Below are 70,602 nucleotides of genomic sequence, written 5' to 3'. Positions count from 1 at the left end.
CAAAATTAAGGACACAGAGCTAATATTTTTACATTTTTAAGTAAAGATTTAGGTTTCAAGAGAAACAATGTGGTTTTGAAAAATGGCAAAGCTTGCACAATGTTCAAGGTTTCTGCCCTGGACTCGTTCAAAAGGTCACAACGTAACAGGTAAACACATGGTCACTTAGAGCTTCATGTCTGTTAATGAAATACACATTAACAGACAAACAGTCTTGAGCCACCCCTCATTTGTTTATATTTTGTTTCCAAGAAGCCAAAATTTTCTGTATTTTTTTCAAAGTGGTCTTGATCAATAGCTTGCTGGACTTTCTAAAGGTCTTTCAAAGTTTTTGGGGGGGGCATTGGTTGCTATTTTAGTCATCTGTGGTCTATACGTAACAGGTAACTTAGTAAAGAACCAGGTTTAAATTGCATTTAGAGGCACTATGTTAATAGCTGCCCATTGCAAAAACACATTTAAGGACAAAAGGAGAAGTGGGAGGCCTTTAAAAATCCTACAGCAGATGAAAAGCATCTTAAGAAATAGGAAAAACAAAACAAAACAAGCCATTCTTATTGAATGGAAAGAGGAAGAAAAGGCTGAAAGGCTGAGGTGTGAAAATTACACAAGAACTGGACTAAAAAGCTTTGACAACTGTTCTGATGGAGTGATGAATCCATATTTGACATTTTTGGTTCAAATGGCCATCATTTTTACAAAAGGTCAGGAGAGTGGTACAACAGTGACTTTCTTGATGCATGCTCAATCATCCAGGTAAGCAAATCCCAAATAATTGATTCTGAAACCTGCAGTCAGCTGGGACTGAAGAAGTCACTTGGATAACTGAAAAAATGTTTCTCACACTGAAAATGTTACGTCTAGATGAACAGAATCATTTTTTTTGGATACAACAGTGAGTGTCTACAGCCATCTGTAAAACACGGTGGGGGCTCTGTCATGGTTTGGGGCTGCATTTGAACCACTGGTGTAAATTAATAGAATTATGAACAGAATCAAAGCAGCCAAATTGTTCTGTGTGTTATACAGGTGTGAGAACCAGATGTTTCTCTGAATCCTGTTCCTAAAAGCAAAATAAATAAGCATTGGAATGTCTTGGAAAATCCAATGAAAACATACCATGGTTTTTCATTAGAATGTGATGTCCCACAGCACTGGCAAAAACAACTCTGTACAGTGTAATTAAAATAAAAAAAAATTCAACTTTACTTACTCAATGAACCGTATTCATAGAAAGACTTCGTTCCCATTCCCCTCACAGGCATAACATTTTATGTACCACAGAATTACTAAATTTTCTACTTCATGCTTTACAGTGTCATGGGATGTTTTTGTGTATCTTTTCACCCATACGGTACCTTCACGCCAAAACTAGCCATTTCCACTCTTAAGCAGTCAGCAAATGCCTCCAGTCCTCTCTTTGACACACTGTATGCTCCCATGTTCAAGCAGTAGAAGAAGGAAAAGATGCTTGACACAAAAACCATCCGACCTGAAAACATTACACAAGCCTTTATTATCCATAACGCCACTACAGTATAAATGTGAGGACAGTAATGTAGCTACACATGGAACTCACCTTTGCTGGCACGAACCAGAGGTAGGAAAGCGATAGATGTCCTAATGGATCCAAACAGGTTAACATCCACCATGTTTTGGAAATCTTCAATAGTGCTCCATTCGATCTCGGCCCAGTCTGAGATCCCAGCATTGTTCACAACTGCCCACAGACCTGACAAACAATAAAATCCCACTGACCCTACTTTTTTCTTTAGAGAAATGTAGTTTTAAATGTGAAATAAAAAACATGCAACATGTCATGGTTAGACCAAATAGACTAGAAAGTTATTTTTTTCCCACACTATTTGTCAAATTTGTAAAAGTTTTATTTCTTGCCAAAACAGAAACTGAACTGGCCTTTGGAAAGTTCACCTCACAAGCTAAAAAAATTAAAAGACTGGATTTACTGTGGATTCAAGACTTTTCATTATTCACCTTTGCCTTTTAATCTATAACTATCATTGAGATTTTATCCTTACATATTTAAATACAAACAAGTCAAGAGATAAAGATAAAGAGATAAAGAAAAGTCAAAAGTTTGTCTTTTCTTTATCTATGGATATAAGCAAACAAAAAAAATACAATTTTCTCCTTTTTGCCATGGCTAAACTTTAATACATTTTTTCCATTGAGCTAAACTCCTACCTTTCTCTGGCAGGTTCTCCTGCACCATTTTCTTTGCCTGTTGCAAGTCTTCATCCCTTGTGACATCCAACTTGAGGATTTTCAGATTACTGGAGCTCTGTCTGACCAGGCTCTGGGCTCCAGCTCCTCCTGGAGACAAACACCCAGCAAAGACCACAAACCCCTTTTGGTCCAAACAGCAAGCCAGGTGGTGCCCGAAGCCACTGTCACAGCCTGTTATCAGCACAGCATGGCCACAGCTGTCCAAAACATGGTTGGAGCGGTAGATGGAAATAAGCTTGGAATAGATGAAGAGGAGGATGGCAGTGATGGGGATGATGCTGACCATTTCGATGAGGAAGAAAATGGTGATCATGCTGCTGAAGTTTCAATGAACTACTGTGCTAGATGATTATCTGTATAGATGCACAGTTGATGAGGTTCAGAGGATAGACTGGCCACCTTCCTTGGCATATGTAGAATATATAAATAGCTTCACCAGAAAGAAAGAAAACAGAAACAAGATTCAAAACAAGTGAAAATAGACGAAATCTTTTCTTCTAAAAGAGAAAACGTTTCTTCTTGAAACATTAAAAAAGGCCACAAAATAAAGATTAACTCTTACCAGAAGTGTCATCTCATGTTCTGGTGAAAGGGAGTGCAGTCTTTAAATAACAAGTCATCAGGTGAACTCTGCCAGGACGACAAAGTCAGATCAAAAGCCAATCAGTGATGAGGAAAGGTTCAGAGTTTTTTTTTTTTTTTTTTTTTACAAAATGCCTCCGGCTGCTTTCATTTGAGACATGTCTTTGTAAGAGATTGTATGTGTACTGGAACCTTCACACAATTATGTGGGGATAGCTTTTGTGGCTTTACCAAGAACTAAAGATTATACAAAAGTACAGGAACTAAAGATTATACAAAAGGGTATTATACAGGGGCACTGCAAACAGCCAAAGTGTTTGTTGCCTCAGTTCAACAAGTCAGTAGTCGTTTCATCAGGAGCAGACATTAAAAAGGAAACAAATAATCTTGTTGACACAGCCAACAAATAATCGAAACAACTGGCTATAGGCAGACTTATAGAGCTATAGAGCTTTAAGGCATCAGTACTCAGTCTGTCCCCCTCTTTTGTTTTTTTTTCTTGCCTGTGCCGTTCGGTTCTTTTGCCATCAGAATTATTGTCTAAAGGCAAAGAAAGATGCACAACGGATTTACTTTACCAAATGGACCATCCCAGCCTTGCCGTAATGGTCTATTTGATTCACCTTTTATTGTTTATTTTATTGTTTATTTTCACTTGCTAAATACGGGACAGACTGAGGAAAAGAAAGGGGAGAAAGAAAGAGGGAAAGAAAAACAGCGGAGAAGAGGGACGGGGATAAAGGGCAAAAAACCAAAACCAACAAAATAAGCAGACAAAAAATACATATATCAATCACCTGGATCACCTGTTGAGAAAGAAAAAAGAAAACAAGCAGAAGAAAAAGAGAGCAATAGAATAAACAACATCATGATGATATATGGGAATATAACAGTAAATACGAAATATTAAACATTATTGTGAAGCACGTAAGATCGACAGCGCACAGTGTGCTTTGAGGTAGGAGCCAAGACATATCTTTGTAAGACATCATATGTGTACTGGAACCTTCACACAATTATGTGGGGATAGCTTTTGTGGCTTTACCAAGAACTAAAGATTATACAAAAGTACAGGAACTAAAGGTTATACAAAAGTACAGGAACTAAAGATTATACAAAAGGGTATTATACAGGGGCACTGCAAACAGCCAAAGTGTTTGTTGCCTCAGTTCAACAAGTCAGTAGTCGTTTCATCAGGAGCAGACATTAAAAAGGAAACAAATAATCTTGTTGACACAGCCAACAAATAATCGAAACAACTGGCTATAGGCAGACTTATAGAGCTATAGAGCTTTAAGGCATCAGTAGTCAGTCTGTCCCCCTCTTTTGTTTTTTTTTCTTGCCTGTGCCGTTCGGTTCTTTTGCCATCAGAATTATTGTCTAAAGGCGAAGAAAGATGCACAACGGATTTACTTTACCAAATGGACCATCCCAGCCTTGCCGTAATGGTCTATTTGATTCACCTTTTATTGTTTATTTTATTGTTTATTTTCACTTGCTAAATACGGGACAGACTGAGGAAAAGAAAGGGGAGAAAGAAAGAGGGAAAGAAAAACAGCGGAGAAGAGGGACGGGGATAAAGGGCAAAAAACCAAAACCAACAAAATAAGCAGACAAAAAATACATATATCAATCACCTGGATCACCTGTTGAGAAAGAAAAAAGAAAACAAGCAGAAGAAAAAGAGAGCAATAGAATAAACAACATCATGATGATATATGGGAATATAACAGTAAATACTAAATATTAAACATTATTGTGAAGCACGTAAGATCGACAGCGCACAGTGTGCTTTGAGGTAGGAGCCAAGACATATCTTTGTAAGACATCATATGTGTACTGGAACCTTCACACAATTATGTGGGGATAGCTTTTGTGGCTTTACCAAGAACTAAAGATTATACAAAAGTACAGGAACTAAAGATTATACAAAAGTACAGGAACTAAAGATTATACAAAAGTACAGGAAGTAAAGATTATACAAAAGGGTATTATACAGGGGCACTGCAAACAGCCAAAGTGTTTGTTGCCTCAGTTCAACAAGTCAGTAGTCGTTTCATCAGGAGCAGACATTAAAAAGGAAACAAATAATCTTGTTGACACAGCCAACAAATAATCGAAACAACTGGCTATAGGCAGACTTATAGAGCTATAGAGCTTTAAGGCATCAGTAGTCAGTCTGTCCCCCTCTTTTGTTTTTTTTTTCTTGCCTGTGCCGTTCGGTTCTTTTGCCATCAGAATTATTGTCTAAAGGCAAAGAAAGATGCACAACGGATTTACTTTACCAAATGGACCATCCCAGCCTTGCCGTAATGGTCTATTTGATTCACCTTTTATTGTTTATTTTATTGTTTATTTTCACTTGCTAAATACGGGACAGACTGAAGAAAAGAAAGGGGAGAAAGAAAGAGGGAAAGAAAAACAGCGGAGAAGAGGGACGGGGATAAAGGGCAAAAAACCAAAACCAACAAAATAAGCAGACAAAAAATACATATATCAATCACCTGGATCACCTGTTGAGAAAGAAAAAAGAAAACAAGCAGAAGAAAAAGAGAGCAACATCACGATGATATATTGGAATATAACAGTAAATACTAAATATTAAACATTATTGTGCAGCACGTAAGCCACAGCCCCGTCCTCCAGGGCATGAAGCAGGTATGGAGGCGATCAAAACTCCAGACATCCAGAGGCCCCCAGAACACAAGAGACCAAGGAAGACCAACAGAGGGGCAGCCGCGCCACTATCCCAGAAAGAGCTGAGGAGAGTCCCAGATGAGGGGTCACTCAGCAGCCGTGGAGCAGAAGCCAGGGGGGGTTGCAGTGACGTGCCCGTGAGCTCCGCCGGCAGCCAGCTGTGCCAGAGTGACTGAGGCTGAGGGCACCCCACCCCCGAAGTGGCCCGAGCGAGCCCCAGGCCCGAATAAGCAGCCACCAAGGAGTGAGCAGGTGTGTGCCTGGACGCCCATCCCCGGACACAAAGAACCACCAATGCACCGATGTCTGAGGGCGTCTGCCACTGGAAGGGGAAGTGGTGGGGGGAGATAGGTCTCCATACCTTGGAGGGCCTGAGATGTCCCTAGAGAGGTGGCGTCTGATACCCAACCTGACATATGGACACAGACATACAGGCACACACAGATACAAACATCCATTCCCACCCTCATGCTCTCATATGCAATTACTCAACACTCACCCAACGTGGAGACAGACATAGAGACACTGTACACACAATCACACTCCCCAAGCGTACTCTAAGCCCCGGGTCTAGGTACCCTTGCCCCTGGAGGGGGAAACTGCACCCAGACCCGGGTGGTGTTACCCTTTTCCCTGGGGTGGGGAGAAGCAGACCGCCCCGACTCCGCAGCAGCAGGGAGGCCCCACATTCCAGACCCCAGTCGGACAGCCAACTCCTCCTCCTAGCCCTCCTGCTCCAGCAGGCCGCAGAGAACGGGGGTGTGTGAAGACTCCAAACCTCCCTCCGCCCGCTCATTTGTAGTGTTGATGCATGTGTGTTCTAAGGTGCATATAAACCCAGGAGGGCATGGAGCTACCTGCCAGAGAGCAGCAGGTAAGCGCATAGCCCCTCCTGATAGCCCTCAATGTCTAAGTGTATTTAAAATTGAGAGGTGGGCAATGATGCCAGGGGTGAGGTGTACACCCTGATGGTCTTTTGGATTCCGTGTAGCGTGCCCACCCCCAAGATCCTATATGTATGTGTAATGAGAGTGTGAGTAATGTGAATGTCTAAGTTGTGGGATAAAATTGAGGCACAGGCAGCCAGAAGGGGACAGAGGGGGGGGGGGGGGGGGGGATGCCTCCTCTGCATCCTGGTGACACACACTTACCCCAAGGCCCTACATGTGTGGGTGATTGTGGTGGAGCGGGAAGAGGGAGGCAGCTGGAGATGGGGAGGGAAGGAAGGGAGGGGCAAGTGACCCCTCCCTGGGGCCAGTTCCCCCGCTGACCCCAGTAGGCACCCCCATACTCCGCAACCCGCCAGGGAAAGGGGGCCCTGGCCCATCCGGACCGGGGGCCAGTACAGCAGCGCCACCTGACCCCACCACAGAGAAAACTGCACCCACCCCGTCATCCACTCATCTTCCAGACTACACAAGACAATAGATGCCCAGGCTGAGATCTTCCTCCACCTCTCCTGTATCTCCCCCTCCTGCAGAGAGAGTTCCTGAAGAGAGGAGACCTCCTGCAAGATGTAACAACCTTCCCCACCAGTTGAAGAGCCCCCCAGGTGGCTCGATGCACCGGCGGCACCCTGCACCAGGGCTGGGCCCCCAAACACCCACCCGCCCACAACCCCGGCAACACACCAACCAGGACCCAAGCCCCCGAGGCCCAGCCAGGGCCCCAGCCCAGAGACGGAGCGCCCCCAGAACTTCACGCCCGTCCTGGACCCACCCAGGGGCAGCCAGGCTACCAGGTCAGTAACCCACGTCCGTCAGCACAGACCCTCCCCTAGCCCCGCTGCACGCAGCCACGAGGAAACCGTCACCTAAGAGCCAACAGAACCCTTAATAGGCCGTGACCGCTACCCCGGGTTGAGCCCTCCAAGGAAGATGCTCCTGGGGAACCCCCCGACGCCCCAAGCCTGTCCCTACCCCCACACCAATCACAACAGCGAAGGCAGGACCAAACTATGACCCCCCACCCCCATTAGGTGATGGAGCTGATCAAAGGAGCCCAGAGCAATTGATCTGATGTGGTGGCAGAGGCTGTATCAAGACTAATGTAATCTAATAGATAGTTTATATTGGTTAGAATTAAGATTATTTTTATTTTTCCAGTTCATGAGGACTGTTTTCTTGGCTATGCATAAGGCAGTGAAAACCATATGGGCTATATTCTTTTCTGTAGTGACATTATCTAAGCTGCCAACAAACACACTAAAGGGGAAGTTGGAATGTTACATTTCAGACACTTTGATAAGTCTTCACATATCTCGCGCCAAAACTTCTGAACTGGTGGACAGAACCAAAGAGCGTGGATATAATTGTCCGGTGAATTGGTTTGGCAGTGTGAGCAGTTGTTGGTAGACGTATAACCCCTCTTGAACATCCGATGACCTGTATAGTGCACTCTATGTAATATTTTGTATTGAATTAATTGAAGACTGGGATTTCTAATTAGATGAAAGGTTTTTAAGCAAATCTGAGACCAGAAGTTTTGGTCTAAGTTAACTGATAAATCCGCTTCCCATTTTGCAATAGGAAGTGATATTGATTCATCTGTTTTAGAAAGCATTCTGTATATTTTGGAAAGTAATTTGGGGGGTTTTAAGAGTACGAAATTGAACCACACTTGGTGGTGTTTGTAGTTCAACTTGACCCGGTTTAATTTTCTTTTTTACTATGGATTTAATTTGTTGATATTCTAAAAATCTTTTCATGTTGATCCCATATTGTGTAACTAGGCTGTCAAATGAAATAAATTCTGTTCCTTCTAATATATGTTCTAAATATTTGATTCCTTTACCACTCCAATCTGAAAAGTTTATCATATTATTGTTTTGTAATATGTCAGGGTTGTTCCAGATAGGTGTACGTTTTCATGGGATTAATGAAGACTCCGTCAATTTTAGAAACTCCCACCATGCTGTCAGAGAAGAGCTGATGTTGACACTTTTGAAGCATTCATGTCATTGGATATTTGAGCTGATAAATGGTAGGTCTGAAATCTCTAGATTATTGCAAAGTGCTTGTTCTACAGCTAGCCAAGGTTCATCTAAGAGGGTATGTTTTAGCCATCCTGAGATAAACTGAAGCCTGTTGGCTAAGAAGTAGTGCTGAAAGTTAGGCAGTTCTAGTCCTCCTTTATCCTTGGTCTTTTGTAGTGTTTTTAAGCTGATACGTGGGGGGTTATTTTTCCAAAGGAATTTGGACATATATGAATCTAGAGATCTGAACCAATCTTGTGGCGGTTTAGTTGGGATCACTGAGAATAAATAATTTATTTTTGGTAAGACCATCATTTTTATAGCGGCAACCCTTCACATGAGTGATATGGGTAAACATTTCCATCTAGCCAGATCACCTTCTACTTTCTTTAAAAGTGGGATATGGTTTAATTTAGTAAGAGCTGCAAGCTTGGGAGAAAAATTAATACCTAAATATTTTATATTTCCTGATTGCAGTGGTGTAGTAGTAGAATTATAGAAGGAGCAATTAATTGGAAGGACTGTAGATTTTGGCCAGTTAACTGAGTAATCTGATATTCTTGCAAAAGAGTTTATCAATTCAATCACTCCAGAGATATTAGTTTGTGAGTTTTGGAGAAAAAGTAACACATCATCCGCATAAAGGCTGATTTTATGTTCCACATTCTTGCATTTTATGCCCTTAATTACTGAATTCTGTCTGATTGCTGCTGCTAGTGGTTCAATAAAAATTGCAAACAGTGAAGGGGAAAGTGGGCATCCCTGCCTGGTGCCCCTCAGGAGACAGAAGCTGGAAGATGTTTGGTCATTTGTTCTGACACAAGCTGTTGGGGAATTATATAATATTTTTAACCAGTTAATGAAAGAGGATCCAAAACCAAATTTGTGTAAAGTTGCAAATAGAAATTTCCAGTTAACTCTGTCAAATGCTTTTTCTGCGTCTAAAGAGAATATTGTAGTTTCAAGGTTTTTACTGTATGAGTAGTCTATTAAATTAAGTAATCTACGTGTATTTGTTGATGAGTGCCTACCTTTTATGAAACCAGTTTGGTCAGGATGAATTAAGAGGGGGTTTATTTTCTCTAATCTCTTTGAGAGAGCTTTGCAGATTATTTTAAGGTCTACATTTATAAGGGATATTGGACGATAGCTTGAGGGATATACAGGGTCTTTGCCTGGTTTTAGCAGGAGATTAATGTTTGCAGAATTCATATTTGATGGAAGTCTGCCCTTTTCTTTGATTTCCAACAACGTTCTGTAAAAAACTGGTGCTAGAATCGTCCAGAATTCTTTGTAGAATTCTGCAGGAAAGCCGTCTGGACCTGGAGACTTATTATTGGGCATACTTATCAGGGCTTCCTGGAGTTCACCTGATGTCAGTGGCGAATCCAGTGCCATTGCTTGAGTGTCTAATAATTTTGGAAGAGTTATGTTGTCTAAAAACTGATCAATTTCCTTTTTAGATGGGTTTATTTGTGGTGAATACAACGTTTTATAGAAATCCCTGAAAATGTTGTTTATTTGTTTCGGGTCATATACTGTGTTCTCAGATGAATCTTGAACAGCACATATAGTTGTTTTTTCTTTATTTATTTTTAGCTGGTTTGCTAGAAATTGACCGGATTTATTACCATGTTCATAATTTTGTAAGCGTAGTCTTTGTACTAAGATTTTCTTTCTTTCCTTTTTTTTTTTATATCAATTATCTCATTTAATTCTAGTTTTGTTTTGCATATTTTGTTCAGTGTTTCCTGATCTTGGTGGGATGCATAGGCTTCTTCTAGGGATTTGATGATTTTTTCTAATTCCTGAATATTTTTGTTTTCTTCTTTCTTTTATGTGATGAGAAAGAAATTATTTTACCTCTCATCACAGCTTTCCCTGCTTCCCATAGAACAGAAGCTGATGTTCCGGCAGTGTCATTGAAGTCTAAATATGAAGTCTACTCTTTTTAAAAATATTTAATAAGTAAAGTCCTCATCTTTAAGCAGTGATGTATTAAATCTCCAGTTTTTACTTGGTGTAGTCTTATTCTTGTGCATTAGTGTTAAAGATACAGGACCATGATTGCTGACAGCTGTAGGGTGAATCTTGGTGTCTGAAATGTCGCTCAGCAGTGAGCTGCTGACCAAAAAATAATCCAGACAAGACTTACTGTTGGGGTGTAGGGAGCGCCATGCATCGCAAAGACCAAAGTCGCCCATATACTGTTTGATTATATTTGTGGATTGCCAATTGCGCTGAGTTCCTGCTGTATTGAGCCTATCCATTTCTTCATTTAGTCCAAGGTTGAAGTCGCCTCCAAGAACAAGTGTGCCATCTAAGTGTTCAGAGAGTGCACTGAAACAACCGTGAAAGAATGAGGGATCATCAACATTTGGACCATATACACTTGCAATACATAGCTTTTTATCAAGTATAGATAGTTTAATGATTAAGAATCTGCCCTCTGGATCTATAACTGTATCGAGTGCTGTGAAATTAATATTTTTATGTTTTAAAATTGCTACTCTCCTTTGTCTAGAATTATAACAAGCTGAAATCACATTAGGAAACTCAGGTGTTTCAAGTTCATTCAAACCTCTAAGAGGTCTGTGGGTCTCTTGTAAAAGGACAACGTCTGCCTGTAGTTTTTTGAGTTGGTTAAATATTTTTAACCTCTTTTCTCTGGAGCCAGCTCCATTTACATTCCATGTAACAAACCTTAGTGCGCCCATAGATGTCTGTGTATAACTAGGGGTGTACGCTGTGTGTGTCGCTTAGACAGGTGGAGAGAATACATCACTTGTTCGTAAATAAAGAGAAGGAGAGAGAGAAAAAAATGTGTGGCGAGATGCTCCCTGAGTTTGACTATGTGTGTGCATATTTACTAATATGAGTATGCTTGGCTTAAGTGTGTGTATCCTGTACGTCTGTGTGCGCTGTCTGACTGATGTAAATGTGCTGCCGTTGAGCGCATGATTGTGCGTGATTGTGCTGTGCGTATGTCGAAATAAAGGATGTTGTTTGTGGATGAATGTGGAAGCAGGTGATCGAAGCAGTGAAAGAAAAACAAAAAAGAAAGAAACCAAGGACAAGGGTGAGCAGCATAAAAACAAGAGGGGGAAAAAAAATGAGAAGGAAAAAAAACGGAAACATTCCAATCAAACCATTGACGGAGAGTGAAGGTGTTAATTCTGCTATGATATCACACTTACGATGCGATATGATACTGGTAAGTTAAACAGATGTTAATGCAAGTTAGTGTGAGTGGATATGAAAAGGGTGTAGCGGATTCTTATCTGGTGTGAAGTTCATACAGCCACGGAGTGATGCCGGGGTCGCGGTGAAGCTGTCCGTCCACGTACAGCCGGTCCACAGCGATGACAGCGCGGGAGCCCTTCTGGATGAAGCCGCATCGGATTGGGAAGAGGACCCTGCATCGTTCCAGGATCTCTTTGGGGAACTGGTCGTTCGCGGCTTTTCACATGTTGCTTTTGTTTGAAGTAGCCAAATCTGGCCACAATAGGACATGGTCTCCCGGTTGCAGCCCGCATGTGGCCGATGCGATGCCCTCTATCAAAGGCGATGTTCTTCACCGTGTCCTACGGCAGCTTCAGGTGGGTTTTGATGAAGCTTTTCACTGTAGTCTCCGCGTCTTCTGGAATACCAGAAAATACAAGATTATCACGCATGCCACGAGCTTGCAGATAAATAACTGTTTCTTTTATTTTTTTATTTTCTCTATTTAGCTGGGTATCATTGTCTGTGAGACATTTCACAGACTCCCTTAGCGTGGCATTTTCAGCAGCGAGTGTTTCCACCTGCTGCTGGCTGAACTCCAGGGATTCTCGCAAGGATTTAAATTCCTGGTGAAGAATCTCCACCAAGGACAGCCTTGCATCAAAACTGGACAATCATTGGTTGATTGACTCCAGTATGTCAACAATATCTTTGCCGGCTGGCGATGTTGTGCCGGGGGAATCTGCCGGGCGAAGTCTTTTCGACGGCGGCGTGTCAGATTTGGCCAGGGAAGCTGCATTCTGGGCCTTCTTCATCACAAGATTCTGGAAGCACTGATCAATGTAATCTTGGAGAGCCTCTAAACTCTCCCCGTTGTTCTCCAGGGTGTTGGAGATGACTTAGACAAATGTTGTTAGTTATAAGACAATTGATAAGTGTATTTTGTAATACTGAAGCTTAAAGGAATTTGTTCAATTCTAAACTACCATTCGCTTTAATTTTCTGCCAAAATCTGACGTCAGTTACAACCAGTGTTGGGACTAACGTGTTATTAAGTAATGCGTTACAGTAACTACGTTATTATTGCGGTAACGAGCACGTTAACTAGTTATTATGCCAAAATCAGGAACACGTTACTCGTTACTGGGATTTAGATAGGGTCGTTATTCGTTACTTCGTGTGTTGCGTTCGACTTACCTCGGAAATCGGAACACGAACCTGAGAATAATGTCACACTCGAGTAAATGGCGTTCTGGTTAGCCTCGTTGGAGAGGTCTGCATTCCAATATGGCGACGCCCTCGAAAACGCTTGTTTTGCTAGCCCTCTACAAAAACAAATTACTACTAAACACATATGCAGCTCATCTGCAGTCCCGAATTTCCGAGTCCCGAGTACAAAGGAAAGCACCACGACTGCAGTTTCCGTGTTGGACATAAAAAGGGCACGTGACACTGTGACATAAGCTACAATCATGGCAGCAGTCGAAGATGGTCCAGGCATGGGTTTTCTCTCCTGGAAATATTCACATTATTTCTCCTTTCTGGTGGTAAAAGACAGGAATATTGTCGTGAACTGTACTCTCTGTGGAGGTTCTAAAACTCTTTCGACATCAAAGACTAGCAATTCTAATCTGATGAAACATCTTCAGAAACAGCATGCATCTACCAACTTAGTTGAAAAAGAACCCGAATGCAACGCCGGTGACTCTAGCTCCGTTGACGCTATTCCAGCAAAACAACGAAAGCTTGATTTCGGACAGCCTGCTGCACAGTCCATCACCCAGCCCCAGCTACACAGGCTGATTGCCAGGTATGTTGTGGAAGACATGAAACCCATCTCAACGGTTGAGTCCCATGCTTTCAGACAACTGATTAGTCATATACCTGTGCGAGGGAGAGCTGGGAAGGCACCATCCAGAAAGACATTTTCCAGTTTCCTAGACCAAGAATATGCCAACATGGAGTCAGAGCTCAAAAATACACTTGACATGGTAGAATACATCTCCACAACAGCAGACATTTGGACTGTGCATAATAAAAGTTTTCTTGGCGTGACCGCGCATTGGATAAATGCACAAAACATGAAACGTGAGAAAGCAGCGCTGGCATGCAGGCGATTTATGGGTCGACATACGTATGACAGTATTGCATCTGAGCTGGACAACATTAACTCATCTCATGGCCCATCTCATCGTTTAAAATCACATCAACTGTAACGGATAATGGCTCCAATTTTGTCAAAGCTTTTAAAGTGTACCAGCCACCACCTGAGTCAGATGACTCTGAATATGAGGAGGATGAGGTGACTTTTGTTTCGATTGGGGATGTGCTGCAGAATGGTGCTGATAATGTTGATGATGCAATTTCTTTACCGCCACATCAGAGATGTGCATCGTACACAATGAATCTTATCTCTTGCACTGATGTGGAGAAGTGGCTATTGTCTGAAGCTGCAACAAAAACCATCTACAGAAGTGCCACCACAAAATGTGCAGGGCTGTGGAACAAGGCCAGTCGTTCCACAGTGGCTGCTGAGATTGTGGAAGACATTATTACAAAGAAGCTACTAGTACCTTGCACAACAAGGTGGAACTCGTTCTATTATACTCTGGAGAGAATTTCAAAGATACCTGTGGTGGAGCTGAACACAATCTCATCCACATTACAGTTGAAATGTTTCAATGAGAGGGAGCATCAGTGTATCAGAGAGTACTGATGCTTACTGTGGCACTGGACATTCTTCAAGGAGAAGACCATTGTTTTTATCGCACACTCCTACCCACACTGGAATCGCTGATGACCAAGAATCTGGCTATAAAAAATGGTCTGCAAATTCTTGTTGGGCTACCAGATACAGTTGTCCAGGTAAGAGATGATATTTTCATTTGTGTTTATCTTTAATGAAATGTTTTACTCAATTGCTTTTTATATTGTGCTGTGCTGTTCACATGCAAGTGAATGCTGTTACAGTTACAGATACTTAACCCCAATAAATAAATAAAATAAATACAACGTAGTAAAATACACACTATTTACAAATTAAAATACATTCTATATAAAACTACAGCATGCTGTTAATGTTTAATTAATTTAATGTTGAAACAATGCATACTTTCTCATGCAAAAATGTTTTTTGCACTTTTACTGTGTCGTTATTACAGGCAGTCAAAACAAGGTTTGCACATGTCCTTGGAAGTGAAGATGCTTTGCTGGCTGCTGTGACACTACCAAAATTTAAGCTTCGTTGGCTACATGACCAGGCGCGGAAGGACCTCGCAAAGGCACGTCTGCTGGTAGAGTGTCGAAAACTTCTCCCTGAGCAAGATCAGCTACAACCAGATACCAGCGCCACCAACACAACACAGCACGCGGGTTCTAGCAAAGAGGATGAGTTCTTCTCCTTTGAAGAGAATGAGGACATATATGCCACTGCTGAAGGTGAGGTAGCCGCGTACCTCAAATCAGGAGCAACAGGGTTAGACTCTCTGAATCATTTCCCAATGATAAAGAAACTCTCTCTTAAACTTAATGCAGTTACTCCTTCAAGTGCACCAGTTGAAAGGCTTTTCAGCCTGGGAAACCTGATTCTCACTCCAAAGAGGAACAAGTTGTCTGATCATAAGTTTGAGAAGCTTCTCCTCTTGAGGTACAATCGTTGGTTTGATGGAACCAAAGTTGAGTAGTGCTCATATGATGATGATGTGTTGCCTTCAGTGGTACTCTACAAGGTAAAGTAGGGTTATTTCCAAGTGAAACTTGGGCTTCTGAAGCACTTAAAATACCATTATATTTTATTTATCTACATGTTCAAGGTTCAAGGTTCTTTATTTGTCACATGCATAGTTATACAAGTATAACACACAGTGAAATGTAGCCTGACATGCTCCTCGACATGTGCAAAAAAATTGGGGGGGGGGGGGGGGGGGTGTAGAGGAAAAACATTATATATATATATATATATGTAGTATATACATTGGGTGAATGTGCAGTAGTAGCAGCAAGCAGGTGAATTCTGTACATTAATATGAATAGACATCTGACTATTTTACAGGATAGACAATATAAACATATTTAAAATTAAAGGAATTGAAATGTACATTGTGCCTTGGTTTAGTGTCTGGAAGAGTCCTGACTCAGTCAATTATAGATGATGTGAGAGGGCGGGTGTGTGTGTTTAGGGCACGGATGGCTTGGGGATAGAAGCTCCTCTTGAGTCTCTCTGTCCTTGCCCGGAAGATGCGGAACCTTTTACCAGATTGCAGAAGTTGGAACAGTTTGTTGCCAGGATGGGACGGGTCCTTCAGTATCTGCGCTGCTCTAGTCCGGCATCTCCTGGTGTAGGTGTCCTGAAACGGGGGGAGAGCAATCCTGCAGCAGCGTTCTGCTGTACGGATCACTCTCTGGAGAGCTTTTTGGTCCTTCACACAGCTGTTCCCAAACCACGATGTCATGTTCTGTGTGAGGATGCTCTCCACAGCGCCTGTATAGAAAATCCTGAGGATCTTTGGAGAGACCCTGAACTTCCTCAGTTGTCGTAGGTGATACAGGCGCTGCCTAGCCTTTTTGGTCTGGACCTGAATGTGGGCATCCCATGTCAGGTCTGAGGAGATGTGGACACCAAGATACTTGAAGGACTGCACCCTCTCCACTGGAGCTCCATTGATGATAATGGGCTTGTAGTCTCTGTGCTGACCCCTTCTGAAGTCCACCACCAGCTCCTTGGTCTTGCTGACGTTCAGCTGGAGGTGGTTGTCCTGGCACCACGATGCCAGATTCTTCACTTCATCCATGTAGGCCGCCTCATCGTTGTTGGAGATGGCACCCAACACCACTGTGTCGTCAGCAAACTTCAAATTCAAATAAAATCAAATTCAAATTTTATTTGTCACGTACACAGTCATACACAGTACGATATGTAGTGAAATGCTTGGACAACTGCTCGTGACCTAAAGAAAACAAAAAAGGAAAAGGCTATGAATAAGATAGGAAATAAATATGAAAAATTAAAAAGGGTAAATTTAACTAGGAAGGAATAAAATATAAATTAAGGTTAAAAATGAAATAACTGTACAACACAAATTAGAATGAAGGGTAAATTTAACTGGGAGAATAAGATAAAATATATAAATTAAAGTTGAAAATAAAATAACTGTACAACAAAATACACAATATAGAACTATATAAGAATGTATGAAGAAATATAAATAAATATATACACAATAACAGCAGCATATACACAATAACAGCAGCGTGATTTAAGTAATGAAGTGAAAACAATGTCCAGAATGTCCAGTGTGTGTGTAAGAACTATATGTGTGGGTCAGTACTGTGTGGTGGTGTGATTGAGAGACCGTATCGCCTGCGGGAAGAAGCTCCTCCTCAGTCTCTCTGTGTTGGTCTTCAGGGAGCGGAATCGCTTTCCTGACCTCAACAGAGAGAACAGTCTGTTGTTGGGATGGCTGAGGTCCTTCACGATCTTCCTGGCCTTGGTCCAGCACCGCCTGCTGTAGATTGAGTGCAGGTCAGGGAGCTCGGAGCGGATGGTGCGCTCAGCTGATTGCACAACCCTCTGTAGAGCTCGTCTGTCCTGCATGGTGCTGTTCCCGAACCAGGTTAAGATGTTTCCCGTCAGGATGCTCTCTATGGTGCAGGAGTAAAAGTTCCTGAGCACCTTGGAGGGCAGTTGGAAGTCTCTCAAGCGTCTGAGGTGGTAGAGACGCTGACGGGCCTTTTTCACCACGGTGTTGATGTGACAGGACCATGACAGGTCCTGCGTGATGTGAACTCCGAGGTATTTGAAGCTGTCCACTCTCTCCACTGGGCACTCGTTGATGACAGGGGTCTGGTAGTTCCTCTCCTGCTTAGTGCTGAAGTCCACTATCAGCTCCTTTGTCTTACTGACGTTTAGAAGGAGGTTGTTCCTCTGGCACCAGTTCTCCAGATTCCTAATCTCCTTCAGGTAGGCCGTCTCGTTGTTATCAGAGATCAGGCCCACCACGACGGTGTCGTCAGCAAACTTGATGATGGTGGTGGAGCTGGTAGTGGCCACACAGTCATATGTGTACAAAGAGTACAGCAGGGGGCTCAGAACACACCCCTGGGGGGCTCCAGTGCTGAGAGTGGTGGAGGCTGAGACATGTCCGCCCATCCTTACTGCCTGTGGTCTGCCAGTTAGGAAGTTGGAGATCCACAGACACATAGATGAGCTGAGTCCCAGATGCTCCAGCTTGGTGGTGAGTGTGGAGGGAATTATGGTGTTAAATGCAGAGCTGTAGTCTATGAAGAGCATTTTAACATAATTCCCCCTTCTAGTGTCCAAGTGAGTGAGTGATGTGTGGAGGAGATGAGAGATGGCATCGTCTGTGGAACGATTTGGACGGTAAGCGAACTGTAGTGGGTCTAGTGTGTCTGGTAGTGAAGAAATGATGAAGTCTCTGACCAGGCGTTCAAAGCACTTCATCACTACTGAGGTGAGGGCTACAGGGCGATAGTCATTGAGAGAAGCAGGGTGGGGTTTCTTCGGGACAGGAACAATGATGGACTCTTTGAAGCATGTGGGGATCACCGACTGAGATAAAGAGATGTTGAATATCTCAGTGAACACAGGAGCTAGCTGGTATGCGCAGTCTCTTAGGATACGACCTGGGATGCCGTCTGGGCCTGCTGCTTTCCTGGTGTTCACTCTCTTGAAGGCTCTCCTTACTTCATGCTCGGAGATGACGAGCACGTTTCCGGTGCTGGCAGTATCTTCCTGTCTGCAGCCGTTAGCGCCGCTAACACTAGCATCGTTGGAGTCCTTAGCTGCAGCCTCGAAGCGAGCATAGAAAGTGTTCAGCTCGTCTGCCAGAGTCACGGCCGCGTTCGTCATACCGGTTGTTGGTGCTTTATAGTCCGTTATTGTCCTTAGTCCCCGCCACAGGCTCCTAGAGTCACTCTGTTGGAGTTGTGACTCTAGTTTCCTCCCGTAGCGCTGCTTCGCCTCTTTCACCGCCCTCCGCACGTTATATGACGCGGCTTTGTACGGGTCCATGTCCCCCGTCGTGAGTCCCATGTTGTAGGCAGCGGTGCGGGATCTCAGAGCGTCGCGGATGGTTTTATCCACCCACGGCTTCTGGTTGGGAAACGTTGTGATAGTCTTTGTCTCCACGGTATCATCCGCTAGTTTCCCGATGAATCCCACAACCGCTTCCGTAAACACGTTGACATCATCATCGGAGCTGTTTCTGAACATGCCCCAGTCTGCGTCATCTAGTGCGTCCTGTAACGCGGCCACCGATTGATCCGTCCAGCGCGCGACCTTCCTCTGAACCGGAACTTCACAATGGTGTTGGAGCCATGGGTGGCCACACAGTCTGAAGTGTAGAGGGAGTAGAGCAGTGGCGAGAGGACACATCCATGAGGTGCTCCTGTGTTGATGGTGATGCTGTTGGAGAAGCACCTGCCCACCCTCACCACCTGAGTTCTGCCAGTGAGGAAGTCCAACACCCATGCACACAGACGGCTGTTAAGTCCCAGATCCCTCAGCTTTGTGAACAGTCTGCAGGGCACTATTGTGTTAAACGCTGAACTGTAATCAACAAACAGCATTCGCACATAGTTACCCTGTTTCTTGTCCACATGGCTGAGAGTGGTGTGTAGGACGTGGGCGATGGCATCCTCTGTGGATCTGTTGGATCTGTAGGCGAACTGCAGCGGATCTGTGGTGTCTGGGATGGAGGAGGAGATGATGTTCTTCAGCAGCCTCTCAAACACCTTCATTACTACCGAGGTCAGTGCAACTGGCCGGTAATCGTTCAGGGATGAGGGTTTGCTGTTCTTGGGCACAGGGATGATGGTGGATCTTTTGAAGCATGTGGGGACCACAGACTTCGCCAGGGACTCGTTGAAGATGTAAGTGAACACACCTGCTAGCTGGTCAGCACAGCAGCGCAGCAGACGGCCGGTGATGCCGTCTGGCCCCGCCGCTTTCCTTGTGTTCACTCTCCTCAGTGCCGCTCGGACGTCATGCTCCGCGATGCTGGTCACCGGTCTCTCGCTGATGACGTCACTGTCCTCGGTAGTCAGGCGGTAGATAACATTAGCCGCCTGGCTAACCTCGAAACGGGCGTAGAACTGATTCAGCTCGTTGGTGATTTTGGTGACATGTTTTTGCACTTTGATACCTACTTTGATACCTACAGGTCCTAAATTGTCTGAGGTACAGTTTAATGTTGGCACTGCTAAAAGCATACTTTCTGTCCATTTAAATGGCAAAAATAAATATCTTTCAAAAGTTTCAACACACTGTATGTTGTGTTTTGTGATCCACTGCTTCTTCCTAGTGATACTACGTACAATGTTTAGACACTGCTGTAACAACCCCAGAATGATGAGTTTGCATTTGTAGAGGGTTGAAACAATAGAAATAGATTAAAACACACAGATAAAAAAGTGACACATAAAACAAACTTTGTTAATTTCTAATTTAGTTTCATTCATTTCATCATTAACTTGCACTTGCACTACTACACTGCCATTTTAACCATTTTAGGTTCAGGCCATTAGGTGGCACAGTGTACTTGTGGCAGGAAAGTGCTAACATGTAAGCAAGCTAGAAGACTGGCATCCTTGCTGGGTATCCAGTTAGGGAAGCAACACATTAATAAGAGAATTCTGGGTAAAACCAAAGTTACTTTCCCTAGTAACTAGTTACTTTGAAAGTAACGAGTAACTTGAAGTAACTGAGTTACTTTTGATAGGGGTAACTAGTAATGTAACTAAGTTACTAAGTTAAAGTAACTTACCCAACACTGGTTACAACATGAGTCACTTACCTTGTCCGTCACTTCCGTCACTTACCTTACGTCTTTCTGGCACGAAGTGGGCGATAAACAAACAAACAAGAGAGACGGGCCTTTTCTCAATTCTAAGTACGCAAGTAATTTCGAGACCGTTGAAAATGATGTGCCGGGAGTCCGCTGTTCTCGCTGGCTCTAATGATCCTCGACCTCGCTGTCTGGTATGTAGCTGGCGGGTCACAGACGTCTCCGAAAACATCGGAGCGCGTTTGGAAATAAATGGTATCTTAATAAATCAAGCAGATATTTGAAGTTTACACAGCTACATTCTCGCTTGAAAATAACTTAAAAGTTTATTTTGTGACCCAGAAAGAGTAATATTTAAAAGGTTTTAGCCCCGCTCGTCCGCCATTGCCGCGTTTGAGTTTTGGACGAAATGCATTCTGGGATATTTAGCTGTACCAAGTCCACACAAGTCACCACTGATGCATGCTCGATAAAACGGGTGAAGCGAGAACACATCCGGGACTTTTTCGCGTTCTCGACTTGATGTGTACTTAGAATTGGAACAGTACTTTGACTGATGACGTATCACAAGTACACAAGAACGCAAGTACGCACAAGTACGCATATTGAGAAAGGGCCACGAACTCGCGACAGAAAAGCCGATCAACTCCTCTTTTTTCTCTGTAGTGTGATAAATATGCAGTGTATATACAGTAGATTTTTAAAATGAGCCTCTTTCGCAACAAAAAACAAAATAAAAAATCAAATCAAATAAAAAACAAAATAAAAGCGGTATCCAGTTTTTACCACACACACAGAGTAATATACATTGTAAGTTACAATATGAAATATTAAGACATCTGATCTCATCAAGTTTAATAAAGGTTGGACAGCTGTGGATTATCAGAAATCAGCTGTCCTACTCTGACTTCAGCTCTCAGTCCCACGCATCCCATCTGAAATAACTGGAGTAATTGGGTAACAACAACCTGCAGGATTCAGATGTGGAGCAGCTGTCTCTTATGAAGAGTCAACACTGTGGACTAAAGATTCTGAGTCAAGTAAAGAGTTGGAGTCACTCTTGCGACTTTCAGCAGTATTGTGCAAAAGATAGGTGGTATAAAAGCTAAAACCCACTATTTCCTTTAAACCTACAGAGACGGCTCAATGGCTCTTTTCCTCAGTATAGTTGTGAATGGAGAATGATGACAATTAACCAACCAATCACATCAGCTAGAAGCTTATTGTGATCATGTGTTTGAGTTGGCGTGAAGGTGACTGTCATCACTATGTTCATTAGTGATGGGCAGATGAAGCTTCATGAAGCACTGAAGCTTTTCATTCAATTGGTTCACCCCAGCGCAAAGCGTCTTGAAGCTTCATTTGCTCTAGTAGGACATCTACTGGACGTAAAAATATTAGTTGGCATGAATTTGAAAAGTGTGGCATTTTGCACACAGCCTGTAAATGTCAACAACAAAAGGAGTGTGTAAAACATGTATATTGTAGTGATGGCAGTATACTGTGTATATTTATACTGGCAGTACGGAAAATCATTAGTTGGAAATTTACATACCTTGTTGGGAGGAATAAGATCAAAATGTTCCCACACAGGGGAGGACATCCTCCTCTTCTTAGCTGGCTCCATTCTCTCCTGACTTTCTCTCCTCACTCTCCTAAACCTCCAAACTGTCTCCAAACTCTCACTAACCGCAACTCTCCATCAAACACCCACATTTTGAATGAAGTTTGAGGGGTTTATATCGCTGCCATAGCTCACGGCAAAGTTCGAACCACTTCCTGAACCAGTCACGTGGTACAGGCGGGCAGCGAGGCTTCGGACGTCATCATTTTCAGCTCCTCCCATAGATGAAGAAAGCCTCGTTACGCGCATCGCGGAAACGCCCCCTCCATTACTCGACACAAGCTTTGAAGCCTCGATACAGAATGTCACATCACTATGCACAGTCTATCATGAGATAGCACCTTCGATGGTTGCCCATGTAGCTAAGCATGTAATGTATTCATTACCGTGTTATGTGTCAGTGAATTTTGTGGTTTGCTGTCATTTGTAGTTGCGTACATCACTCACCTGGAAGTTGGCAAAGGTTTTTTCTTGGATCCCACCCAATAAAATCCACAGTATATCATGAGACAGCACCTTGCATGGCTGTTGGAATGGCCAGTATGGGGATTGAACCCATGACCTTGGCGTTATTAGCACCACGCTCTGACCAGCTGAGCTAACTGGCCCACAACTTGTGCCTAACGTGACACCTTTTTTTGTGTCTAATATACCAAAAAAGAGGGTGGAAGAACTGTTACGAACACAGGAGAAATGTGTGTTTACAAGAAATTACTTCAAGCTGTACCAATGAAAGCCAACTCTTGGAAGCTCCTACTGATCAGAAGCCACCTATGCAGGTGGAGTTCCACCAACAGCCTGCTTCCAAGTTGTGATTTTTTCACCCGTGTCGCTTGAGGTCATGGCATGTTATTGACTTTTTATGGTTGCTTCTAAGCCAAGACCACTGGGGCCTGGCACTGGGGTCCGTTCTTCGTACCTCGCTAAGTAAGTTAGCTGGATTTGATTGTTGACGATTTCGCGTGATCTTGGATCGTTCGGTTCTCCGAAGCTCATCCGGGACTTGCTGTCATAGCAACAGATCCGTAAGCGTAAACCTGCTCGGGAGCAGGCTTACTTTATGTAAACAAGATTAGATCGCGGCCACTCAGGTATGTCCACTTCATTTATATGAAAGCAACAGCGATATTTTACCACTGTTTTACCATAAATAAATATTATCAATGTAACTAAAGATAATGCAGTATTTGATTCTTTTATTGATTTCATACAGATACATACAGGTCATTTCCTAAAAAAAGGGAAATGTACTATTAATCATTCTATTTCATGTATTTGATTATTTCAGATGTAATTCATATTTTAGAGTAGTAATAGTAAATTACTTTATGTAATCAAGATGAGAGACCACGGCTATAAAAGCGAAGGTGGATTTGGGACGTCTGTCGCAGCCATGTCCTGTCCGTTTGTACGCGAGCAACCCATTGCGGAAGGTGCAAGATTGATAAGGAGAGTTTTCAGAATTCAGCGTATATTGCGGGATAGACAGGATCCTTTAGCTCAGCGCAACAGTGTGCTCATAGAGAGATATCGATTTTCCCGTGAGGGTATTATTTACTTAACCAACTTGTTGACGAGGGGGTGCAGGACCACCACCTGTCTTTTTTTGCTCTGCCCTTTTCTTGGTTGCTGTTATAAACAAACAAACAGATTATTTCAGGGTCTCTTTTCAAGAGACTAAAAGCAATATAAGTGATAAATATTACCATTCTGTAGAATATTCCTATATTTCACTTTTACTTGTTCCCATGTTCTAGTGGGTCCTGTTGTGGCTCTAATGTGAAAGAGGATATAATGTAATATAATATAATATGATATAATGTAATATAATATAATAAATTTACCCTACCGCCTACTGGTGTTGGCCAGAGGGGCCGATGGCGCGATATGGCAGCCTCGCTTCTGTCAGTCTGCCCCAGGGCAGCTGTGGCTACAACCGTAGCTGCCTCCACCAGTGTGTGAATGTGAGAGTGAATGAATAGTGGCATTGTAAAGCGCTTTGGGTGCCTTGAAAAGCGCTATATAAATCCAATCCATTATTATTATTATTAAATTACTTACGAGTTTAATTTGTCAGCAACTTTCTGCCAGACCTCTCTCCTTGCTTTTGCAGCCTTTGCAGTGTTCCATTGCGTTTTAATTAAACTCTGAAACTCCTGAAATCCCTCAATCAAGAGTTCTTGCTCTGCTTCCGAAAAATACTGAGCACGCTCCTTCGACATTTTCGCCGACCAATCAAAGGGTTGCCGATAAATGTTTCTACTATCGATGTGTAGACCCTGTTAAGCCACCCAGTGATCTCACATTACTTCATCCAGCTATACTAATCGTCAACAACAGGTGTGTTTGGAGAACCGGAATAGCGAGCTTAAAGTTAGCGCGATGATTTGATCTTGGATGTGTCATTTGATCTTGGATGTAGTAAGCGAGGTACGAAGAAAAAACCCCTGATAAGGCCAAGTTCATGGCTTCAGTCCGCAACCTGGCCATTCGAGCCTCGTTTGAGAACTCGTAGAGTCTCTGTTGAAGGACATGAAATTGACAACAGTGTAGCAATTTTGGATGACATAAAGGACCTGAGGTTGGCCTGCTGCAAACCAAATGGGAACGCATGCCTGCTCCTCAAGGACTCACAACAAACCACGAAGGGACTTGAACCCTCAATCTTCTGATCGGAAGTCAGACACCTTGTCTGTTAGGCCACGTGGTCAAGCAGAAATTCCCACTTTTCACGAACGTTCATTGGAGTCTGTTTGAGTCAACTGCTGGTGTTGGGTTGATCACGTGGCTGGTGGATATTGCTTGATTGTTGCTTGAAATAATTGATTGTTGTTTGAAATAAGTGCATGCCACAGCATTTCTCCCATGTATCACGCTCTTAAAAACGTAGTCCTACCTGCCACATGCACAGTGGATGCACCCACTAAGCCAGAGTATCATCTGCCAATGGAGGTCATAAAGCATACGTGGCCCGATCTGTCACCTGGAAGTTGGCAGAGGTTTTTTCTTGGATCCCACCAAACAAAAACCACAGTCTACCATGAGACAGCACCTTGGATGGCTGTTGGAATGGCCAGTATGGGGATTGAACCCATGACCTTGGTGTTATTAGCACCACGCTCTGACCAGCTGAGCTAACCGGCCCACAACATATGTGTGAAACCATCCTTTTGTTGACTAATATACCAAAAAAGAGGGTGGAAGAACTGTTAAGAACACAAGAGAAATGTGTGTTTACAAGAAATTACTTCAACATAGTGGGAAAAAAAAGTCTTCTGTTGACTTACAAAAAATGCTTTAAGAAGAAATTTGCCACAAAAAAATACATGGTGTGCGTCTTCTAATGTTAGGGTCGATTGGTGAGGATATAAAGCAGCTGTTTTTGATGCAGTATGCTGTGTCAGACTTTGGAAATGAGTGATTCATCCAGAAAGTAGCTGGAAAAGTGATTTGGAGATTGCAGCTAAGCATGTAATGTATTCATTAGCGTGTTATGTGTCAGTGAATTTTGTGGTTTGCTGTCATTTGTAGTTGCGTACATCACTCACCTGGAAGTTGGCAGAGGTTTTTTCTTGGATCCCAGAAAATAAAATCCACAGTCGATCTTGAGACAGCACGTTGCATGGCTGTTGGAATGGCCAGTATGGGGATTGAACCCATGACCTTGGTGTTATTAGCACCACGCTCTGACCAGCTGAGCTAACCGGCCTACAAGCATGCATGTGAGCCCATCCTTTTGTTGACTAATGTACCAAAAAAGAGGGTGGAAGAACTGTTAAGAACACAAGAGAAATGTGTGTTTACAAGAAATTACTTCAAGCTGTACCAATGAAAACCAACTCTTGGAAGCTCCTACTGATCAGAAGCCACCTATGCAGGTGGAGTTCCACCAACAGCCTCCTTCCAAGTCGTGATTTTTTCAACCGTGTCGCTTGAGGTCATGGCATGACTTTCAATGGTTGCTTCTAAGCCAAGACCACTGGGGCCTGGCACTGATAAGGCCAAGTTCATGGCTTCAGTCTGCAAACTGGCCATTCGAGCCTCGTTTGAGAACTCGTAGAGTCTCTGTTGAAGGACATGAAATTGACAACAGTGTAGCAATTTTGGATGACATAAAGGATCTGAGGTTGGCCTGCTGCAAACCAACTGGGAACACATGCCTGCTCCTCAAGGACTCACAACAAACCACGAAGGGACTTGAACCCTCAATCTTCTGATCCGAAGTCAGACGCCTTGTCCGTTAGGCCACGTGGTCCGACAGAAATTCCGACTTTTCACGAACGTTCGTTGGAGTCTGTTTGAGTCAACTGCTGGTGTTGGGTTGATCACGTGGCTGGTGGATATTGCTTGATTGTTGCTTGAAATAATTGATTGTTGCTTGAAATAAGAGCATGCCACAGCATTTCTCCCATGTATCACGCTCTTAAAAACGTAGTCCTACCTGCCACATGCACAGTGGATGCACCCACTAGGCCAGAGTATCATCTGCCAATGGAGGTCATAAAGCTTACGTGGCCCGATCTGTCACCTGGAAGTTGGCAGAGGTTTTTTTCTTGGATCCCACCAAACAAAAATCACAGTCTACCATGAGACAGCACCTTGGATGGCCATTGAACCCATGACCTTGGTGTTATTCCTGACGGACAGGAAGCAGCATGTGAGGCTGGGAAAGAATGTCTCGGACTCCCGGACCATCAGCACCGGCTCCCCTCAGGGCTGTGTTCTTTCTCCTCTGCTCTTCTCCCTGTACACCAACTGCTGCACCTCCACCCACCAGTCTGTCAAGCTAATCAAGTTTGCAGATGACACCACCGTTATCGGACTCATCTCGGACGGGGATGAGTCTGCCTACAGGAGGGAGGTTGAACGTCTGGTGTCCTGGTGCAGCCACAACAACCTGGTGCTGAATGCCCAGAAGACAGTGGAGATTATTGTGGACTTCAGGAAGCACACAGCTCCACTCCCCCCCATCATCCTGACTGACACCCCCATCACCTCTGTGGACTCGTTCCGCTTCCTGGGTACCACCATCACCCAGGACCTGAAGTGGGAGCCCACCATCACTTCCGTCATTAAAAAAGCCCAGCAGAGGATGTACTTCCTGAGGCAGCTGAAGAAATTCAACCTGCCAACACGGACGATGATGCAGTTCTACACTGCAATCATCGAGTCCATCCTCACCTCCTCCATCACTGTGTGGTACGCTGGAGCCACTATCAGGGACAAACAGAGACTGCAGCGTGTTGTGCGCTCTGCTGAGAAGGTGATTGGCTGCAGACTCCCATCTCTGCAGGACCTGTACACCTCCAGGACACTGCGGCGTACAGCTCGGATCTCAGCTGACCCTTCTCACCCTGGACACAGTCCGTTTGACCTGCTCCCCTCAGGCAGGAGGCTCCGGTCCATTCGCACCAGAACCTCTCGCCATAAGAACAGTTTCTTCCCCTCTGCTGTCGGACACATGAACAATAACCATATGACTGTTCCCACCACTAACACATGACCCTACGCTGTGTTCACTGCATCATTCCATGTTTGGCACTGATCACCACCTGCACTCATGTATATATCATGTATATATCTATCCACTTAGCACTTTTAATTCTTATTCTTATTTTTATATTTTTATGACAGCGTGTTGCACTGAAGCACCGCAGCAATTTCCTAACATGTAAAACCTCCTCAACATCTGGCAATAAACCCTTTCTGATTCTGATTCTGATTCTGATTAGCACCACGCTCTGACCAGCTGAGCTAATCGGCCTACAACATATGTGTGAAACCATCCTTTTGTTGACTAATATACCAAAAAAGAGGGTGGAAGAACTGTTAAGAACACAAGAGAAATGTGTGTTTACAAGAAATTACTTCAACATAGTGGGAAAAAAAAGTCTTCTGTTGACTTACAAAAAATGCTTTAAGAAGAAATTTGCCACAAAACAATACATGGTGTGCGTCTTCTAATGTTAGGGTCGATAGGTGAGGATATAAAGCAGCAGTTTTTGATGCAGTATGCTGTGTCAGACTTTGGAAATGAGTGATTTATCCAGAAAGTAGCTGGAAAAGTGATTTGGAGATTGCAGCTAAGCATGTAATGTATTCATTAGCGTGTTATGTGTCAGTGAATTTTGTGGTTTGCTGTCATTTGTAGTTGCGTACATCACTCACCTGGAAGTTGGCAGAGGATTTTTCTTGGATCCCACCAAATAAAATCCACATTCGATCATGAGAAAGCACGTTGCATGGCTGTTGGAATGGCCAGTATGGGGATTGAACCCATGACCTTGGCGTTATTAGCACCACGCTCTGACCAGCTGAGCTAACCGGCCTACAACATGCATGTGAGCCCATCCTTTTGTTGACTAATGTACCAAAAAAGAATGTGGAAGAACTGTTAAGAAGACAAGAGAAATGTGTGTTTACAAGAAATTACTTCAAGCTGTACCAATGAAAACCAACTCTTGGAAGCTCCTACTGATCAGAAGCCACCTATGCAGGTGGAGTTCCACCAACAGCCTGCTTCCAAGTCGTGATTTTTTCAACAACAGTGTAGCAATTTTGGATGACATAAAGGATCTGAGGTTGGCCTGCTGCAAACCAACTGGGAACACATGCCTGCTCCTCAAGGACTCACAACAAACCACGAAGGGACTTGAACCCTCAATCTTCTGATCCGAAGTCAGACGCCTTGTCCGTTAGGCCACGTGGTCTGGCAGAAAGTCCTACTTTTCACGAACGTTCGTTGGAGTCTGTTTGAGTCAACTGCTGGTGTTGGGTTGATCACGTGGCTGGTGGATATTTCTTGATTGTTGCTTGAAATAATTGATTGTTGCTTGAAATAAGTGCATGCCACAGCATTTCTCCCATGTATCACGCTCTTAAAAACGTAGTCCTACCTGCAACATACACAGTGGATGCACCCACTAAGCCAGAGTATCATCTGCCAATGGAGGTCATAAAGCTTACGTGGCCCGATCTGTCACCTGGAAGATGCCAGAGGTTTTTTTTTCTTGGATCCCACCAAACAAAAACCACAGTCTACCATGAGAAAGCACCTTGGATGGCTGTTGGAATGGCTAGTATGGGGATTGAACCCATGACCTTGGCGTTATTAGCACCACGCTCTGACCAGCTGAGCTAACTGGCCCACAACATATGTGTGAAACCATCCTTTTTTTGTCTAATATACCAAAAAAGAGGGTGGAAGAACTGTTAAGAACACAAGAGAAATGTGTGTTTACAAGAAATTACTTCAACATAGTGGGAAAAAAAAATCTTCTGTTGACTTACAAAAAATGCTTTAAGAAGAAATGTGCCACAAAACAATACATGGTGTGCGTCTTCTAATGTTATGGTCGATAGGTGAGGATATAAAGCAGCAGTTTTTGATGCAGTATGCTGTGTCAGACTTTGGAAATGAGTGATTCATCCAGAAAGTAGCTGGAAAAGTGATTTGGAGATTGTAGCAAAGAATGTAATGTATTCATTAGCGTGTCATGTGTCAGTGAATTTTGTGGTTTGCTGTCATTTGTAGTTGCGTACATCACTCACCTGGAAGTTGGCAGAGGTTTTTTCTTGGATCCCACCAAATAAAAACCACAGTCTACCATGAAGTAGCACCTTGGATGGCTGTTGGAATGGCCAGTATGGGGATTGAACCCATGACCTTGGCGTTATTAGCACCACGCTCTGACCAGCTGAGCTAACCAGCCTACAACATATGTGTGAAACCATCCTTTTGTTGACTAATATACCAAAAAAGAGGGTGGAAGAACTGTTAAGAACACAAGAGAAATGTGTGTTTACAAGAAATTACTTCAACATAGTGGGAAAAAAAAGTCTTCTGTTGCCTTACAAAAAATGCTTTAAGAAGGAATTTGCCACAAAACAATACATGGTGTGCATCTTCTAATGTTAGGGTCGATAGGTGAGGATATAAAGTAGCAGTTTTTGATGCAGTATGCTGTGTCAGACTTTGGAAATGAGTGATTTATCCAGAAAGTAGCTGGAAAAGTGATTTGGAGATTGCAGCTAAGAATGTAATGTATTCATTAGCGTGTTATGTGTCAGTGAATTTTGTGGTTTGCTGTCATTTGTAGTTGCGTACATCACTCACCTGGAAGTTGGCAGAGGTTTTTTCTTGGATCCCACCAAATAAAATCCACAGTCGATCATGAGACAGCACGTTGCATGGCTGTTGGAATGGCCAGTATGGGGATTGAACCCATGACCTTGGCGTTATTAGCACCACGCTCTGACCAGCTGAGCTAACCGGCCTACAACATATGTGTGAAACCATCCTTTTGTTGACTAATATACCAAAAAAGAGGGTGGAAGAACTGTTAAGAAGACAAGAGAAATGTGTGTTTACAAGAAATTACTTCAAGCTGTACCAATGAAAGTATGTGGCAGGGACTAAACACGATCACAGACTTTAGAGGGAAAACCAGCACACCGCAGACCACGGCCTCTCTGTGTGAGGATCTAAACGTATTCTACGTTAGATTCGACACAGCGAACACCATGAGACCGGACAGTGTGCGCACCGCGGATGACGTCAGTGCGCACACTGTGTCTGAGGAGGATGTGCGGAGGTGCTTCAGGAAGGTGAACGCACGCAAAGCTACTGGTCCGGACGGGATTCCCGGCCGCGTCCTCAAGTCATGCGCGGCTCAGCTGGCTGGAGTGTTCACGCACATCTTCAACCTTTCCCTCTCTCTGTCTGTAGTCCCAGCCTGCTTCAAAATGGCCACCATCGTCCCTGTACCCAAATCCTCCACCGTCTCCTCATTGAACGACTGGCGACCTGTAGCCCTGACCCCCATCGTAAGCAAATGCTTCGAGAAGCTGGTCAGGGACTTCATCTGCTCTGCACTACCCGACTCACTGGACCCTCTACAGTTCGCATACCGCCACAACAGGTCCACTGATGATGCCATAGCCCTGACACTACATACTGCCCTGTCACACCTGGTGAAGAGAGACACGTATGTGAGAATGCTGTTTGTAGATTACAGCTCAGCATTCAATACCATCGTTCCCTCGAAGCTGGACAGGAAACTGCAGGATCTAGGACTGAGCAGCTCCCTCTGCAGCTGGATCCTTAGCTTCCTGTCTGACAGACGCCAAGTGGTCAGACTGGGCAGCATCACCTCATCCCCCGTCACACTGAACACTGGTGCTCCACAGGGGTGTGTACTGAGCCCTCTCCTATACTCACTCTACACCTACGACTGCACGGCCACTAACAACTCCAACATCATTGTGAAGTTTGCGGACGACACTACAGTGGTGGGTCTTATCACCAATGGTGATGAGACAGCTTACAGGGAGGAGGTCAGCGCCCTGACCCACTGGTGTCAAGACAACCATCTCACCCTCAACGTCGCAAAGACAAAGGAGTTGATAGTGGACTTCCGGAGGTGCAGAGAAGTACACACCCCCATCACCATCAACGGCGCTGCTGTGGAGAGAGTGAGCAGCTTCCGGTTCCTTGGTTCCTTGGATCCCACCAAACAAAAATCACAGTCTACCATGAGACAGCACCTTGGATGGCTGTTGGAATGGCCATTATGGGGATTGAACCCATGACCTTGGTGTTATTAGCACCACGCTCTGACAAGCTAAACTAATCGGCCTACAACGTATGTGTGAAGCAATCCTTTTGTTGACTAATATACCAAAAAAGAGGGTGTAAGAACTGTTAAGAAGACAAGAGAAATGTGTGTTTACAAGAAATTACTTCAAGCTGTACCAATGAAAACCAACTCTTGGAAGCTCCTACTGATCAGAAGCCACCTATGCAGGTGGAGTTCCACCAACAGCCTGCTTCCAAGTCGTGATTTTTTCAACCATGTCGCTTGAGGTCATGGCATGACTTTCAATGGTTGCTTCTAAGCCAAGACCACTGGGGCCTGGCACTGATAAGGCCAAGTTCATGGCTTCAGTCTGCAACCTGGCCATTCGAGCCTCGTTTGAGAACTCGTAGAGTCTCTGTTGAAGGACATGAAATTGACAACAGTGTAGCAATTTTGGATGACATAAAGGATCTGAGGTTGCCCTGCTGCAAACCAACTGGGAAAGCATGCCTGCTCCTCAAGGACTCACAACAAACCACAAAGGGACTTGAACCCTCAATCTTCTGATCCGAAGTCAGACGCCTTGTCCGTTAGGCCACGTGGTCCGGCAGAAAGCCCCTAACCTGGCCTTTCGAGCCTCGTTTGAGAACTCGTAGAGTCTCTTTTGAAGGACACAGCCAGGGTCTGCAGTCTTAAAGTCTGCATTTCAAGACCGATTACTTCACAGCGACGCGATGAAGGCTGTCCCAATTCAAAGGCTGCTCGAAATGCGGCCCTCAAATGCGTCTTTCATTTCCCTGAATTTCAAGGATGGGTCGGTGTAGCCTCCATGGTCCAACATATCTCAGACTTCATAGCGCGGCGGTTGTTGGGATAATTTTTCCGAAAAAAATGGTGAAAGCGGAGCAGCCGAAGAGTAAACTTTCATAAGTAAGTACTGAATATTATGTCACTTTTTTATGCGCAAATGTTTAATAATGAAGAACATTAAAACATTACTGTTGGCCACATGTCGGCAAAGTTATGTGACATTAGCGATGTTTGTACTTTTTAAAGTAAAGGTTTTAAAGCCTTTACTTCAAAATATACGCCGTTCAATAGTGGGTCTTAATCTTACAAAGAATGTGCTGATTTTATGGATAATTAAAGGCTGTATCCCAATTCAGGGTCTGCAGCCTTAAAGGCCGCATTTTAAGGCCGATTACGTCACAGTGGCGCGCCAAAGGCTGTCCCAATTCAAAGGCTGCTCTAAATGCGGCCCTAAAATGCGTCCTTCATTTCCCTGAATTTTAAGGCTGTGGCAGTGTAGACTTCGTGGTCCCATATATCCCACAATTCATAGCGCGGCAGTCGGTGTGGATAATTCTGCCGCAGACGGCAGAAGCAGAGCGGCCGTTAAGAAGAAGACAGACCAAGAAAAAGGCCAGTGGAGAGGTAAGTAACGGAAGTGACGGACAAGTTAAGCGACTCATGTTGTAACTGACGTCAGACGCCGGAGATTTTGGCGGAAAATTAAAGCAAATGGTAGTTTAGATTTGAACAAATTCATTTAAGCTTCAGTATTAACAAATACACTTATCAATTGTCTTATAACTAACACTATTTGTCTAAATAATCTCCAACACCCTGGAGAACAACGAGGAGAGTTTAGAGGCTCTCCAAGATTATACTGATCAGTGCTTTCAGGATCTCGTGATGAAGAAGACCCAGTGTGCAGCTTCCCCGGCCAAACCTGAGACGCCGTCGTCGAAAAGACAACGCCCGGCAGATTCCCCCGGCTCAACATCGCCAGCCGGCAAAGATATTGCTGACATACTGGAGTCAATCGACAAGCGATTGTCCAGTTTCGACGCAAGGCTGTCCTTGGTGGAGATTCTTCACCGAGAATTTAAATGCTTGCGAGAATCCCTGGAGTACAGCCAGCAGCAGGTGGAAACGCTTGCTGCTGAAAATGCCACACTAAGGGAGTCGGTGAAATGTCTCACAGATAATGTTACCCAGCTCAATAGAGAAAATAAAAAAATAAAAGAAACAGTTATCGATCTACAAGCTCGTAGCATGCATGATAATCTGGTATTTTCTGGTATTCCAGAAGCCGCTGGAGAGGACGCGGAGACCACGGTAAAAAGCTTCATCAAAACCCACCTGAAGCTGCCGGAGGACACTGTGAAGAACATCGTCTTCGATCGGGTACATCGCCTCGACCCCATTCGGGCTACGGCCGGGAGACCACGTCCTATCGTGGCCAAATTCGGCCACTTCAAACAAAAGCAACATGTGAAAAGCCGCGGCAGGGAATTAAAAGGAACGGACTTCAGCGTGAACGACCAGTTCCCCAAAGAGATCTTGGAATGACGCAGGGTCCTCTTCCCAATCCGACCCGGCTTCATCCAGAAGGGCTCCCGCGCTGTCATCGCTGTGGACCGGCTGTACGTGGACGGACAGCTCCACCGAGACCCCAACATCACTCCGTGGCTGTATTAACCTCACACCAGATAAGAATCAGCTACACCATTTCCCTATCCACTCACACTAACTTGCATTAACATCTGTTTAACTTACCGGTATCAAATCGCATCTTAAAGTGTGATTTCATAGCAGAATTAACACCGTCACTCTCCGTCAGTGATTTAATTGGAATGTTTACGTTTTGTTTTTGTTTTTTTTTCTTCTCGTTTTTTTTTTTCCCTCTCTTTTCCCCCTCTTGGTTTTATGCTGCTCACCCCTGTCCTTAGTTTCTTTCTTTATTCCTTTCACTGCCTCGATCACCTGCTTCGACACTCATCCACAAACATCCTTTATTTCGACACATACGCACCATGCGCTCAATGGCAGCACATTTACTTCAGTCAGACAGCGCACACAGTTGTTTAGGATACACACACTTAAGCCAAGCCTACTCATATTAGTAACTATGCATACACAAAGTCAGACTCAGGGAGCATCTCGCCACACATTTTTTCTCTCTCTCCTTCTCTTTATTTATGAACAAGTGACATATTCTCTCCACCTGTATAAGCGACGCACACAGCATACATCCCTAGTTATACACAAACATCTATGGGTACACTGAGGTTCATTACATGGAATATAAATGGAGCTGGCTCCAGAGAAAAGAGGTTAAAAATATTTAACCAACTCAAAAAACTACAGGCAGATGTTGTCCTATTACAAGAGACCCACAGACCTCTTAGAGGTTCGAATGAACTTAAAACACCTGAGTTTCCCAATGTGTTCTCAGCTTGTTATAATTCTAGACAAAGGGGAGTAGCAATTTTAATACATAAAAATATTAATTTCATGGTACTCGATACAGTTATAGATCCAGAGGGCAGATTCTTAATCATTAAACTATCTATACTTGATAAAAAGCTATGTATTGCAAGTGTATATGGTCCAAATGTTGATGATCCCTCATTCTTTCACGGTTTTTTCAGTGCACTCTCTGAACACTTAGATGGCACACTTGTTCTTGGAGGCGACCTCAACCTTGGACTAAATGAAGACATGGATAGGCTCAATACAGCGGGAACTCAGCGTAATTGGCAGTCCACAAATATAATCAAACAGTATATGAGCGACTTTGGTCTTTGCGATGCATGGCGCTCCCTTCACCCCACCAGTAAGGAATATACTTTTTTCTCACATGTCCATCACTCCTACTCTCGTCTGGATTATTTTTTGGTCAGCAGCTCACTGCTGAATGACATTTCAGACACTGAGATTCACCCTATAGCTGTCAGCGATCATGGTCCTGTATCTTTAACACTAATGCACAAGAATAATACTACGCCAAGAAAAAACTGGAGATTTAATATATCACTACTTAAAGATGAAGACTTTATTAAATATTTTAAAAAAGAGTGGACTTCATATTTTGACTATAATGACACTCCCGAAACATCAGCTTCTGTTCTATGGGAAGCAGGGAAAGCTGTGATGAGAGGTAAAATAATTTCTTTCTCATCACATAAAAAGAAAAAAGAAAACAAAAATATTCAGGAATTAGAAAAAAACATCAAATCACTAGAAGAAGCCTACGCGTCCCACCAAGATCAGGAAACATTGAACAAAATACGCAAAACAAAACTAGAATTAAATGAGATAATTGATAAAAAAACAAAATTCTTAGTACAAAGACTACGCCTACAAAATTATGAACATGGTAATAAATCCGGTCAATTTCTAGCAAACCAGCTAAAAATAAATAAAGAAAAAACAACTATATGTGCTGTTCAAGATTCATCTGGGAACACAATATATGAACCGATACAAATAAACAACATTTTCAGGGATTTCTATAAAACGTTGTATTCACCACAAATAAACCCATCTAAAAAAGAAATTGATCAGTTTTTGGACAACATAACTCTTCCAAAATTATTGGACACTCAAGCAATGGCACTGGATTCACCACTGACACCAGGTGAACTCCAGGAAGCCCTGATAAGTATGCCCAATAATAAGGCTCCAGGTCAGACGGCTTTCCTGCAGAATTCTACAAAGAATTCTGGACGATTCTAGCACCAGTTTTCTACAGAATGTTGTTGGAAATTAAAGAAAAGGGCAGACTTCCATCAAATATGAATTCTGCAAACATTAATCTCCTGCTAAAACCAGGCAAAGACCCTGTATATCCCTCAAGCTATCGTCCAATATCCCTTATAAATGTAGACCTTAAAATAATCTGCAAAGCTCTCTCAAAGAGACTGGAGAAAATAACCCCCCTCTTAATTCATCCTGACCAAACTGGTTTCATAAAAGGTAGGCACTCATCAACAAATACACGTAGATTACTTAATTTGATAGACTACTCATACAGTAAAAACCTAGAAACTACAATATTCTCTTTAGACGCAGAAAAAGCATTTGACAGAGTTAACTGGAAATTTCTATTTGCAACTTTACACAAATTTGCTTTTGGATCCTCTTTCATAAACTGGTTAAAAATATTATATAATTCCCCAACAGCTTGTGTTAGAACAAATGACCAGACATCCTCCAGCTTCTGTCTCTTGAGGGGCACCAGGCAGGGATGCCCACTCTCCCCTTCACTGTTTGCAATTTTTATTGAACCACTAGCAGCAGCAATTAGACAGAATTCAGTAATTAAGGGCATAAAATGCAAGAACGTGGAACATAAAATCAGCCTTTATGCGGATGATGTGTTACTCTTTCTCCAAAATTCACAAACCAATATCTGTGGGGCAGTGGCGGCTCCTGAAAAAAATCTCAGGGGGGGCAATTTTTATGATATCGACTAAAATGACCCATTTAATGAGTACATCAAACAACACAATTTTAATTTGTTGCTAGGTGATTAACTCATACAGTGATACCTCATGCCCACTAGATGGCAACACACAACAGAAAGCTTTCCTCTAGCTACATAAGTTACAGGTAGAAAGCGAAAGAAATTAGCATCCAGTAGCCTTTAAGCAAAAATGAATGTGTCCACTTACTCATTACTTAGGCTACATCAATCCAATGTTGTGTGGTGTAATCAAGCAACAATATAAAGCCGGCTGCATCATATAAATCAATATGCACAGCCTGTCAGCCACGACTTGCGCTGGAACCAACTCCGACAAAAAGTCCTGTTGTATGCTTTTGACTTCTCCTTCGTTGCCTGGGTTAGTTGAATTTCGGGCTTGTCAGGTCCCAACTCTTTAACTTGCAGTTTTTCTGCCATTGTCCTTCTGGCAAAAGGGTAGGTTAGAAGCGATCTAACCGAATTTGGGGGAGGCTGTGCCTCAACCGTTAACAATACCGCTGCCATCGTCTCTCTCTGACCTTATAGCTCACTTAGGCTACTGACTGAGGTAAAATTCTAGAACAGCAAATCTTCGCGCGTTTTCTGCAGGGGCGCAATTTTAAGCGCCCCCAAACCATTTAATTCAGCGACGCTGATAGGTCAAATATTTATTATTTTCCCCTGGCAACCATTTAATGATAGGCTATTTCGCTGCATATCAAGGGCGCTTTGACGAGCGCCCCAGAAGAAGAAAAACACCGTTTGTTGGTTGAACTTTAATGAGTCAGCTGGTGAAAATGTTAAAATACGCCTGGCTGTATATGGGCACACACATAGTAAAACTATCATTGATGAATTTTTTAAAAATATATATTTTTACTCCTCCACATTTGGGGGGGCGGAGCCCGAGCGCCCCCTATGGGCCAGCCGCCACTGCTGTGGGGTGATTGAATTGATAAACTCTTTTCCAAGAATATCAGATTACTCAATTAACTGGTCAAAATCTACAGTCCTACCGATTAATTGCTCCCTCCATAATTCCTCTTCTACACCACTGCAATCGGGAAATATAAAATATTTAGGTATTAATGTTTCTCCCAAGCTTGCAGATCTAACTAAATTAAACCATATCCCACTTTTAAAGAAGGTAGAAGATGATCTGGCTAGATGGAAATGTCTACCCATATCACTCATGGGAAGGGTTGCCGCTATAAAAATGATGGTCTTACCAAAAATAAATTATTTCCCGAAGGTCCCGCCTTCACTGTTGTGATTGGTGTGGGGGTAGGGACAGGCTTAGGGCGTCGGGGGGTTCCCCGGAGGCATCTTCCTTGGGGGGCTCAACCCAGGGTAGCGGTCATGTCCGGTTGGGGGCTCTTTTGGCTCTCGGGTGACTGTTTCCTCGTGGTTGCGTGTAGCGGGGCTAGGGGAGGGTCTGTGCTGACGGACGTGGGTTACTGACCTGGTAGCCTGTCTGCCCCTGGGTGGGTCCGGGATGGGCGTGAGGTTCTGGGGGCGCTCCGTCTCTGGGCTGGGGCCCTGGCCGGGCCTCGGGGCCTTGGGTCCTGGTTTGTGTGTTGCCCGGTCTGGATGGGCCTGGGCCCCCTTTCCCTGGCGGGTCGCGGAGTATGGGAGTGCCTACTGGGGTCAGCGGGGGAGCTGGCCCCAGGGAGGGGTCACTTGCCCCTCCCTTCCTTCCCTCCCCATCTCCAGCTGCCTCCCTCTTCCCGCTCCACCACAACCACCCACACATGCAGGACCTTGGAGTAGGGGTATGTCACCAGGGTGCAGAGGAGGCTTGGTGGTTCTTTGTGTCCGGGGATGGGCGTCCAGGTACACACCGGCTCACTCCTTGGCGGCCGCTTATCGGGGCCTGGAGCCTGGGGCTCGCTCGGGCCACTTCGGAGGTGGGGTGCCCCCGGCCTCTCGGCCTGGGGCTCGGTCACTCAGGCACGGCTGGCTGCCGGCGGAGCTCACGGGCGCGTCACTGCAACTCCCCCTGGCTTCTGCTCCACGGCTGCTGAGTGAGCCCTCATCTGGGACTCTCCTCAGCTCTTTCTGGGACAGTGGCACGGCTGCCCCTCTGTTGGTCTTCCTTGGTCTCTTGTGTTCTGGGGGCCTCTGGATGTCTGGAGTTTTGATCTCCTCCATACCTGCTTCATGCCCTGGAGGACGGGGCTGTGGCCCCCCCACACCCTCTAGCAGATCATTACATGAAGGAACCTTTAAAAAAAAAAAAACAAGCGCGTCCATGCTCACAGGTGTACACACGGGTGATCACACCCACAAACTACACCCTTTTTGGCTCCTACCTCAAAGCACACTGTGTTCTGTTGATCTTATGTGCTGCACAATAATGTTTAATATTTAGTATTTACTGTCATATTCCCATATATCATTGTGATGTTGTTTATTCTATTACTCTTGTTCTCTTCTGCTTGTTTTCTTTTTTCTTTCTCAGCAGGTGATCCAGGTGATTGATATATGCATTTTTTTTCTTGTCTTTTTTTTTTCTGCCCGTTCTGTTGGTTTTTGTCTTTTGCCCTTCTCCCCCGTCCCTCTTCTCAGCAGTTTTCTCTTTCCCTCTTTCTTTCTCCCCTTCTTTCCCCCAGTCAAGTCTGTCCCGTATTCAGTAAGTGAAAATAAAATAAACAATAAAAGGTGAATCAAATGGACCATTACGGCAAGGCTGGGATGGTCAATTTGGTAAAGTAAATCCGTTGGGCATCTTTCTTTGCCTTTAGACAACAATTCTGATGGCAAAAGAGCCAAACGGGACAGGCCAAAAAAAAAAAAGAAAGAAAAAAAAAAAAAAGAAGCAGAGCGGCCGAAGAGTAAATTAAGTACTTAATATTATGTCACTCATTTATGTGCAAATGTTTAATAATGAGGAACATTAAAACATTACTGTTGGCCACATGTCGGCAAAGTTATTTGCCATTAGTGATGTTTGTACGTTCAGCTTTTACTTGCTTTTAAAACCTTTAAAATATAATAATACAATAGTCGACCTTAATCTTACAGAGAATGTGATGATTTCGTGGATAATTAAAGTCAGTCATATATCCACAAACACAACAAGCTGTAAGTCAGTGATGCTGCTCGGTTTGCAGTCCTGAATATCACGGCACAAGCAGGATTCACTGCACTGTTAATGTTAGCTGTGTCATATCGCTGCCTCTGTTCGGTGGTGTCGAGCAAAACGGACTTTAACATGTGTTTGAACGAGTTGACGGTTCACTCGTTAAGCTGAAAGAAAGATGCTTTAATCACAGGAGTCACACATGTGTCCACTGTACCATCTGGGAACTCTTCTTGTTTAGCACTCGTAATAACACAAACACTAAATCCTGCTTCTCTTGTGTTGTTTTGTAGCAGTGTAAACACCTGAGACTGTCACCTGTCTGTCTGTCCTGCACTCTCTCTCTTTTTCTTTCTCTCTGATTGTGTAACAAAAGTATGAACATGTATTTATAAGTTACACTTGTGTTTGAATCCTGCAGCTTATTACACATTTGATTTCCATGTGTGACAACTGCAAGTGTCCAGAGTGAGGACAGACTGAGGGACCCACTGCTGCACATCATCTGTGAGGCTTTGCACCCCTGATGATCCACCAGGACAAACTCAACAGTGTGTGAGGAAGAGGAGGAGGAAGAGCCAGCAGCAGCTGACAGATGGAGAGAATAGACAGACTGTTCCCTGTTTGTGAAGGACTGCTAGAAAAGTTTAACATAACTAATTGTCTGTCCTGAATCAGTCTTATTAGGTAATGTTCAAATAATTTTATCATTCCAGTGTTTTCAGTGTGGGAGAAAGTACTCAGGGCCTTCAAGTTACACACTATGAAAGGCAGCAACAAGTTTAACATTCAGAAACCTAAAGTATGTATCAGCAGCAGAATGGACCTAAAAATAAATGTTTGTTTCAGTTCTATGAAGCTTTGAGTATTTTGGATTAGTAGTAGTACTGCTGTGTTTGTTGCATCATATTGCTGTAATTGTTTATATGCTTTATATATTCTGAGGTAAGTTGATCTATAGTGTTACATCATATTCTATAAGGATGATATGTGTTTGTATACTTTCTGCCCAGTTTGACCCATTTAGCAGAAGTCTGCCTGTTTAAGGCTCTGATATCTATTCTGTATGACTTAAAGCAGTTATGACATAGTATGATTTTCTCACCCAATAAAGGAATATTTAATATATCGGTCTATTATTCATTCTATCAGAAACAGTTTTTACAGCTCGTACATTTTCTTTTTATACATATATGTAAGCAATGAGCCAAATTTAGTTATGCCAACATACTGAAGGAACAACATTTGTCTCTTATATATGATACACCTATATATGCACTGTCAAAGACACTTGTCTTTGAGTGAAGATTTAAGGTGATAAGACATATAAATAACTGCAACTTGAATCTGTACTGAAGCTCAGTATTTGACACAGTTCATGTTCACTGCTGTAATAGCTAATAATGATTAATATAATAACTATAATATTGGCCATATTATATTTACATTACCCAAGTGATATTAGTCTCATGAACAAAATTAGTTAAATGTTATTTACTAGCTAATCTTAAAATGACCGTTCAGTACAGAAATGAAGGCCAAAAATCATGTTTTATAGTCCTGTGGTCTCGGCCTCAGATACTTATCAAATCACACAAAGGTAATGTAGAAACAAGCAAACAAATGAACAAAATATCTTCTCCTTCATTTCTGTCAAACAAAGTTGCATGACACGTTTCCAGCGGTTAGTATCAATGGTTGCTAGGCAACCTGGGCAGCACGACGGAGCCTAGACCGTCCCATACCGCCCATGTGTTTGCAACAAACTTGCCATTTATTTTACAAATCGAGCTCAATACTGCCCCTAGCGTCCTGGAGCACTTCCGTTGTGTTTTGGTTTTTGCATGTGTTTTGAATTTTGTAAGTGTTATAGAGTTTGTAAGTGTTTTGGAGTTTGTACATGCTTTGTCTCTAGGGGCCACCGTAGTTTTTTACTACTTACTACTTGCTTTACTACTTGCTCATGTAAGTTTGAGACCCCTGCTATAAATAATGAGACACATGAAATTGCTCTGTTTCTTTAAGAGTCACGTGTGTTCCTCCGTAGCCTAGGAGAAGTTTTGTTTACTTCCGGGTTGTTCGAGTCGAAAACAACAGAGGGGTACCAACACGCCCACAGGCGCGGAGCAAAGCGGATTAAAGTACCGCAGAGATGGCAGGCGAGGCTGAAGATGACATTCCGGGTAAATATCAGTCATTGTCGCCTCTTCTGGCTCTCAGAGAACCGTTTGTATTGTAAAATATTCTTTAGCTGTAATGTTCACCTTCGGCTAGCTTCAGGCTAACGGAAAGTTAACCTCATGATATTGCATTTCTCCTCCCGTTATTCTGTTTTACTCTACACGAGTGCTTTAGCTATTAAGGTCAAGTCGTTTTTATGAATTTTTTCCTCATCATTCCTCACTTTGAATCACTTTGATAGTGATTAATTATCAAGTATCTTTTTTCCCCTGTCCTGATATTTTCATAATTTATTGTCGATGCCAATGTTCAACTCTACCACATGTCAAAGGTGGTTTTTTTTGTAGTCAATTGCATTTACGCTCAAACAGTAAAAGGAGAGGTAAAAATAAAAACGGTCTTACTAGATTGTTTTAATTTCATGAAAGTGCCTCTTATGCATATCCGTGTCTATAATAACACTAAAGCAATAAAGCAATAGCAAACAATGCATAATTTTTTATATTTTGATACAAAATACATTTTGTTTTCTCCCCCCTTTTTGTATTATTGTGTTTCTTTTACTCTGTTTTCTTTGATGAAGGAATAAAGTAAGTAAGTAATAAATGACCCCAACCAAAGAACATTTTTACAAAATCTGTAACCCTTTAAAAACGTTTATGTCATTTTTTTTCAGTAACAAATAATGCCAAGTATTCAGATCTGCAGCACTCAAATTTGAACGTTTTCCTCCTCTTCTTTTTTATGCAGACTAGATCTTTTCCAAGTGGAAAAATATGTTATTCCTGAATACATATTTTGGCGTAGACTTCTTGTTTGAGAAGACAAGACATTTGAAGACTTCACATTGGGTTAACTTGACTCTTTGGCTAATTTTTAATTAATGTGAAAAAAATGTAACCAAAATGATGCTAGTTAAATGGTAAAAACTACTAAATGAACATTTTGAGTTAGTTTAGTGTCTTAGTTTTGGTTTATTTGTTGGGATTATGCAAAACTTTAAAATATCCAAGATGCAAGCAACAAGTATGCACATAGCCATAAACCACGTAAACAAAAATATATACTGTAAGTTACTATGAGAAGAGAACTGAAATGAGAAGATTGTCTCAAAATGTTAGCTTAATAACTTGAAATTTCGAGTCAGGTATGAAAAACACAATTTTGAGTCATTAATTAAAAATTTTCAAATACTAACCTCAAAATTTGAATTATGCATAGCAAAAGCAGTTTCTGTTTTTCAGTGGAGGACACAAGCCTCTATAGACTGTACACACGTGGACACGTGTGGACATGTTCAGGATCTGAAAATTGAAGTCAAGACGTAGAGTGCATCAAACCTCCTTTCTTTTTAATGGCCATCTAGGCGGTAATGCCTGTAGTTATAAATCAAAGCTTCCTTATAAAGGAGTCTATGAGAAAATGAACCTGCTCCTCCCTTGATTTCTTACCTCAGTAAACACTTTTCTGATGAATTCTCTGAGCTCCAATGCTTACTTAATTTGGTAAATTATGGTCATTATCAGAATCAGAAAGGAGGATGAAGCAAGTTAGGACCTTAATTTTGACTGACAAGTTGAAATCATATGAGCACGCTGTGTCCTTTGGTGTCACAGTCAGATCGTTCCACAGCAAATTACGTCTGGATGGGAAAAAAAAAATACTCAGCTTGAGGTTTCACTAACACTAGACTGACATCAAGGTGGCTCCATCCATCCATCTTTTATATAAAGGGCTGAAACATCACATTTGGTGTGGTTAAACTTGAAAATTAATCCAAGTCGGTGATTGTTTTTTTTGGTCTCTTCTTACAGAATCGGGGGCAGTTTTCACTTTTGGAAAGAGCAAGTTCGCTGACAACATTCCAAGTAAATTTTGGCTTAAAAATGACATCCCACTCAGAATAGCATGCGGCGATGAGCACACCGCCTTAATAACAGGTGAGAGCCCCTCCTATGTTCCAGGTCATACTCATTTACGTCTTTCTACACTGCTGACAAACGTGAAAGCTGGAAATACTGTTTTGATTTAGTTTCACTTGCGCTGTCCTCTTAAAATATGTCTGCTCTAACATATCAGAACTGATATGTTTTCTCGGTTTTGTTTAGATGTACAAAAGTTAAATTTATTTTAAAAAAAAAGATAAATACATTAACCTCCATTTTAAGATTTGGATTATTTTTTAATGTTGTGCTTTACAATATTAACCTACTGTCATTTTTAAAATACAAAATTATTTTTACTCTTTACTTTTGTTTGTATCTACATGTTTACAAAAAATATATATTGTATCAGTCAAGTAAGTCAAAATTTCAATACATTTCTTCAATTTAAATTTTAGTTTAATTTCATGGTTATCTTTTGGAGGGGATTTTTACAATTACGTACAATTACTTAATTTGAGGAAAAGCTTTCTTTATTATCCAAATTAGATTTTCAGCTTTTTTCTCTTATCTTTCTTTATTATTTTGTTTTGTGACTGTAACTGAATCCAGCCCCGTGTCACTTTAAAATGAATCCTCCTGCTGAAACATCACAGAGTCCCTTTCAGGAGATTTTCTCTGTGTCTTCACAGAACATGGGAAGCTCTTCATGTTTGGTAGCAACAACTGGGGCCAGCTCGGCCTTGGCTCCAAAGTGACTGTCAACAAACCCACCTGTGTCAAAGGTTGGTCTTTATGGCACCTTCTCACTGTTTCAGTTCTAAAAAAAAAGTTATAGAGGATGAGTAGTGCCACTGAAAGCTGCTTTCAGCCAGTTTAAACAGGCAGTGAGGAGGGAGTCCCTGAAGAGGAGGAGACAAAGCCTTCAAATAAAGTGTGACTTTGTTGTAGATATAATCTCAGTCTAGAGGGCTAATAATCTGCTTAAATCTGGAGGGACATTAGCTGAGAAACAGTAAGTGCCACTCCTCAGATACAGAGAAAAGGATGTGTCCTGTATGAGGTTTGTTTAAGTGTGAATTAATCTGAAAATTACTTTAAAAAGAAAGGATCATTCTTACTGGAAATAGTTGTTCAATACAGAAAATGTAAATGTAATAAATAATCCTAGAAATTAAACTCAAGTCTGATTAATTCTATTTTCTGGTGATTTTAGTTTTTTGGTCATTAGTAGATGGAGGGAGCTGGGCCTCAAAATTTATGCAATGTCTATGTTGGAAAAGTTCTATATAATATTAAAAATGACCACAAGTTTTTAATAAATTTTATAACAGTTTGGAATTATTGTATTTTGCATTGAATTGTACTGAGAACACTTTGTTTTGCTTCATGAATCTTTTCTAAAGTTATCAAAAGATGATGAGGTAAGCTGCGTTCTCCAGATTACTGTTCCCATAGTTTTAAATTTCTTTGTGATGTTTCAGCCCTGAAGTCTGAGAAAGTTCAACTGGTGGCTTGCGGGAGAAACCACACGCTTATCTGCACAGGTCAGTGTTTAGTGTTCACAGCTGTTTTCTTTCAGGTGCTGATGAATATTAAACACGCTTGTGTTGATGTGTGTCTGTAGCCCAAGGGAAGGTGTATGCCTCAGGTGGGAACAGCGAGGGTCAGCTGGGGCTTGGAGACTGTGATGAGAGGACTTCCTTCAAGAGACTTGATTTTTTTGATTCACAAGGGCCAATCAAGATGCTTGCTGCGGGTTCGAACACCTCAGCAGCTCTCACCGGTAAGATCCACACAACACTGTAATTCAGCTATTAGCTCTGATCACAGCTAATCAGAGCTTAACTGCCAGTAAACATTAAGGGAAGTCATATAATAAATGCAAATTAAATGTTAGTTAAGTTTCATTTTAAGGTTTTTGATCATTTTTGATGTATATTTCATAATTGTGCCTACATCTACACTAAGATATGCAGTTTTTGTATTGTTTTATTCATTGTATATGCATTTTATCTTACTTTATTTAATTGTAAATTATATTTTTGCTATTTTTTGTTAGTGTAATGAGATTAAAAACATTTAAATTTTTAATGTATGTGTTTTTACCTTGGAATTTTTGTATCTTAATTATATAAATATATATTGAAGATTAAATTAAATTAAAATTAAATATATACATATATCATACATATTGTACTACTGGATGTTCAATTTTATTTTTTAGACTTTGCTCATAAATTAGATTTAAAGTAAAAAAATATCTAAAAACATTATTGATTTTAAAATAATTTTTTTAAACATTCATGTTTTTATATTTTTTGTATTTTGTTTAAATTTGTATTTCATCTGTATATTCTGTATTTTCTGCAGCATCTAAAATAAAAAAAAAGATAATTTCATGAAATTCATTTGTAATTAAATTATAGTTATTCTGTTATCAAATGAAAATTCTTGGTTAACAAAATTGAAGTAAAAAGATTCCGTATGTTTTAGAAAATGTTGCAAGTTTAAAACTGAAGTGTAGAAAAGAGAAAAAAGTGCCATTAACAGATAAATGTGTTCCCAAAATAAACGTAATCTCTTTATTTATTTCTTTTGCAGCGAGTGGTAAACTCTTTATGTGGGGTGATAACACAGAGGGTCAGATTGGTTTGGGTAAGGAGAGTCAGGTGTCGTCACCCCAGGAAGTCAGTGTAGGCCGACCAATCAGCTGGGTCTCCTGCGGGTACTACCACTCAGCTTTAGTGACAGGTGAGTAGAGATAGGTCCCAAATAACCATTCATCACTTTGCAGTGAGCCTGCAAATCGCACATGGTTACAGATAGCATAAGGAACATGGGTGACAGTGGCTAAAATATAAAAGAATAATTCTCACACGTGTGTATTTATACTAATGTAAAAATCAGAACAATAAAAGTTTTTTTAATGCAAGTTAATTGGCAAAAGTATCCTATTTCCATAGATTTTCATTCACCATATTATTTTATAATTTAAAAAATCAAAACTCCATTGTTCATTTAAATTTAGGTGTTTTGATTTTTGCATATAGATATTATTATAGAATTTAACATATTTTAAAATCAAGTGACACTTTTTTAAAAAGTTTTTTGAAGTTTAACCAGAATTTTGTTTCCCCTATTCGTTCTGGACCTAAAAGCCAGTGGATAGCTCTGAGTATTTCCTATTTTTGTTTTCCAAGTGGATGGCGCTCTGTACACATTTGGCGAGCGGGACAGCGGAAAACTGGGTTTGGGCACCCACCAGCTTCCAGGGCACCGAGTGCCTCAGCTGGTGAAGAGCATCAAGGAGCCAGTGAGGCAGGTGGCCTGCGGGGGTGGACATACAGTGGCACTCGCAGGTAAATGTCTGATGACAGCAAATAAGACATGTTATTTATTTATTTCCTTCAAATAACCAACTGAGAATAATATTCTCAGTTGGTTTCCCCCTTCCTTCAATCTTACTAAAAAGTTACAGAATGCTCTCAAACAGGGGAATAAAATACTGCAGCATGCTGCAAACACCTCTGATTGTGTTGGTTTCTTTCAGAGGGAAGTGTGTACACGTTCGGCCTCGGTCAGTTCGGACAGCTCGGCCATGGGACATTCATCTTTGAGTCCCGGGTGCCGCGTTTGGTTGAGCACTTCAAGAAGGGACGAGCCTATCAGGTGGCCTGTGGAGAAAACCACACCGCTGTCATTACGGGTAAATCTGAGCTCGGTTCATTAATGCCGAGCTTCTCATTGACAACAGAGTTGAACAGAAGAGGTTCTTCACGGATCTGATGTCAGAAATTTTAATCTTTTTTTTTTTTTTTTTTTTTTTAGAAGACGGGTTGCTATACACGTTTGGAGATGGCAGACATGGAAAACTTGGTCTAGGGGAAGAAAACTTCACTAACCAATTTAAACCAACACTATGCCTGCGATTCCTAAAGTATAATGTTCAGGGAGTAAGTGTTTCATACAGACAGGTTTACATTTGTTCATGCAGTAGAACTAAAAATAATGTATAGGAATTATTTAATTAGGCTTGGAGATAATTCATAAGTTTAAAGACAGTGTAATTTTATTGTCGCATTTCTTATATCTTTTTAATTTTTTGTCTTCACTTTTTACATTAAAAAAAAATTATGTTCGTTTTTCAATTTTTATTCATAATTGCATATATAACATAAAATATATAAAATTTTTAAATGAGTTTTACCTTTTAAAAAAAATTATTTTTTTGTAAAGCACTTTGAGTGCTCAGAGTAGAAAGTGCAATATAATAACCATTCCATTTGTCTTTTTTTTTTTTTTACCTTTTATAGTCTTTAAATACATAATTTAAAAAATTATGTATATTTGTGTCAATTTTGTGTCAATTTTTAAAATGTGTTATTATTTTTTTAATTACAAAAATCCTAAATACATACATATATAAAAATATAAAATTCATTTTATATTTTAAAAACATTTATTTATTTATAATCATATATATTTTCTATTTTTGTGCATTTCTGGGTGACTTTCATGCATGCAAATACTTTAATTTGGTTCCTGACGTGTCCAGGCGATGTGCGGCGGATGTCACATGGTGGTGCTGGCTCGGCCGAGGGCCCGGGGAACTGGTGAGGTCACGCTAGAGGACGACGATGTGACGGAAGATTTCCTGGAGAAACCATACGTGGAACTGCTGGGTAACACAGTTGACTCATCTACGCTGCAGAGGAGCCTCTCAGCCCGGGTTCGCAGGAGGGAGAGGGTGGGTATGAGGACAATGAACGTGACACTTTTTATAGTTTATCTGCAGATAACAGTTCGTTTCTAAAGAAGTTCATGGGTTAATATCGCTCATTGGCTAAACCCTCTGATTCAGGAGCGATCTCCAGACCAGTTTGGCACCATGTTCCGCACGCTGCCTGCCATGACACCAGGTAACCTCCTCCCGCCACTGACAGCCTCCAGCCAGACCATACCACCACGACTGGCTCCACCTGAGGTGATCCACGGAAAGGTGCTCAATGGCACTTACCAGCACAGGAACGAGGGGTCGATCCACCAGGGTACCAACTTCACCTGCACCGCCATTGCCTCATTCTCTTTCTGTTACATCAAAGTTTTGGACAATATTATTTACATTTTTGTTAGAATTTGGGGAGGTTGTTGTCTTTTTTTTGTCTCCTTGAGTCACATCTCTGATAAATCATATCCCTTTGGCTTCCTCAAGATCCCTTATTCATTTTTATGAAAACAGACACCTGTACGGTATATGTTTCTAAGACGTAGAAGCACTAAGATGAAGTTGGGAAAAATGAGAATGTGAGCTCTGTATTTTTGACATTTGACAATTGGTGTTCATGTCGTTCATGCCCTTTCCCTGAAAGTTAAATGAGTTTCTCTTGATCTCAGGGTTTTCTGCAGATTTGAAATCTGTAAATAAAGAGGTCAGATTCTCAAAATCTTGATTTTTTTTTAAAAATCTTACGTATTTGTTCATCTTTGTCACTATGTGATATTACCTGTATCTGGAAAGCTGCTGCTGAAGATAATGCTGTTCTGTTTTCAGAGCTGGCAGGTGGGGAGACAGACAGTGTTGTGGAAAGTTTGACAGACACTGACAGCGTGAGAGGTCTTGGAGAAACCAGAGACTTCCTCAACATGGTAAGAGATCAATGACATCATCTTAAATGTTGCTCAGAAAAAAAGACAAATATAACATTTTGCTGCTGATTTCATCTCTGCTCCTTCCTGACAGACTCATGTGATGAAGATAGACCCCAGTGATAAAACCCTCACGCTGTCTCCAGTTCAAAAGGTAACTCAAACTCTTGCTTTGTGTGCTATGTCCTTTGATGTTTCTGCATGTCTCTTCCTCTCTAATGCATGCCTCTTTTTTCCATCCTTTTCTTGCTTTCTTGCACCGAGGATAGAGGAAGGGTAAGAATGGTAAGGCTATAAAAGAACAGAGTCAAAGAAAGCAGAGAAAGCTCTCAAAGCAGAGCAGTTTCTCTTCCACTTCGCTGTCTTGTAAGAGTGAGGCTGCCTCTCCCCTCCGGGCGTTACCCACTGAACTCCTGAGGAGTCGTAGCACTCGTACTCAGGGCCCGCAGAGCCCCCAGAGACATCAGAAAAGCAACCAGAACAAGGTGAATCTGATCTTGGCTGTAGAGGAGTTGCAGGAGAGGCCCAGTAAAAACAAACCTACAAGCATCAGGGACATAAATAAGGCAGCATCCAAAGAGCAACAAATGCAAGTTCACAGTAAAAGCCAGGTGATAGGGGTTCACAGGAAGCTGGCAGCAGACTCAAAACAAAGTCCAGAAACTATGAAGAAAAGATTAGATTTCAACTCTAAATTTGCTAAAGTTGAGAAAGTGGAGTCTAAGCCTGTGAGGGTTAAAAGCAAACCCACAGGAATCAGTTCACCAGGTAAACCCAGTCATACAGACTCAGCAAGCTTTCCCCTGAGTGACACTTTGGATGAAGAGAGCATAGTGGGCTCTCAGCAGGTTTCTGAGGTGAAAAAAAAACCCAAATCTAAAGAGAAGAAAACAGATTTGTCTAAGAAAAACAAGAATGAAAAAAACATGAAAGAAGCTCAAATCAAAAAAGGGTCAGAGGTTCAGGAAAAGTCAACAGATCTCAGCCTGCTTGTTGGAGCTGCTTCGCTCGCCGCAGGAGCAGCTTTGATCCAAGCTGGAAGACGATTAAGCTCCACATCCCTTTCTGAGAACAGTTGTGCTGTACTTAAAGAGAGTGTGACTAAATCACTGAGTGAGGAATCTGAATCTTACGCTGCCAATTTTAGCCACAGATCTGCTGTCAGCATCAACATCATACCCGCACCTGAAAGTCCTGAAATGAGGACAATCTCAGATCAAAGTGAACAGCAGATGGACTCTGCTGCAATCAAAGAGGAAGAGGAGGATAATGACGAAGAGGGTGAAGAGGAAGAAGGGAAGACAGATGCAAAAGTAAGCGAGGAAGAGGAGGATGTTAGTCACATTATTAAGAAAGTGGCAGAGAACACTGAGGATGAAAAAGAGAGTGACACTCTTCACTCTGGAGAGAAGTCAGACAGCGATGTAGATGAGGAGGAGGATGAGAGCAATGTTGTGGTAGAAGATGAGGAAGAGGAGGAGGAAAAGAGTGGAGTAACAGAAAGTGAAAGCAAATCAGAGACTGAAGAGAAAGACAGAAACGGAGGTGATGTAGAAGAAGAGGAGTCGGAGGAAGAGGAAAGTGAGGAAGGGTCAAGTCACGAAACAGAGAGCAAACGTGGAGATACTGAAAGTGACTTGGAAGAAGGGGACGAGGAAGAAGAAGGGAGTTTGGAGAGTGAGGGTGAAGAAGATGAGGTTGAAAGTGAGTCTGTGAGGTCTTCAGAGAGAGAAGAAAGTGAGGAAGAGAGGGAGACTGAAGAAGGAGAAGATGAAAAAGAGGAGGAAGAAAAAAGTAGTGCTGAAGAAGTAGAAGAGGAAAACAGTGAAATTGAGGAAGAAGAGGAGGCGGAGGAACAAAGTGAGGAAAAGGAGGAAGAGACAGAGGATGAGGAGGAAGAAGAAAAAGAAGAGGATGAACAAAGTGAGGAGAAGGAGGAAGAGACAGAGGATGAAGAGGAGGCAGAAGAAAAAGAAGAGGAAGAAAGTGAGGAAAAGGAGGAAGAGACAGAGGATGAGGAGGAAGAAGAAGAAGAAGAAGGAGAAGAGGAGGAAGAAAGTGAGGAAAAGGAGGCTGAAGCGGAAGATGAGGAGGACCAGAGTGAGGAAGAAGAAGACGAGGAAGAGAAGGAAGATGAAGAAGAAGAAGAGAAGAAGGTTGTCAAAAAGAAAAGGTCTGCTGAAGTGAAAAGACAAAGTGCTAAATCAGCAACTAGAAGCAAACTAAGGTTAGGGGTCAAAGGTCAGGCGGCAGGTGAGTCAGAGGAGTTCTGGGATGATGTTTTACCTCAATACCTCAATCTGAAATAATAAGAGCCCTTATATCAATCAGCATGTCTATTGATTTATTGAATAACAGGAAATGGACACGATCAAAGTCTGAAAAGTAAAAAAAGTAAATAAATATTGTTATAAAAATGGCCATACTAGAAAAGCTTGATACAGGTCACATTACTTTTTCTGTATAAATAGTTAAAACTACATGGTTAAAACTACATTGTATTTAGTTTTGTAGGAGATTACTCAGTTAATTAATTAACATAACCAAAACAATGTCAGGAGAATAAATTGCATATTTTATATAAAGTTTTGTCATCTGCAAAGAAAATCACTAAAATACATTTATGTAAGAGAAGGGAAGACAAAGTGGATTAGCCAGACAGTTAAGCCAGTTATATTCTTAAAATGTCCAGTAATAGATATTTGTAGATGTATGAAACATTAGACATTTAAAGTCAATATCGCATAGTTTACATTAGTGAATTAGCATGTAATAGTGACCCTTTCGAAATACACGACATGCAGTGTGGATGTGACTGAACAATAGAAGGCAGGTAGCTTAAAAGATCAAGTATCCATGCTAATGCTGGTGAAAAAAGGATTCAATGTCTTGGTTAAAATTGCCTTGCAGGCAGTACTTAAATGCAAAAGCACAACAGATGTGGATTTCACATAATTATTTTTGTTTTCCAGTATTTAATTTTTTATTGACCTTATTTTTTCCTAGTAAGATATTATTCTTTCTCTTTTTACACCTGGAGACTATCTGAGCTTTCATGTTCTACACAAATTTCCATGTGTTTATCATCTATCTTTTGTGTTTGCCAAAACTACTTAAGTAGAATTTTCAGGTATCTGTACTTGAATCAAGTAGTTTTTTTTTTTCAGATAACTTTTTATCTTTACTCCCTACATTTTTAAACAAATATCTGTACTTTCTATTCCTTACATTTTCAGAACGTCACTGTGCACCTTCAAACATCAAACCGATTTGAGGCTAAACAGTAACACATGAGAGGAAATCCAATTTGTAATCACCAGAGCATGCGCCATAGTGAGGGGTTTAAGTTCGGGCCTGTGGTTTATTTGGAGCAACACCAGGACGAGTGCAGGTGTCCATGAGTTGTGGTTGCATTATTTCTGCATCTAGGTAGTGCTATAAAGGAGGGGTAATTTCAAATGCAGCATTTCTACCAGCAAACACAAACTGTTTGTGTCTACATTTTGTCACAGTGTGTTGTTAGCCAAAGGTCCAGACACTGTATTTCACAGGGAGAGAAAAGAAAGAGCTAACTTCACTAAACGATGAAAATAGATAAGGAAGACAGGAGGTTATATTTATAAGTATGGACTGCTCAGTGGTATTTGATAATTTTTTTTTCATATTGTGAAGCATGCTGCAAAGCAAACTAAGGTAGATTATCTGTGTTAGTTAAAGGTTGCATTAAAATAATTTAGTGCAGGATACGCTGGTTAGCTTTCAGTAAGGTGATGTTATGAATTTGAAGTTAAGTTGATGAAGTTTAGATTCATTCACTGAGTTCCACCTCTATATTGTTTAGTATTCTCGCCCTATGACAGCTGGGATAGGCTCCAGCGCCCCCCGCGACGCTGAAAAGGATAAGCGGCAGCGAATGGATGGATGGATGGATGGATGGATTGTTTAGTATAGAGACAGCATAAACAGTGCTGACAGCAGAGAACAGCAGGGCAACTCATAAAATACCTTCTTACATTTGATGAATTCAGTTGTGCAACTCCAGAGAGAGCAGTAAACCTCAGAGCAGTAGCCCAGATCAGCTGATCACAGCCTGTACACTCAGAAAATATACTATATATTACTTTCTTACTTTGAATACATTTCATAGCCAGTACTTTTTCCCTTTTACTTGAGTAAAGAAGTTAAATCAGTACTTAAGTACAGAATGTTTGTCCTTTTTCCACCTCTGGAATACACAAGCTTCTTTGTGTTTATCTGAATTTTATGTTTTCATTCTGAAACAGCTGGAACATTTGCATGTACTGTGCCTTTCCCTCTTACATGTTAACCACACCATCTTTTTGATTTCATATATTATGAATGTGTTTCTTTATAGCTTTCTGAACCCTTTCTCTCATAACGTTGTGTTGTTTTGGGCTGCTTTTGTATTTCCATCCAGCCTTTTGCTTTTGGTTTTCCTGCAATGTTTACTCATGTTTGTCTTAAGTATTGATTTAAATGCTTTTTGGTTTACTTATATTTCCTTGGAAGCCTTTTTTTTTTGCTTCTGCTTCTGCTCAGTTATACATGGCTCTTGCAACCAGAACTCTCTGAATTTCCAGTATTATGACTAATAGAGTACCCAAATATTCTTCAAACCTTCAGCCTTAATCTTTGTCTTGCTCAAATTTAAATATTTTATCTGGAATTATTTATGTTGCTATTTCTATTAATTTGTATTTGTAATAAATATTTGTGTTACATTACAATGTGTTTTTTTTATGTATTATGACATAGGACATTTGTTAAAGTAGGTCTTAATGATACTTAATAGTCACAATTGTTTGTGTACATTCACTACTAAACAAGATTGTATTAGTTATTTAGACCAGGCTGACATCTGCTTCTGCTTCCATTTCATACGTAATTGCATGCCAAAATCTTTCATTTTTGTAAATGTAAGTTTCTTCTGAGAAATTAAAAAAAAAACTCAAAAAAACAATCTCAGTGGAAAAAGGCAAAATTCCATGAATGTTAACCATTAGACTGTTGTATTTATTGTATCCAGTATGTCTTGCCCTGTTATATTTTGATATACCTTTATTAGTCCCACAAGGGGAAATTTCATAAGGCTGCCGACCTATTGCACGCAATGGCGGCGCCATCTTACCCTCCGACCATACATACATTACACAAAACATCACATGGGGAAGACAGGTCAGAGAGGTATAACAATGGAAAAATGCACCACATGAGGAAAGATAAGGAGAAAAAAATAACTCCCCCAGACTGACCTCCAACAGGGAGATCAGTTTGAGAACAGAAAAAAACACCGGTTCCGCTTTCTTAATTCTTCGATAAGTCAGGGCCATATAATGCCATATAATGCCTGGAAAAGACTACAGCGAATCATGTGGCTTTTTTCTTTCTCTTGTTTTTAAGGCACTACACAGCTCTCCAGCTGACACAGCTGATAAATAGGATGGTATCGTGAACCTTAATTGATACTACGATATACTATTAAGTATATTGTGTTTGAGTGTTATTTAAAAGAGATTTTAAATAACAGTCAAACATTTTTTTAGATTTATTTATTTTTTTGAAGGACGTCTTTCTACTGAAACACATTTTATAAGATTTTTGGTGGAAATAGTAGGGGTTCTAAACAGGTTCTTTGTGGGACACCATGTTCATTACATGCAAGTTAGGTTAAGGACAATCACGTATGCAGATAATACCTGATTAGCAGGGTCAGTGGGAGTTTTATAGTATATTCTTTGAAAGATAATAAATAAATAAAATTAGTTTAGAATAAAGTCACTCAAGTACTTTGACTACACATTGAATATTTAATTTATTTTATTTAATCTCTCACCACTTTATTCCTTTTTCAAATTTTGGGGGGATTCAAGCAGTATATCATTAAATAGACAAAAATTGAAAAACAACTGTCAAGACTCTGCAGGGCACAAAAGCCCATTGGGCTATATGATAACCCGACGGGCGGGGCTGAGATAGATTTTGGTTGCCCAACCGGAGATATCTCTAGCTCCGGGACGTCGGGCTAGCGATTTTGCAAGCCCCGAAGAGGAAGATTTTTTTTTTTTCTTTGGGAGGTAGCTGAGACCAAAAGCTGAGCTAATGAAGAGGAAACATTTGACTTTATGATGCAAATATTTAACTGAATTATAAGAAAATCTGCCTTTTTCAGCCTCAACTGTCAAAAATATCACAGTGGACACTGACAAACTCACTTTGTCAGTAAGGTGCCAGACTGGTGCTTTGTGTCTAGCATATTTCAAGAAGATGATGATGTGAGGAAAATCTGTTCCTCTGTTTCAGTGTCTGTTTGGTGTGTTCAGGATAAGATAAGGTTTGACCTGTTTCGTCTAGTGATGATGCTGTTTTAGTGTAGAGTAATACGTCTAATTCTAGCATCACTATAGTCTTTTCCAATCATTCCTTGCTTGTCAGTTAATTCAGCTGGCAGAGCTTATATTTTATTCTGTATAGTAAAAACATTAGCATCAAACTAGAAAGTGCATATTTTTCATGTCCTTTACTTGTTCTTTATTTTAAAGAACAAAGGAAAGGACAAGAACTGAAAAAAATGCTTTCCGTTCATTGCAAATCGAAAACAGTTTTTTTTTTTCTTCAACTTAAATAAACTCATGCCTTTGTCTTGTTGTTATTGGAATCTGCTAATATTAACCAAGCAAGGCCTCAGTCACACAGACCTAGAGACTGGACTTGTAGCCACAGGTCCTGAAAAAAGGTGAACTCCACTACTAGGTGGTGAGTGGTATCTAGAGGTTGCTGGCAGTGTTGGATCAAAAACCTTGTGATTGCTTTTGTCACTTGTGAGTTATGGTGATCACCAGTAATTTCCAGGGAAGATGCCAAGTTGTTTGCAAACCAGTCCCAAAGCAATAGTAAAACTGTAAAAAAAAAAAAGTATTACATAAACCAGATAGCAAGACCGTTGCCATGGTAAAGCACAACTTTTTTCCTTTGAAGGTGAATGGTCTGCATTTCTGGTTTGTGTCACACACTTGACAGTTTCACTACCACTCATCAAATAGTTGGTGATTGACCAATTAATGTCTTCTTTAGTGTCTTCCTTGCAATCTGCAGGTGATCTGCTAGCAGCTAAAACAATGACATGGATGTTTTCATGGTAGCACATACTGACTTTTCCGTAGCAACCAGAAGTTGTGAGAGAATCACAGACAAATCTCTAGGCCTATGTGGCTGAGGCTTAAAACTGCTTATGACTAAATATTTTTCATGTCCTTAATGCTCCTGTTTTTGCAGGACTTGACAAAAGGGTTTGCTGAGACATGGACCAAAGGCGAGGAACAAGGTCAAGAGGAAGAAGAAGGAGAGGAGGAAGATGATAAGGTTGATGATGATGACGAGTTGGAGGAAGACGAGGAGGAGAATGACACACTGTTGTCCTCGACAGAGAAACCAGTAGAAGAGACCCAGAGTTGTGTAAATAAGTAGCACTAAGTTGAATATGGGGCATCTTTGGTTTTTGTTGGTTATTTGTGATTAAGATGGATTAACATGTGAAATGTGATCTTCCCTGAAGCCCAAAGAGGTGAAAGAAGAGCCTGTGCCTGATGGACAGCAAAGAGGTGACTGATTTTATCCTTAGTCAGCTGCATGTTTAATGAAAAATCTAAGTAAAGACGGTTAAAAAGACAAGACAGATAACAATAATGTCTGGTATTACCAGCAGCTGAAATCAGTGAGCACCCCAATATCAAAGAAGAAAAGACACATGAATATACCACATCAGCCAACGGGGAGGTAGATGGAAACTCCAAAAACCAGCCGGGCTCCAACAAAAAGGTACAATAACTGTGAACATTGGATATATTCTTTGTACTGTGCCTTCAAAACACTCTCAGAAAATAAACTTTATTTTGCCTGTATGGGCACAACACTCCTCGCTATGGGATTACCTCTATGGTGCTGCTTTTTTATGTGTTTTTAACATTCATTGTTCGAATTTCAAGCGACAGTTATGTACCTTTGTGTAAAAAACACACCTTTTCAAAGCACTAAGGACTGTGTGAGAAAGCCAGAAAAAATCCACACAGGGCAGGAAAGCAAAGGTTCCACATAGGTTCAGGTCCAAAACCATGTTGTTGTGAGGAGACAGTCATTAAACTGGCTTCTGCCATTGAAACCTAGAAGACACTGCACAAATATCATTTTTTAGTGGTTGGGAACATAAAACATATATATCTTTCTAGTCCTTGAAAAGTTTTATGGCATTACCTTAAGGTCCAATCAGCCTTAGAGCATACATTAGTGTGAATTGTACCTGTATCGGTGTCTCACTGTATAGTTTTAAAAATTATAGAAGAAAGTAAACACACAAGGAAAGAAAAGACAAAAAATCAAATGTGAAATGTTTAAACTATCAGCTGAACAGATGTGCAGATGAAAATAGTATGAAAACGCCAGGTTAGAGATCTGAATCCCATTTTTAAAAACCTCAGTATGTTGACCAGTGTTAACTTTGACAGCAAATTTTGATTTAGTTTTATTTTTAGTCTTTTCACTAAAACGTAGTTTAGTTTCAATCATAATATAGACATTCAAATTCTTTTAATTTTAGTCTTTGCATAATCCTTAACCTACTTTACATGTGATAAACAGAAAGGTAATTAGAGTTAATTATCTCATCTTTGCCCTCGCAGCTCTCGCTCTTTAGACGACTTTCGTCCTCCAGGCCCAAGCAGACAAATGACAGGGATCAAACCTCAGTGCAGGGCCTTGCCGGCGGAGACCAAGCTATCCAGGGAGAACCTCCATCCCCGGCTGCTGCCATCAGTGCTGTGACTCACCAAGGTCGAGCTCCGCAGCAGTCTGGCTCCAGAGGACCTCGCTCTGGAGCCTGCACTGTGCTATAATTCCATGAAAAAAACTCTCAGATGGCCTCAGTAATCAGAAGAAGAGCAGAGTGTGAACAAGCTAATTAGCTGCAGATTCCCTCAGTGATGCACAGCATCATCAGCAAATACACTAATCAGAACAGACACAAACAGAGAAACTGAATCCTTCCTTCTTATAAACGGTACAAACTTACCACAAACTCATTTTGACTGAAGTCTTCTATTCTGGAAGGTTCTAAACACAAGATTGTGGCTGCTCATTAATCCTGGGCACACAGAGGGTAATACCACATCAAACATCCTTCGAAACCTCAAGGAAGCACATTGTTCAGCCAAGAAAACACACAAAAACTTTGCATTTGTTAAAGGATTACTCAACTGTCAGAGACTATAATATGGCTAGGAAAGGTTTTTATTTTTCTGTAAATTATCCTGTCACACCTGAAAACCCTGACACTGCGCTGACTCCAAACAGCAGTGGAAAGAAAAAGTAGAAATTTTGATATGATCCATGTTAGGAAAAAAACACATCTGAATGTTTGTCCAGCCTCAGTCACACAGGTCTGAAGATTGATTGTTGATCCCCTGCTAATCTCTGGTTGCTAGGGAAAAATGAGTGAGTGGTTGCTGGAGGTTCCTGCTAGCCACTTGGAGAAATCAATTGCAAAGAAGGTGCTGCACTAAAAACTTCATCCTGATGTCTTAGGTTGCTAGCATATTGCCGTGGTCGGCTGTAGTTTGCATGGAATATGCTAACCCATGGGTGACTGTGGCAACCTGCTTGCAGCCAAACAATTGCAAAGAGATTTTTGGTGCAACACTGTATACGTCTTTGTGATCGCTTTCATATCCATCAACCTTTTGACAACTGGTCAAGGAATACTCATGGTTCTCTAGTGATCAGTGGTTGCCAGGGTGTCACTAATTAGTCTAAACGTCTGTATGACTGGGGTTAGACCTCCTCTAATGGAGTATGGGACCACTTGGTGGCTCCTCAAAGACTCTTAAAGTGGACCTTTTGTCAGATTTTTCTGTTCTTGGCTCTGTGTGATGTCATACAGAGTGGATATCCTTAATATGGTCATCTGTGAGCAAAGAAACTCCACCTACCTGTGGTGAAAACTGTTTGGGAGGGGAGAAAAGCAACCCCTAGTATCTGATAAATAAGGATTATTTTTGAACTGTGAATCATGCAAAGCTGCTCTAACAGAGTTGAAGAATAAAAATTTGGAGGTTCAAGTAATAGAAAAAGGTCAACTTTAAAATGAATTAAAACCACTAAAAACCTTCAAATGGACCTGAGAGTAATGCGTCATAGATGGAGCAGAAGGCAGCTTCTGAGTGATGTATTTTTTTTCTCTTTTCCTAAAAAACAGAAGAAAAAAACATAACTGACTGACTAATCTCTTTATCATATTTTGGGGTTTTTTTTGCTAGTTATCAAATGTTTCTGTAAAAGTTTTAAAGGTTTTCCAACCCTTTGATTCCACTGTATTTCCTGTCAATCTAACTCTTTCCGCACTGAAGAGTTTACCTGGAGTATTCCTTTACGTTCTTGTGTTTTACTTTCTTTTATTCGGGGTCCCATGCTTTGGAGTCAGCAGCTGGACGTCCCAGTGAATGTTTTTGTTTTCCTCTCCTGAGCCTGTGTGTGTGTGTGTGTGTGTGTAAATAAGATTATTTATTGCTCATCCTGGAGCACATTTGCACTTTTAATATAAAGGTTTCTTAGAGATGCATTACTTTTATATTCTGATCCAATAATCTCATTTAATCTCTTGCTTATGTTGATTTTTTTTTTAAGTTTGGATTTTTGTGATAATAAAGAATTTTATATAAAGCGACAAAACAGTCTCAGTTTCCTTCCTTTTGTTTTTGTTTCAGTGGGAACATTTGTTGTTTACAAGCACTGTTTTTCATTTATTATTATTTATTATTATTTATTAAGCAGCACTGAAATACTTTTGAAACTCGATGAAAAGAAAATGGATGAAAATGTGAAGTTTGCAAAAGAGGTTAAAAGGTAAAAAGCATCTGAGCAGGTGTACAGAACAACGTGGCTGGCGAGTTTACGATAAAGTGTACGGATAGTCGATCTGCGTCATTTAAAGAGGTAATATCATGACAAGGAGTTATGAGGAGTGAGGACAGGGTTGAACTCGGAGTGAGGTGTTTTTTTTTTTAAGGCTGATATCTGGTAGTAAAAAAAGGGTGAGACAAAATTCAAAACAAATTTTAAACTTGTTTATTTATTCATTATTATATAGTGTTAGCATTGGGAACATGTTTCATGCAGTAAAAGATAACGATAAAACCACAGATCTACACTGATTTGCTATCAAAATCGACAGTGTACTGCACTTGCGCCTCACTCTTCATCAAACTTTTTTATTTCCTGATTCAAACCAGCAATGATCAGATAACAAGCATGTCACGCTGGCTGCTCTGAAAAGGACCCACTACTAGTTTGATTTCACTAGAAGAAAGACATTACCTGTGGATTGTGTGTGTCTCCTCATTTAGCAGACACGATACTGGGACTCAATAATCTTCATTTGATCTGGACCAGGACTTTTCTCCAGACATGACTCAGGTTTCTATGATGGGTTTTGTGCTTCTTTTGTTTGTGGTGAGTCAACAAAGAATTTTATGTCTTTACAAACTGAACTTTGTTAATTACTTATTACTTATTTATTTTTTAATGGGCTTGATCGGCTTTTTCAGCTAAATTTCTCCCAGACTGAAGAAAGAAGATAAATGGGGCTATTTAATAACATGTGGTTTAGCAGTTTTAGCAGCACCAGAATCACTTCAAACATAAGCGAAACTTTAATACTCCTTTTGGAAGAAAACAGGTGCCCTCGATTAGTATTTATTCTCGTGACTGTCTTTATTTAGCTGTAATTATACCTAGGATGGTGAATACTATATTAGAAGAAATCAAAACACCTCTGTGAGATCAGAAATTCCAGAAAAAGCTGTAAAACAGACTTCAAAGTCTTTTCCCTTCACTTCAAGTATCCTATTGCAACAACACCAAGAAAAGCCAATTGGAATGTGAATTTCACTAAAATTAAATTTGACTGAAACTCCTCAGATAGAAAAAGTCAAGACAATTTTCAGGGAAAAAATGTTAAATGTTGAGTTTTTATGTCATGTGTCAGGAAGAGATCCAGAGAGTGATAAAAAACAATGAGAGAAGCCTCACATTTACTGAGTCAAATAATCGATTAAATGCATTTTTGAGGCTGTCATTTTCTATATCTGTATGTATGTTAAAATCACAATAATTATTTTACCAGAACTGAGCAGATAAAAAGTCTGAGAAATCAGACAGTAGAAACTGAGTAAGAGACAAGAGGACAAAAGATAACAACTAAAACTGCTTGTTGACTTTTCTAATTTACTAAGAGCCAGGCTTTCAAACGAATTAAAACGTTGGCTGGGTTTGGTTAATTAATAAGCTGGAGTGGAAGACTGTTGAGGTCAAAAGTCCTCACTGAACATGGTGGATCTCTCCTCAGTAGCCTGAGGAGACTGAGGAGAGTCTCCTCAGGCAAGTATTACCCAGTATTTCCCAGTATTTCCCAGTATTACCTCGAACCCAAATGTTGAGTTTGCTTAATCCACTGCATCCTGTTTGTCTCCAGTCGCACAAGCAAACCAAGCTTCTTATGTTTTATGGCTCTCTTAAAGTTAAGATTAAGCTTCTATAATTTATCATTGTGAAACATACTGTGATATTTATTAAAAAACACTTAAAAAATTAGTCTCCTTTAAGACTAAAGGAATAAAAAAATAAATAAACTCAATACAGAAACCAAACACATGAAAACAGAAAAACAAACTGTTGTCCAGGGCAGGAACTAACTAGAAATACAAACTCAATAAACTAAGCAGCAGCTTGAACCTAAATAAAAAGAAAGTAGTAAGCACTCAGTATTTAAAAAAATGAAACCAATAGAATGGTTGAAAGGAACAATGGCCCTTAGGAATGCACCAAAAGAAGCCAAGCCAATATAGTTGATGATGTACTGTTAGTGCATCAGCAACAACAAAACTTAAGGTTTTGTTGTGTCTCTGCTTCCTGCACCAAAAATGGTGAAAGAGAAACATGAATTATGTCTCAGCTTTGATTTATGCACTTTTATTTATAAACACCAACAACCATAGGACCCCCATTTGGTGCCTTTGCTTTGCCTGTGAGTGTAACGATGCTCTGATTGTTTTCTAAGATATTTAGAAAGTGTGGCTTTCAGAAATGACAGCTGCTGATGTATAGTGTTTGTGAAAGCTGTGACATGCTAGTTATCAGATAATCATTGGTTTTAATCAGGAAGTAACAGAGTTTGAGGAAATCCTGATAAAGACTTAGGCGCTGGTTCACTGCTATTTTTTGCTGTCAGCTTTGGCAATAAATTAGTTTGATGGTTAGTTTGAAAGCTGGCAATTATTCTTGGATGATTATGCTTTCAGAGACCAAAATTATTGTTAAAAAAATACTTGACATCATTGTAAAGAACACCATCTTATTAGAAGACTTGTATATTTCACAGCATTTTATCATTTATGCAGCTTTAATTTATAAAAGTGCTGAGGGCACTAACCGACTTCAAGTGCCATCCTACAGTCCAGTGGCACAAAGTTTTTTCAGTGTCAGTTCAGCTTTTTTGCTAAAGAAAAAGTGATGCGACATGTTCATGAGCATGTTTTTTAGAAACAAAACAGAATGTGAGTGTGAATGAGAGGGGAAAGTTGCAAGAGTGAAGATACAAGGAGTGGTGGTAGTAAAGGTGGACAATTTACATCCACATGTTTTCTCGTTACACATGTAACACAACATGAATCCTGAAGGTGTTAAATTTGACAGCAAATTTTGATTTAGTTTTAGTCTTGACTAAAATATTTCTTTTTTTTTTCTTTTTTTTTTTTACTATTTAGGCATCTAAATAATTTTAGTTTTGGTCAACTACATATCACATGAATATAGTAGACTAAATCTGAAGCTGATTCAGTGACTAAAACATAAGGCGTAAAAGTTTGTTTGTATTACCGATGCGAGTGGCTCCACACGGTTTACAAACCACTTAATAATTTAACTATGGACAGATATCAAACATAATAGGATTTTCCCTGATAATGCATTATCAGGGATTGTAACCTCTAGTCCCTCATATGAATTTCACTTATGTTCTTCTTGTCTGCCGTGTCACAGGCTGTGAATTGTGAGAATCTGCAAAACGGTGAACTAGAGTTAGCTGTAAAAAACTAGAACCCACCGTTTGATGGAAGTTTTAGAAGTGGAGCAAGTGGTGCCAGGGGGTCAAGAGATGCAGGACCTGGAGTAAAAATTAAAATCTATCCCATCAAAATCAGTGTAAAGAATCAGCTTGAGGGGCCACGTTTTGATCCCAAGGTCAAAGCTATTCCCATCTCAGAGGGAGGAACCTTCTACAACAATGCCGAGGTTATTGGTAGCTATCCTGCAATAGATGAAGACACTGGAAAAGTAGCTGAGAATGTCAGGTCAGTGCTTACATAAGAGACATGAACTATATTGTCATCTTCTCTTCCTATGTACAATGATAACTGGCTTGTGGGCTCTTTCTGATGTAGGTATGCCAAAGTCTCAGACCCTGAAAACTGGCTGACTATTGACTCAGAGACAGCTGAGATCAAACTCAACAAGAGACCTGATAGGGAGTCTCCATACCTGGTCAATGAGACATATTTTGCCAAAGTACTCTGCATTACAGAAGGTACAGAATGAAAGTGTCGTGGTCCTGAGTCTGGTGACTCAGTGTTTTGTGTTTCTTTATTATGATCTTGTTTATTCTGATTGTGTTTTCTATTAAGATTTGCCATCTGCTAGGTTTCTGTTCTGTCTGCCCTGGTCCCACTTTTCTGTGTTCCCTCTGTCTGTCCATTATGTTATTATGTCTGCTCATGAGTCTGCGTCTGTTAAGTTCTGTGTCTCGTCTGGATCTCTGTGTCTGTCATGTACTTCCTGTTTTACTTTGTAGGTCTGTACCTTATGTCAGTGCGTTCAGCTTTGTCCTCTCCCAGTCACGTCAGTGTAATCTGCGTCAGCTGTGTCTCCCAGCTGTTTCCTCTTAGCTCTGTTCACCTCTGGTATTTAGTGTCTGCGTCTTCCCCTGCTCGTTATTGCGTCGTACCCTCACTTTCACTGTGTGTTCTGCTTGCCAGCCTGCCTGCCTGTTAAGTTTGTTCCGTATTCCCAGTTTAGTTAGTTTTTTGTTCCGTTTCTTTCCAGCAATAAAGCTGAGTATTTTGAGTTACGTTTGCCTCCGTGAGTTCTGCATTTTGGGTCCTCTCTTCCTGCCTGCCTGCCGATAATCATGATAGAAAGTCCCGGAACTTGTCTCTGAAGAAAGGAAAGATCAGTGGAAATGGTGACTAATATATTAACATCTCTGTTTTCACATCACAGACATGCCTAGTAAAACAGCCACTGGTACCATAGCCATCCAGGTTGAAGATTTGAATGACCACTGCCCCATCCTGACCAGTAATACCTATATTATATGCACCAGAGAGAATACTGTTATTCTGAATGCCAATGATGAGGATGCATATCCTAATGGACCTCCTTTTAAATTTGAGATCATCCCAGAAGGCACCAAAGGACAATGGAAAGTGGAGCATCTCAATGGTGAGGAGATGACTTCCAATCATTTAAAATATATCTAGTTAAAAAATACAATTTAATAAATAAATACAAAAAAAAAGCATAGAAAATTCAGAGCTAGTTGTGTCAACTTTGTTTTCATCTTTCAGAATTCATTTTATTACCGAGTAATAGGTCATGTTTTTAAACTAGCAGCAAGCTAGTCAAACTTGAGAAAGTTCAGAATCTGTCATAAATCAGAGAAATTTCAAATTTGCACTCAGTTGCAGACACATGAAGATAGGCAAAGTAAACTGAAAACAGATCTTCATTCTGGCTGATGAAAAGTCCAAAGTCACTTGAGTAATTAAACAAAATCACAAACTTGCTAGAAACATGCAGGAAAGGTTAACGGGTACTGGGACAAACACTGAGGGGGAGAACTTGTATTGTGCACTATACATACACGAGGATAAAATCCATTTGCATTTTTGTTTTGTTTTTTTATCAGCATTTTACTTGTATGTTTTGAGCTGTACTTTAAGAGTGGTGCACATTAATTCTGTACATGTTCCACATTTCTGTTTGATTTCTGACAGACACTGCAGCTATTTTGCGGGCTCAGGAGTCCGTGGTGCCTGGTATCTACATGGTGGAATTAGTGGTAAAAGATCAGCAGGGACATTTCTGTCCAGAACCACAAAAAATGACAGTTCAAATTTGCAACTGTGAGGATGGAGTCATGTGTGGAAACAATCAGCCAATCAAAGGAGCACGATTAGGATCTGCAGGGATTGGGACACTAGTACAGGGCCCATTGCTGGTGCTGCTACGTAAGTAAGATAATTTTAGTGGATAATTTTGATGAAGCAAAAATTTTAAGTGAGTTTTTGAAATTTCAGATCCACTGATTGGATTATACATTTAAATGTAAACGTGAGAGTCCATGCTTGCTTTTAAGTAATTAAAAGCAATCCTGGCATTCCTTTCAAATTTATAAAGAACCATTCTGAGACCAGAATATAAAAAAAAAATAATAATAATAAAATAATTATTTTTCAGTAATAGCTAAAATATAAACACTGGTGTCATTTCACTCTAACTCTAAAAATCTTAATGGAGTCAGTGTTAATCAAAGTCTTGTTTGAAGCATCAGTGCAGTCGTCTCCACATTTTTGAAGGCTTAAGTTTGACTAAAACCTTTTTCTTTGCAGTTGGTCCTCTGCTGCTGATATCCTGTCACTGTAGACGTGCTGCAAGAGATTTGCCCACAACGAATACTGTCAAGGTTAAAAATCGAGCTGAGGCTCAACAAGAGGTGGAGGAATTGACGCTGGAATAAGTCTGCCTGACAATTTTCTTATACAGTGTTAAACTCAGGTCAGTAATCTGAAGCTAACCTTGTGATGCTGAATTATTTACAGTTTAATATAAAATTGAAATCCAGTTTGAGTTTTTCAGTTTTTAAAGGTATCTTTAAAAACATGACTCCGTTTGTGATTTTTTTTAGAAGACTTTAGAGGACTTGTTTCGATATGACTATGAGTCCGGGGATTTTCTGCTGACGATGTTAGTGGAGGCAAAAAAATCCTTTAGAACAACAATGAGCTGACTCCTCTTTTTCAGTTTTAGCCCTTGATTCCTGTTTTTAATTTTTACCTATTATATTCAAGTTTGTGTTTCTGTTGAGGTTTTTCCTCTTCCAACGTTTTAATTTTTGTGTTTATTGTGCTTTATTTCTGTATTTTTTTATTCCTGTTTTGATTTCTCTTATTATTCTGATAATATTTAGTTTCCTGTTGTTCATGGTTCATTGTTTCTAGTTTAAAGTTTATGTTTGAAAAGAGTAGTAGTAGTGACTGTCTTCACCATGTTTCTGTTTGTGTGTTTGGATCTTGGTCCTTTTGTGTTTCCTTGTCTTGCACATCATGTTAAGTTTTCTGTAACTGTCTTCTTTGGTTATTTCCTATTTTACTTTGAAGGGATCTGTTTTCTTTCATGTATCACCCTGACTATCCTGATTGTCTGCATCTGTGTGTTGTTCCCTCAACTGTGTGTTACTTTTCTGAACATTTTACAAAAAAAAAAACTTTCTATGGTTTACTTTTTTGGACTTACTATCTGCAATTAAAGTTTGGATTTTAATGTAATCTTCTCTTTTGCATCCTGAATTTTGGGTCCTCGAAGCTTACAATCCACATGACAGCCTGCAGAGCACGTCTCTTAACACCTCATTCTTGTGTTAGTAATCAGACCTCAGCATCAAGTTTAGTGAGTTTCCAACATGTTGTCCCCTTCACACAAACGGTCAAATGGAATATAAACTACACTTAAGAAGACACAAAACAAGGCTATACAACAGTATATCAGAACCAGCAGATGCCCTCAGTACAACGGCCACACAATGTGACTCATTATTCAGTTTATTAACTTGGTATTCACAGTTCTCATATATACACAACATGATGTTCAGCACAGTTAATTTCTTCTACTTTCATCTATTGCATTCCCCTGCAATACTGGTCATCACTGGTTTTGTTTTCTTATATTAACTTCCATGACTATTCATGGATTTATTCTTAGACTACGACAGCAATTGGCCTACTACTCAATAGTCAATATCTCATAAAAGCAAATCTTTTAACTCCTAAACTATTGTTAGTGCAGCCTGAGTTTCATCCAGATTATCAAACAAACACACTCTGCTTTAATGTCAAGGCAAAAATCAAGACTGATTGTTGGTATTTGTTGATAATCATTAAGTAAAGCTGTGCATGTAGGTAAAGCTGATGTAACTAAAGAAAAAAGTGAAAAACAAATCCATGAAATAAAACTCATATTTACTGCGCAAAAATAAATAAATAAATAAAATGTGATCAAACCAATGAATATCATCATGAATATGCTTTTTTTTTTGTAAAGTCTTATTTTCCAATTATGTCAGGGCTCAATGGCCCGTGAAAAAGGATCGGACTTGCACGCAGAACAAAAAAACAGAGGCTGAGTGCCTTTTAACAGAAATTTATTTTATTAGAGTCTTTGACAGAGAAAGCTAAGCTAAAAGTAAATGCAACAGCGAGCAATGACAAGGTAACATGAGAAAGGCCAGAACACAAGCTGAGTCAGGTCACAGGAATAGCAGGGTCAGGAATGGAAGCTATAGCGGACAGGAACACTGAAACAAAGGAGATAATAATCAGAGTGGTCTGCGGTGTAGTGAATGAATCCAAGATTTCAAAGCTAAGAGGTTTTACATGGCGCAGGAGGAGATTAACTGGAGAAGGAAGTGAACTAGATCTGGGTGAGTACAGAGTGTGAGTGCGCAACGAGGCAGGCAGAGTTTTACCACCAGCAGCAGCAGCAGACCAGAATCCTGAGGTGTGACTACAACGAGAATTGGAAGATCCATCCAGGTGCCGACTAGAGAAAAGGAAGAGAGGGTTAAGCAAAACACACTGAGGAACACAAGACAAAAATGTGAGGCAGGGAACTGACTATTGTAAGCAGACAATCTGGTGAAGGTTCATTTTGAGCGCTGGTCATAAATACTGCTGGAGTATTTGCCACAGGTGAGGAGCAGGGAGGAGTGAGGAGGACTCCACCCAGGGGAGGAGAGCCGATGCTGTGGAAAATTACTCAGACTCACCCATCAGTAAGCTCTTCTTCAGTTATACTTTAACTACACAACCACTATTACAACAATATCAGAACAGTTATTCACTTTGGCTGTGGTGAACCAGCATTTCTTCCAGTTCTACAAACATATCACTTGAATCATAAAATACAATGTACTGTAAATTAACCATTCATATAAAGCCTGTGGCGTAATCTATATTGATTGTATATGCATGCGCCACTAGGTGGCAGTACTTGCCCACAAAATAGAAAATGGTTTGGCATGGAAACAACCACGAAGAGCGTTGTTAAAAATATGTTGCTCGCTTGAGCAGGAGTCTTCATTCAAGAACCAACACAACAAAGCCCATTACTGAACCAAAGACAGACTGAAAGTGTCCATAAGCCTGATTTACTTACTGTCACAAACATGGTTTGGGCTTCATGAGCATAGCTATTATAATTGAAACTCACTTTACCCACTGGCAACATCATGAGCTGTTTATTAGTAGGATTTATTCTGCAGCACTTGCCTCTACAGCGGTTTGCATTGCTCCTGAGCACTATGAGCCAGTTAGTGGCATGGAATAGTACATATAAATAACAACTGAATCAGTGATGAAAAACCGGTTGGCAGATAAGTGCCATTATCTGCTGGAGGTTTCTTTCTGCTAAAAGGGAGTTTTTCCTTCCCACTTCCCACAAAGTGGGAATATGATTGTTGGGGTTCTTCTTTGTATTATCATATGGTCTTTCTCTTACAATATAAAGCGCCTTGAGGCAACTGCTGTTGTGATTTGGCTCTATATAAATAAAATTAATGGAAATTGAATTGAAAAAATTTAATTAAAGACGTAATATAAAAATACTGAGATGTTCAATATTTCTTTAAACTTATTTAACATAAAAGTCCCCACAACCTACAAGTTGTCTTTCTATCCTCTTGAGTTTTTAACTATGATTATAATGTTTTTCTCTTAAACACACATTTCCAGCCTCTAAAATCTGCACATGCACAAACCATCTCAGTCTCGCCTCTTCGGGTCAGGTTTGCTTTGCTAATGCTTCGCGCCGCAAACTGCTTCTCCAATACTTGCGACACACAATTTGCTCTCAATTGCGCTATTCAGTGTTGGTAGGGGGGGTGGGGGGCAGGTCTTATTTTAGTTTTTATTTTTTTGCTTCATATGGTAGCCATTATTGCTGCATTGCAGAATGCAGATATTTAAGATAGTTCTCAGAGTGAGATATTCGTGGTATTTCTCCGCTCCTGTCAGTTTATTTGGAATGCCAGATGACGATGTGATAAAAATGTACAGATTTTCAAGCCTGTAGCGGTCCTAGCCCATCCCCACCCACACATAAAACATATTAAGGATTGTACATTGACATATTTTATTGTAAGAACTGAACCATACTGAATTTAACAAGAGAAACACACACACACACACACACACACACACACACACATATATATGAAGAGAGAGAGAGAGTATTCATAGTATGCAAACGGCTAACAAACAGCCATCACAATGAGAACTGCACAAATCAACAACTGACAGTCCAAAAGATTCAATAAGCTACATCAGTGTCTACTGTTTAACAAACGTTCTAACAAACATAAACTGAAGTTTTCACTATCCCTATTAATTAATGTTATCTTGTTGTATCTGTTGTGTCCACTGCTATCTTCT

At 41.0% G+C, this 70,602-nt stretch overlaps 3 protein-coding genes and 10 non-coding genes across 19 annotated transcripts in view; 2 read left to right on the top strand and 11 right to left on the bottom strand.

Moving 5' to 3' along the window:
* Positions 1-2,910, bottom strand: part of LOC120746338 (D-beta-hydroxybutyrate dehydrogenase, mitochondrial-like) — a 4,510-nt gene extending 1,600 nt beyond the window's left edge. Inside the window, exons 1-4 of the mRNA XM_040051811.1 lie at positions 2,810-2,910; positions 2,206-2,677; positions 1,580-1,732; positions 1,359-1,492 (exon numbers count right to left, since the gene is read on the bottom strand). Coding sequence (XP_039907745.1) covers positions 1,359-1,492; positions 1,580-1,732; positions 2,206-2,560 — 642 coding nt within the window. The 5' untranslated portion in view covers positions 2,561-2,677; positions 2,810-2,910. The remainder of the gene's footprint in view (positions 1-1,358; positions 1,493-1,579; positions 1,733-2,205; positions 2,678-2,809) is intronic.
* A 19,774-nt stretch (positions 2,911-22,684) lies between these two features.
* trnai-aau lies at positions 22,685-22,758 on the bottom strand. The gene has a single exon. It is a non-coding gene; the product is annotated as a tRNA-Ile (tRNA).
* Positions 22,759-25,220: 2,462 nt separating this feature from the next.
* On the bottom strand, positions 25,221-25,294 carry trnai-aau. Its single transcript has one exon. It is a non-coding gene; the product is annotated as a tRNA-Ile (tRNA).
* A 491-nt stretch (positions 25,295-25,785) lies between these two features.
* Positions 25,786-25,859, bottom strand: trnai-aau. The gene has a single exon. It is a non-coding gene; the product is annotated as a tRNA-Ile (tRNA).
* Positions 25,860-26,332: 473 nt separating this feature from the next.
* On the bottom strand, positions 26,333-26,405 carry trnar-ucg. The gene has a single exon. It is a non-coding gene; the product is annotated as a tRNA-Arg (tRNA).
* Positions 26,406-28,405: 2,000 nt separating this feature from the next.
* Positions 28,406-28,479, bottom strand: trnai-aau. The gene has a single exon. It is a non-coding gene; the product is annotated as a tRNA-Ile (tRNA).
* Positions 28,480-28,787: 308 nt separating this feature from the next.
* Positions 28,788-28,860, bottom strand: trnar-ucg. Its single transcript has one exon. It is a non-coding gene; the product is annotated as a tRNA-Arg (tRNA).
* A 363-nt stretch (positions 28,861-29,223) lies between these two features.
* On the bottom strand, positions 29,224-29,297 carry trnai-aau. The gene has a single exon. It is a non-coding gene; the product is annotated as a tRNA-Ile (tRNA).
* Positions 29,298-29,788: 491 nt separating this feature from the next.
* trnai-aau lies at positions 29,789-29,862 on the bottom strand. Its single transcript has one exon. It is a non-coding gene; the product is annotated as a tRNA-Ile (tRNA).
* Positions 29,863-30,353: 491 nt separating this feature from the next.
* trnai-aau lies at positions 30,354-30,427 on the bottom strand. Its single transcript has one exon. It is a non-coding gene; the product is annotated as a tRNA-Ile (tRNA).
* A 1,833-nt stretch (positions 30,428-32,260) lies between these two features.
* Positions 32,261-32,333, bottom strand: trnar-ucg. Its single transcript has one exon. It is a non-coding gene; the product is annotated as a tRNA-Arg (tRNA).
* Positions 32,334-42,089: 9,756 nt separating this feature from the next.
* On the top strand, positions 42,090-59,878 carry rpgrb (retinitis pigmentosa GTPase regulator b). 7 transcript variants are annotated; one of them, XM_040051606.1, is made up of 17 exons: positions 42,091-42,247; positions 44,060-44,185; positions 44,821-44,913; positions 45,613-45,675; positions 45,756-45,914; positions 46,733-46,882; positions 47,332-47,490; positions 47,682-47,837; positions 47,963-48,084; positions 48,687-48,878; positions 48,993-49,179; positions 49,683-49,777; positions 49,872-49,931; positions 57,071-57,250; positions 57,351-57,396; positions 57,498-57,613; positions 58,471-59,878. In XM_040051606.1, the coding sequence occupies exons 1-17, from the start codon at positions 42,217-42,219 to the stop codon at positions 58,681-58,683; spliced, it is 2,148 nt and encodes a 715-aa protein (XP_039907540.1). In that variant the 5' UTR covers positions 42,091-42,216; the 3' UTR covers positions 58,684-59,878. The 7 variants fall into 7 exon arrangements, with proteins under 7 accessions (XP_039907541.1, XP_039907540.1, XP_039907543.1 ...); XM_040051605.1 differs by having other exon boundaries at positions 42,093-42,247; positions 47,960-48,084; positions 57,501-57,613; XM_040051604.1 differs by having other exon boundaries at positions 42,093-42,247; positions 47,960-48,084.
* Positions 59,278-68,129, top strand: LOC120746049 (desmoglein-2-like). The gene is made up of 6 exons (XM_040051256.1): positions 59,278-59,337; positions 63,938-64,191; positions 64,282-64,424; positions 65,117-65,338; positions 65,893-66,126; positions 66,508-68,129. The coding sequence occupies exons 1-6, from the start codon at positions 59,278-59,280 to the stop codon at positions 66,633-66,635; spliced, it is 1,041 nt and encodes a 346-aa protein (XP_039907190.1). The 3' UTR covers positions 66,636-68,129.
* Positions 68,130-70,602: the final 2,473 nt, after the last annotated feature.

Source organism: Simochromis diagramma, unplaced genomic scaffold (assembly GCF_900408965.1).
Source record: "Simochromis diagramma unplaced genomic scaffold, fSimDia1.1 OVJJ01000107.1, whole genome shotgun sequence".
NCBI classification, from domain to species: Eukaryota; Metazoa; Chordata; class Actinopteri; order Cichliformes; family Cichlidae; genus Simochromis; species Simochromis diagramma.
Note: the sequence above shows the minus strand (reverse complement) of the source record. Positions and strands in the feature narration are given on the sequence as shown.

Coding starts and splice junctions, on each gene's coding strand:
- rpgrb (XM_040051604.1), top strand. CDS start 42,217: ATGGCAGGCGAGGCTGAAGATGACATTCCGG. Junction 45,915..46,732: donor CACCTCAGCAGCTCTCACCG/GTAAGATCCACA, acceptor TTTCTTTTGCAG/CGAGTGGTAAACTCTTTATG. Junction 57,251..57,350: donor TAGAAGAGACCCAGAGTTGT/GTAAATAAGTAG, acceptor TCTTCCCTGAAG/CCCAAAGAGGTGAAAGAAGA.
- LOC120746049 (XM_040051256.1), top strand. CDS start 59,278: ATGAGTGAGTGGTTGCTGGAGGTTCCTGCTAGCCACTTGGAGAAATCA. Junction 59,338..63,937: donor AGAAATCAATTGCAAAGAAG/GTGCTGCACTAA, acceptor GTAAAAAACTAG/AACCCACCGTTTGATGGAAG. Junction 65,339..65,892: donor GAAAGTGGAGCATCTCAATG/GTGAGGAGATGA, acceptor GATTTCTGACAG/ACACTGCAGCTATTTTGCGG.